Genomic DNA, 72,089 nt, shown 5'->3' with positions numbered 1-72,089 from the left:
TTATTTTAAAAAATGGTGAGATTAAAATTTCAAAACTGTAATCACTGCCAAGGCAGGGGGCACAGTTCCATCCCTGATTGGGGAACTGGTATGGGAGATAAGGAAGGGCCTGAGGTCTTGGTAAGGACACAGAAGAATCTGAGGTCTTACGCCTGGGCCTGGCAAAAACAAGTTTATTGAAGAAAGAACAGAAAGAGCACCTCAAGGGAGAAGTGGGCCAAGCCAAGAGAGGCACTGGAACTAGAATAATGAGGTAAAGGGTTTGCAAGACAGAGCTTTTACATATTCATCTAGGCAGATGTGGATTGACAGTTTTGATTAACAGTTGCTAGTTACATAACAACAGGCTCTATTGTGTATGCTTTTCCCATAATTCAATCTGTGATAATCAGATGTGTGTATGTATAGAATATTTGTGAACCCTTAATAGGCTCCTGGCTGCCTAAGATAACTTGAAGATCCAGCTATGCGTCAAGGTCACATGTGCTTAGTTGAAGAAGCCCCTGTGGTTAGTTTGTATCCACTATGTGCCTAGGGCTCATGCGCTGGAGTCGGAGACGTCTGTGGTTATTTTTTAGTGTATCTGTGAGCTCTCTTGGGCCACATTGGGGCGAGTCTGTGGTGAGATTTAGAGATCAGCTCGAATCTTTTTTGGCTAGGCCATCCCTCATTTCTCATGCCTAACTTCCTATTTAACAAAACTTAAGATCCCACATGCTCTGGGGTGCAGCCAAAAGATTAAAACAAAACAATTGGAGCTCTCTTCCAAGAAGTGTACTATATAATCAAATATGGCACAGTTTGATAATATCTAAATCTTATTAATTTAGTAAGCTTAGATATAAGGGAATTAGGGCAAATATCTTAGGAACAGTTTTCACTATGTTATTTCTGTCTCAACTTTACCTTATGGGAATTTAGTATAAAAGAAATGCATATATATATTTCATCTACTGGTTAATATCTAGTAATTGCTATGTCAAATAATTTGATTGAAATAGAAGATTGAGTGATTATATGAGAAATATGAGATAAAAAGGAAATTTCAAGCCAATAAGTACTTTTATAGACCTCAGAGTTGATATCCGTATAGACCTCAGAGTTGATCTCCTCCAGGCAATCTGGAACAGTGTTGCAAAACAATATCTTAATTCCCTGCCCAGGAATTGAACCTGGGCAACCTGATGAGAGCAAGAAATCCTAGAAACCAGACCAGCAAGGGCTAGAGGCTAAAAGCTATTTTTCCCTGGATCTTAACCCCCAGTGAAAAACTGCATTTTTTCATGGAGGCAAAAACTGCAAATGCAGGTACAAAGTGTATTATTGGAGGTACAGCACAAGTGGGAGAGCACACAGAGAAACAGTTTGTTTAGTTAAGACAGAAGCAAGGTAGAGGTACACACCTGGAGAGGAAGTGTGTGGGCATCCCCTCTAATCAGGTGGGGCATTAAATCAGTCAGTCAGTCAGTTAGTTCAGTCATCAATCTTGTCCAACTCTTTGTGATTCCATGAATTGCAGCACGCCAGGCCTCCTTGTTCATCACCAACTCCCGGAGGTTACCCAAAACCATGTCCATCGAGTTGGTGATGTCATCCACCATCTCATCCTCTATCGTCCCCTTCTCCTCCTGCCCCCAATCCTTTCCATAATTAGGACTTTTTCCAATGAGTCAACTCTTCGCATGAGGTGGCCAAATTATTGGAGTTTCAGCTTCAACATCAGTCCTTCCAAAGACACACAGGGCTGATCTCCTTTGGGATGGACTGGTTGGATCTCTTTGCAGTCCAAGAGACTCTCAAGAGTCTTCCCCAACACAACAGTTCAAAAGCATCAATTCTTCCGCTCTCAGCTTTCTTCACAGTCTAACTCTCACATCCGTACATGACTACTGGAAAAACCATAGCCTTGACTAGATGGACCTTTCTTGGCAAAGTAATGTCTCTGCTTTTTAATATGCTATCTAGGTTGGTCATAACTTTCCTTCCAAGGAGTAAGCGTCTTTTAATTTCATGGCTGCAATCACCATCTGCAGTGATTTTGGCCCCCCAAAAATAAAGCCTGACACTGTTTCCACTCTTTCCCCATCTATTTCCCATGTAGGGATGGGACTAGATGCCATGATCTTAGTTTTCTGAATGTTGAACTTTAAGCCAACTTATTCACTCTCCTCTTTCACTTTCATCAAGAGGCTCTTTAGTTCTTCTTCACTTTCTGCCATAAGGGTGGTGTCATCTGCATATCTGAGATTATTTATATTTCTCCCAGAAATCTTGATTCCAGCTTGTGCTTCATCCAGCCCAGCGTTTCTCATGATGTAATCTGCATATAAGTTAAACATGCAAGGTGACAATATGCAGCCTTGACGTACTCCTTTTCCTATTTGGAACCAGTCTGTTGTTTCGTGTCCAGTTTTAACTGTTGCTTCCTGACCTGCATACAGGTTTCTCAAGAGGCCAGTCAGGTGGTCTGGTATTCTCATCTCTTTCAGAATTTTCCACAGTTTATTGTGATCCCACAGTCAAAGGCTTTGGCATAGTCAATAAAGCAGAAGTAGATGTTTTTTTGGAACTCTGTTGCTTTTTCGATGATCCAGAGGATGTTGGCAATTTGATCTCTGGTTCCTCTGCCTTTTCTAAAACCAGCTTGAACATCTGGAAATTCACGGTTCACGTATTGTTGAAGCCTGGCTTGGAGAATTTTGAGCATTACTTTACTACAGTGTGAGATGAGTGCAATTGTGAACTAGTTTGAGCATTCTTTGTCATTGCCTTTCTTTGGGATTGGAATGAAAACTGACCTTTTCCAGTCCTGTGGCCACTGCTGAGTTTTCCAAATTTGCTGGCATATTGAGTGCAGCACTTCCACAGCATCATCTTTCAGGATTTGAAATAGCTCAACAGGAATTCCATCACCTCCACTAGCTTTGTTCGTAGTGATGCTTTCTAAAGCCCACTTGACTTCACATTCCAGGATGTCTGACACCAGGTGAGTGATCACATCATCATGATTATCTGGGTCATGAAGATCTTTTTTGTACAGTTCTTCTGTGTATTCTTGCCACCTCTTCTTAATATCTTCTGCTTCTGTTAGGTCCATACCATTTCTGTCCTTTATCGAGCCCATCTTTGCCTGAAATGTTCCCTTGGTATCTCTAATTTTCTTGAAGAGATCTAAAGTCTTTCCCATTCTATTGTTTTCCTCTACTTCTTTGCATTGATTGCTGAGGAAGGCTTTCTTATCTGTCCTTGCTATTCTTTGGAACTCTGCATTCAAATGGGAACATCTTTCCTTTTCTTATTTGCTTTTTGCTTCTCTTCTTTTCACCGCTATTTGTAAGGCCTCCTCGGATAGCCATTTTCCTTTTTTGCATTTCTTTTCCATGGGGATGTTCTTTATCCTTGTCTCCTGTATAATGTCATGAACCTCCGCCCATAGTTCAGCAGGCACTATGTCTTGCAGATCTAGTCCCTTAAATCTATTTCTCACTTCCACTGCATAATCATAAGGGATTTGGTTTAGGTCATACCTGAATGTTCTAGTGGTTCAATTTAAGTCTGAATTTGGCAATAAGGAGTTCATGATCTGAGCCACAGTCAGCTCCTGGTCTTGAGCTGACTTAAGTTAGAGGTGGTTAAGTCATTCATATAGATCACTTCTTCCAGGTCTTTGTCTTCCTTCAGGCCAGTTATTTGGTTTCTTTTTCCATGCCTGACCTACTCTAGGACCTTCCCTGGGTGCATACTCACCCCTCAGCCAAGATGGATCTTGAAGTGAAGGCTTCTGGGAGGAGCAAGGCTTATTATGGCCTGATTTTTGGCCCACAAGGAGCCTTTCTATGCATGTGTAATGCCTCTCTTGTCCCAAAAGAGGGAGGAATGGATATAATCCTTTACTCAAACAGGGTTTTTCCCCTCTTTTGCCTTCCCTGGTAGCTCACATGGTAAAAAATCTGCCTGCAATGCAGGAGACCCAGGTTTGATTCCCAGGTTTGGAAGATGCCCTAGAAAAGGAAAGTGGCAACCCCCTCCAGTATACTTGCCTGGAGAATCCCATGGACAGAGAAGCCTAGTCAGCTAAAGTCCATAGGGTCGCAAAAACTCAGACAAAAGGAATTTAGCATGCACACATGTTTCTGCCGTGACTATTACCTTGGCTATTGCCTTGACTATTACCTTAAAATGTTTACAAGAGACAGACACTGGCTATTTACTCTGATTCTGTTGTTACTTTCATTTCAGAGGGCAAACAGGAGGCTGATTATATATGCCTTAACTGGAGCCCACCTACATCTTGTCTCAGAAATACTACGTTGTAAGTATCCAGCCCGAAGTCTACTTCTTTGTACCCGATGAAACGCAAACAGGAGGCCAGTTGTAAATATCTAACCTGTAGTCCATCTATCTCCTGCCTCAGAATTGTAACTATTATTTATCTTAATGTGATCAACAAATTCCCTGAATATGTAATACAATTAACTGTAACAATCGTGTACTAGATCTTCCAACAAATAACTCTCTGAGTTTGGGAAAGGTAGTTTGACTACATGAAGCTATTTGAGTAAGTGTAGAAAATTATGAAGCTAGAAATTTACAATGAGAAATCAAAGTGCCAATTTTAAGGGTATACAAAGTAGGTACAAACACGAAACACCTTCTTTTTATAATTACTCTATTTTTATTATTACTTATGGGTTTCTATAACCTACATAAGTTAATTTTAAGATGGATACTTCAGTTGAGAGTAAAAAGATACAATCACTTTTGCAAAATAATTTGGCAGTTTCTGAAAAGTTAAACATATGCCTACTCTAAAATCTAGTCATTCCATTTATTAAAAAGGAATATATGATTATACAGAAACTTTTATAGAAGTATTTATATCAAATTATTTACCCCAAATTGGGAACATCCACTGACAAATGAATGAAGAAACAAATTTTATATACTCATACAATGAAATACTGAATGCATGCTTGCTAAGTTGCTTCAATTGTGTCTGACTCTTTGCAACCCCATGGACTATAATCTGCCAGGCTCCCCTGTCCATGGGATTCTCCAGTTAAGAGGACTGGAGTGGGTTACCATGCCCTCCTCCAGGGGATCTTCCTGACCCAGGGATCTAATCCATGTCTCTTATGTCTCCTGCATTGGCAAGTAGGTTCTTTACCACTAGCACCACCTGGGAAGCCCAAAATGGAATACTACTCAGAAAAAAAAGAAGAAAACTATTGATACACACAACAAAATGGATAAATCTCAGAATAATTATGCTGCATGAAAAAGCCAGATCAAAAAGATAATATACTGTATTAATCTATTCTTTTTTTTTAAAGTGAGTTTGGCTTTTTTTATTCCCACATATAAGTGAGACCACACAGTGTTTGTCTTTCTCTGTGTGTGTGTATTCTCAATCGTATTCTACTCTTTGCAGCCCAATGGACTCTACCAAGCTCCTCTGTCCATGGGATTTTTCAGGCAAGAATACTAGAGTGGGTTGCCATTTCTTCCTCCAGAGGATCTTCCTGACCCAGGGATCTAACCCACATCTCCTGTATCTCTTGCATTGGCAGGCAGATTCTTTACCACAGAGTCAACTGGGAAGCCCCTGTCTTTCTCTATCTAATTTATTTCACTTAGCATAATCCCATCAAGGTCCATTCATGTTGTTGCAAATGACAGGATTTCCTTCTTTCTCATGGCTGAATAATACTGCATATATATATATGTATATACATATATATATATATGTATATATACCCATTAAAAAATCATAAGAAACTCATACAGCTTAAAAGCAAAAACACAAACAATCCAATTAAAACAGACAAAGGTCTTGAATAGATATTTTAGCAGAGAAGACATACAAATGGTCAACAGATACATTGAAGAGTGTTCAATATCACTAATTATCAGGGAAATGCAAATCAAAAACAATTGCACACCTATTAGAATGGTTATTATCAAAAAGGCAAGAGGTAACAGTGTTGGTGAGGATATAGAGAAAAGGGAGTGTACTGTTGGTGGAAAATGTAAATTGGTAAAATCACTATGGAAGACAGGAGAGAAGTTCTTCAAAAAAATAAAAATATATAGAAGTACCATAAGATAGAGCAATCTCACTTTTGTATATGTATCCAAAGGAAATGAAATCACTAGCTTGAAGAGATATCTACATTCCCATGTTCACTGCAGCATTATTCATAATAGTTAAAATGTGGAAATAACCTAAGTGGCCACTGAGAGATGAAGGATATATTAATCTATTTCTATAAAATTCTAGATGACAATGGAATCAAATTTATAGTGACATAAAGAAGATCAGTGATTGTTTGCTTAGGTTAAAGGAACTGCATTAAGGGCAGGAGGCTTTACAAAGTGGCACTAGGATACTTTTGGTCATGATTGTGGTGACATGATGGTTCTATAAACACACACACATTAAAACATATTCAATTGTATGCTTTAAACATAATAAATTTATTGTATTTCAATTAAACTTCAATAAGGCTATTTAAAGAGTTACCCATAAAGTAATGGGAATGTTTAGAGAACAGTGAACAGAATTATAATACATGTAACATATATCTTTAGGTTCATATGGAGTTTTGGAGGAGACATTTGCATCAAACATTTGAAAATGCTTTTTGTTGCTATTTTTTATCCATCACTTGAAGAAATATTAAGCTCATATTGTTGCTTTCTTCTTAATTAGATTTTGGTGCTTGTGAAGCTAGTAGAGTTCTATGTATTAAGAACTGGAATGACTGCCAAGGAGGACAAGATACCCCAAAGTAATCTAAATACAGTAATGATAAACAAAGGATAGCTTCCTTAAATATTTTAATAGTCTATTTTCATACTTTTTTATCAACCTGTGTAAGAAAAACATCTGTAAAAAACTGTAAGAACCAAAAATGACTAATAGATTTAATTATAACTCAAGGAGCCATAAGAACTGCTTTAAAGGGGGCAGATATAACAACAAAGTGGCAATTAGCATAAGCTTACTATGCTATTTCTAGGATTACTCTTACAAAAGAATTCCATTTGGTGAACTATATCTAAGTTCCTTTGAGCATATATCTAGAATACAAAGCAAACGATTCAAATAACTATAAAAATTTTACATAAATGTTTATATTAGAATAGATCTAGATTTACAGAAAAGATGCAGAGATAAAGTTCCCATCTACCCCACATGTAGTTTTCCTTATTACTAATATTTTACATTCATTTGCTGCATATGCACCAACTAATAAATCAAAATTGATATTATTATTAACCAAAGTACATATTTTGTTTTCTTTTTAGTTTTTACCAAATGTACTTTTTTTTGTCTCAAGATCTCAGCTAGTATTTCACATTTTATTTCATCATCATACCTCCTCAGCCTCCTCTAGATTATGCCAGTTTCTCAGATATTTGTTTTTGATAACCTAGAAAGTTTTGAGAACTACTGATCAGGTATGTTGCAAAATGTCGCTTAATACTTAACTGTCTGAAGCTGCTGTTATGATTCGACAGTGGTTATTTTGAGAAGACTAGAGGTAACTTGTCATTCTCATCACATCATATGGATGGTACATACTCTGAACACATAGAATTCAACTCACTTCCAAATCAGTAAACACTTGGGTTTTTTTTTACGTGTAATAGTTATTCACTCTCTGTCTACAGAAGGTAGAGGCAGGGTGGATAAATATTTTTCAAGAGAAGTAGCACAGCTTTATTTGAAAACTGTCATAAAACTATTTGATTTACCTCTATAACACTTAGCAAGCATAAATTATTTTCATTGTTATTGTTTCATGATTCCCTCATTTAGTTTTTATTTTATTTTTATGTTCTATAAAGATCTCTAGGACAATGCTTAAAAATGCAACATCACAGTGTGTGGCAGAAATATTGGTCTCCAATAAAGTCTCAGTCTCAAGACTCAGAAACACCAACAGAAGCATCTTGTCAGAGGTTGGTTATTTCATTGTGTTGAGACTGGTATATCAGCACTGTATTATTATCCAGGCTTCATTGAATCTTTGGTATAACATTTAACAATGTTAAATACAGTTTTGGAAAAAAATTGCCTGGAGTTAAGTGCATTGTAAGTTAAAGGATGAGTTTCTCAGGTGGTGCTAGTGGTAAAGAAACCACCTGCTAATGCACAAGATGTAAGAGACATGGTTTCAGTTCCTGGGTGGAGAAGATATACTGGAGGAGGGCATGGCAATACACTCCAATCTTCTTGCCTGGAGAACCCATGGACAGAGAAACCTGACAGGCTATGATCCACAGGATCATATCACAAAGAGTTAGACATGGCTAAAGCAACTTAGCATGCAAGCTAAAGAATAACACTAAGAAAAATAAAATTAGCTGCCTAGGGGACTTATCTTTTAAAAATTATATTTGTTCTTTGAATTCTTTGAGACTTTTAAGAGTGGGGAATCTTAAAAATTGGCTTTAGTCTACATTTCCATGACGACTACTTACCTGCTTAATTGATCTACATCTCATTGAGAATTCATAAACTTTTAAGATATCTGTGTTTGTGTCTGTTCAAGCCTTCTCCTCATTTGCTGTGTTTCTGTTTATCATTCAGCCTATGTAATATTATTTAAGTCATACCCAATTCCATCTAGATATAATTTTTGATAAAACTTAATATAATAAGAAATTAGCCACAATTTTATTTCTTTGGATCTTACTATTGATTTGCATTTCTATATACTAACAGTGAAAGATAAAAAGAGAAACTAGGGAAACAATCCCATTTCCAATTGCATCAAAAAGAATAAAATGCCTAGGTGTAAATCTGCCTAAGTATGCAAAAGTCCTGTACTCTGCAAGCTATAAGATGCTGATGAAAGAAATCGGAGTTAATACAGATAGAAAGATGTACCATGTTCAAAGATAACACAGATAGAAAGATAAATCATGTTTTTGATTTTTACAATCTATATTGTAAAAGTGACTATAATATCCAAGGTAATCTACAGATTCAATGGAATCCCTATCAAATTACTAATGGCATTTTTCATAGAACTATAACAAAAAATTAAAATTTGTATGGAAATACATAAGACTAGAGATAGTCAAAGCAATCTTGACAAAGTAAAGTGAAACTGGCGGAATCATACTCCCTGACTTCAGACTATACTACAAAGCTACAGTCATCAAATCGGTATGGTAATGGCACAAAAACAGACCTATAGATCAATGGAACAGGAGAGAAAGCTCAGAAGTAAACCCACACACTTGTGGTCACTTAATGCATGACAAAGGAGCCAAGAATATACAATGGAGAAAAGACAGTCTCTTCAATAAGTGTTCCTGGAAAAACTGGACAATTACATGTAGAAAATGGAAATTAAAATATTCTCTAATACCATACATTCAACTCAAATAAACTCAAAATAGATTAAAGACCTAAATGTAAGACTGTTTGCTATAAAATTCCTAAAAGAAAACATAGACAGAAGACACTCTGATATAAATTGCAGCAGTATCTTTTTAAATCTGACTCCTAAAGTAATGGAAATAAAAAGAAAAATAAACAAACGAGACCTAATTAAATTTAAAGGGTTTTGTATAACAAAGGAAACCATAAATAAAGCAAATAAGAATTTAGAGATATGTACTTTCAGTTCAGTTCAGTTGCTCTATCGTGTCTGATTCATTGCGACCCCATGGACTGCAGCCTGCCAGGCCTCACTGTTCATCACTAACTCCTAGAGTCTACCCAAACTCATGTCCATTGAGTCAATGATGCCATCCAACCATCTCATTCTCTCTTGTCCCCTTCTCCTCCCACCTTCAATCTTTCCCAGCATCAGGGTCTTTTCAAATGAGTCAGCTCTTCACATCAGGTGGCCAAAGTACTGGAGTTTAGAACATCATAAAAAAACTTTTATTTTCAACATAATTTCTTTCACCTTTGGACCTATAAAGGGATTTGATCTTTTCAGTTTTAATTTTCCCCTGGAAATTTTATAAAGAATTAGATTTTGGTTATCTTCATATCATTGGCACTTTATTATTGGAATTTTTATGTTGCCTTTTAGTCTCATTCTAGAACTTTTGATGAACTCAACTACACAGTTAGATTGGGTATGATTTGGGAAAAAATTGAATGTGAATAATATCTCATACTTACATTATAAGGTGTTTAAAGTTTACTGAATTATTTTTTAGAATGACTTCTTAGCTACTGAATGCAAAAATTATACTGCTCATGCCTATTATGACATCTAAAGAAAGGTTCATTGTTATTAGGAGCTGACTTTAGGAAAACTGGCAAAGACTTCCTTAAGAAACTGCTGAACTCCTTTACAAAGAGAAAGAGCTAGACCCCAGTTAAAAGTTAAGAGAAACTTGAAATTACAAAATATTAAATAGAACCTTAAATTTCTATTTATTTACTTATTTTTTTAATGTCAAGAGTGGTCCATTTGAGTAGCAATCATCTCTCCACCAATGAACTTTAAGGAACGAGGAATATCTCATCTTATGGGTAAGTTTGAAAGAGAAACAGCAAGCAAACATGGCTGAACCACTCCCTATTCCTTCTTCTCTTTTGGTATATGATGTCTGTAGAGAGCATATATTGTTGCTAATTCACTAGTTTAACTTTTACAGTCTAGTCAATCTCCTATCCCCCTTGGTTATATATAACTTTGCCTTTAGCACAGTAATTATTGTTACTCACTTTTGAGAATAGTTTTCTTTTTTTTTTTCCTGTTTTATTTATTTATTTTTACTTTACAATATTGTATTGGTTTTGCCATACATTGACATGAATCCACCATGGGTGTACATGTGTTCCCCATCCTGAACCCCCCTCCCAGCTCCCTCCCTATCCCATCCCTCTGAGTCATCCCAGTGCACCAGCCCCGAGCACCCTGTATCATGCTTTGAACCTGTACTGGTGATTCGTTTCACATATGATATTTTACTTGTTTCAATGCTATTCTCCCATATCACCCCACCCTCGCCCTCTCCCACAGAGTCCAAAAGACTGTTCTATACATCTGTGTCTCTTTTGCTGTTTCGCATACAGGGTTATCATTACCATCTTTTTAAATTCCATATATACGCATTAGCCAGGACATGGAAGCAACCTAGATGTCCATCAGCAGACAAATGGATAAGAAAGCTGTGGTATATATACACAACAGAATATTACTCAGCCATTAAAAAGAATACATTTGAATCAGTTCTAATGAGGTGGATGAAACTGGAGTCTATTATACAGAGTGAAGTAAGCCAGAGAGAATAGTTTTCCTAAGTCATTTGGCCAAAGCTAAATCATGAGCATCTCTATGGCTTTATCATTAACAAAGGTGATATCTTGGTCACCTTCTGCCACTCTCCTTTGTCAACCTATTAGTTACCAACCCAGTCAAGGAACACAGTTGTCAATTACTGACACCCTGTAATACTTTGAATGGTATAGTATGTTGTAATTGTTCTCTGATAATTTAAATTTTGTTCACTCTTATAGTACCATTTTCCAATGAGTCTTTGTTGTTTCTTTCTGAAGAAGGGTTCTATTTGAGGGTTGCATGAAGAAAATGAGTGGAAGACATAAACAGACATTTCTCCAAAGAAGACATACAGATGTCCAACAAGCACATGAAAAAATGCTCAAAATTTCTAATTATTAGAGAAATGAAAATCAAAACTACAATGAGGTCTCACTTCATACCCATCAGAATGGCCATCATCAAAAAATCTATAAACAATAAGTGCTGGAGAGGATGTGGAGAAAAGGCAACCCTCTTGCACTGTTTTGGGGAATGTAAATTGGTACAGTCACTGTAGAGAACAGTATGGAGAATCCTTAATAAACTAGGAATAAAACTGCTATATGACCCAGCAATCCCACTCCTGGACATACACCCTGAAAAATCCATAATTCAAAAACACACATGTACCCCAGTTTTCTTGCAGCACTATTTATAATATCTGGGACATGAAAGCAACCTATATGTCCACTGACAGAAGAATGGATAAAGAAGTCATGGTACTTATATACAATGGAATATTACTCAGCCATTAAAAGCAATGAAACTGAGTCAGTTCTAGTGAGGTGAATGAACTTAGAGTCTGTCATAGAAAGTGAAGTAAGTCAGAAAGAGAAAAATAAGTATCATATATTAAGGTATATATACAGAATCTAGAGAAATGGTACAATGTACCTATTTGCAAAGCAGAAATGCAGATGCAGACATAGAGAATGGACTTATGGATGTAGCATGGGAAGGAAAAGATGGGACAAACTGACAGAGTACCATTGACATATTAATATATATGCTACCATAGCTAGTGGGCAGCTGCTGTATAACACAGGGAGATGAGCCCAGTGCTCTGTGGTGATGTGTAGGGATGAGATGGGGGTGAACTGCAGACTAAGCCGTTGCAATCTTTCCCCTTGATTCTGTATTCCAGCCATAGCAGCATTCTTTCAATGTTCTTAATGTTTCCTGTACAGTTCTTTCCAGAGAATTACTGTAACTGTGTATCATTCTTTCCCCAGAATACTCTAATAGTTCCTCCCTCCTCCACATACTCTTCTCCAATATTACCTACTTATAATACTAGATTTACATGTGTGTGTGTGAAGCATTGCTGCTTTTGTTTGTTGTTTTTCTGGTACATTTGATTAAAGTCTGCCTTCCCCAAGCAACTGTAAGCTCCATGAGACCAAGGCCCAAGTTAGGAAGTTAGATTTTCTCATTGTTTTATTGCCAGTACCTAGCAGAATACCTAATGCTCTGAACTACTGAATCTTGAATAAGTGAATAAATTGCCTCATCTATTTTATATTCTTTATTACTCTAAGGGGTAATTTCCTATGTATGTGCTTGCATACACAGAGGGTTTTGATGATTCAGACAACCTGTATGTACTTAAAAAATTAATGAGGGAATAAAATAGACACCAGATGTTTCTTCCATTTGGCAACTGTCTGGACTCTGAAAAAGTCTTTTAATAAGGGTCTTTATGTTTCCTTACTCTATAGTTTTACTCTCAACTTTTCTTCAAAAAATGTTCCATAAATATCATGATGAATCTAAAGATATCTAGCCTCAAAGGGAAGAAAACAATCTTAAATCAGATTAAAAGTTAATGAAATATTTTATGACTGCATTTTACCACAGCATTTGCAAGTTGTATCTGAGCATCCTAATAATTTAAAAATCACTCTCCTCATCTCAATCAGTGAAGAGCTATGAAAAAGTTCTCATTTTATGATCCAGAAAGTCTCATCCAAAAGAAAAGAAATTAGGTTATAAAATGAAGGTACTGTATAACTTGCCTAATGGCCTGTAATCTGCAGAAAGTACAGCTGTGGTGGGCTGTTTAACAGGTGCTATGATTATGGAGCATAACAAACATGTTAGGCTTTGTAATGTATTTAATACCTTATAAACCACTGTGCTAATTTGTACAGGGCCAATGGATTAGTCAAATGACACTCTTGTAAAAGGTCTGTGATTATGTTGGGCAAATTTGATTGAAAGTCTAATCTCAGGAACCAATTCTGCTTTAAAATGGAGAATACAGCATTTAATACTCCAGCACTGAGTTCTAACAATGTTTTATCCATGTATAACACTGTATTTTGGAATAAGGACTATCACTCTCATAGTTTTCTGGAAGTCTCCACCAACAGACCTGTGACTGTGACAGAAACTGTGACTTGAACATTCCAGTAGTTCTACCATAATAGCCCATGTGCTTTTTGAATATGGGCATAAATCCCTGCCCTAAAACTATCAGAGCAAATAATTTGGGATTTTTCCTATTAAGCAATCACACAGGTTACTTAAGCAACTTTGAGTAAAGTTACAGAATTTTACACATAGCTTTGAAGCCAATTACTTAATAACTGAAGGAAGTTTTCCTGAAATGATTGACTCGGTGCCAGAATATGTAGACTAGGGGTAGGGATTTGAGGAGGAAAAAAAGAAAGAAACATAACTAACAAAGCCAAGATACACTGTGGCAAATTTGCTAAACTTCAAGAATAAAGAATGTATACAAGGGTTATTTAGGGAAAATAAGAAAAATAGTAACTCACCTGGAACAGGTAGTGATACTGCAGGCATCCAAAGGGCAATGTTATGGGAAGTATCAGCTTGAAAAGTCTGCAGTTCAGAAGATAAGACCTGTCAGCAAGAACAAATTGAAGAATCATTTACAGATATATTTTGAGCCATTTGAATAGGTAAACTAAATTAAAAATATGCCCAGCAAGAAGTGAAAAAAGGCCCCAGATCAACTACCAAAGAGCAATTACACATAAACATAGAAGAGGCAGCAGGAGGGTGAAAAAAGGAGATGATAGTTCCATACAACAAAAACAAAAATTGTGGTGTATGGAAACCAATGGAGTAAGTGTTTTAAGAAATGGAAATAGAGTTTTAATAGTCTGTTAAAAAAATAACTTGCCCATTGTACATGAGCATACTGGCTGAGTTGTAATGGTAGAAGCATAATTGAAATGGGTTAAATTATAAATTGAGGCTTACATCTCTAGCAACATGTAAGCCAAATAGACTGAAAAATCAATTGCATTTGCTACTTGTCACCTAAAATTCTTTATTCTATTAAATCAATGGACTTCCCTGGTAGCTCTTATGGTAAAGAATCTGCCTGCAGTGTGGGAGACCCAGGTTCAATCTCTAGATCAGGAAGATCCCCTGGAGAAGAGAATGGCTACCCAATCCAGTATTCTTGCCTGGTGAATTCCACGGACAGAGGGGCTTTGGCAGGCTACAGTCCATGGGGTCACAAAGGGTGGGACACGACTGAGTAACTAACATTTTATTAAATCTAACATCAATTAAATCCATTGCTGAACTTTTAAGAATGTAAGGGGAAAGATTATGAGAAAAGGTATTAAAAGAAAACCTAAATTAACTTGGTAAAATAGTACTCACTCTCAAATTTTATCTCATTAAAGCACCTAGCGTGATGGTCTCAGGATGGAACTTAAAAAGTTGGAGAAACAACTACAGGGCAAAATTAAAGAAAGGAAATTAAAGAAATGATAAAGACAAGCATAAAAATTCGAAACTGAAACACAAAATAAAGGTATTGTAAAAAAATCAACAATGATAACCCTCTATTAAGATTGATGAAGGAAAAGTATAAAGAGGTGTGAGAATGCAAAATATTAAAAACTGGTGATGATTATAGAAGACTGTACACATGTACATCACCAGATGGTCTGCACCGTAATCAGACTGATTATATTCTTTGCAGTAAAGATGGAGAAGCACTATACAGTCAGCAAAAACAAGACCGGGAGCTGACTGTGGCTCGGATCATGAACTCCTTATTGCCAAATTCAGACTTAAATTGAAGAAAGTAGGGAAAACCACTAGACCATTCAGGTATGACCTAAATCAAATCCCTTATGATTATACAGTGGAAATGAGAAATAGATTTAAGGGACTAGATCTGATAGACAGAGTGCCTGATGAACTATGGACGGAGGTTCGTGACATTGTACAGGAGACAGGGATCAAGACCATACTCATGGAAATGAAATGCAAAAAAGGAAAATGGCTGTCTGAGGAGGCCTTACAAATAGCAGTGAAAAGAAGAGAAGTGAAAAGCAAAGGAGAAAAGGAAAGATATTCCCATTTGAATGCAGAGTTCCAAGGAATAGTAAGGAGAGATAAGAAAGCCTTCCTCAGTGATCAATGCAAAGAAATGGAGGAAAACAACAGAATGGGAAAGGCTAGAGATCTCTTCAAGAAAATGAGAGATGCCAAGGGAACATTTCATGCAAAGATGGGCTCAATAAAGGACAGAAATGGTATGGACCTAACAGAAGCAGAAGATATAAGGAAGAGATGGCAAGAATACACAGAAGAACTGTACAAAAAAGATCTGCACGACCCAGATAATCACAATGATGTGATAACTTACCGAGAGCCAGACATCCTGGAATGTGAAGTCAAGTGGGCCTTAGAAAGCACCACTACGTAAAAAGCTAGTGGAGGTGATGGAATTCCTGTTGAGCTATTTCAAATCCTGAAAGATGATGCTGTGGAAGTGCTGCACTCAATATGCCAGCAAATTTGGAAAACTCAGCAGTGGCCCCAGGACTGGAAAAGGTCAGTTTTCATTCCAATCCAAAAGAAAGGCAATGCCAAAGAATGCTCAAACTAGTTCACAATTGCACTCATCTCACAAGGTAGTAATGTTCAAAATTCTCCAAACCAGGCTTCAACAATACATGAAATGTGAACTTCCAGATGTTCAAGTTGGTTTTAGAAAAAGCAGGAACTGGAGGTCAAATTGCTAACACCTACTGGATCATCGAAAAAGCAAGAGAGTTCCAGAAAAACATCTATTTCTGCTTTATTGACTATGCCAAAGACTTTGACTGTGTGAATCACAATAAACTGTGGAAAATTCTGAAAGAGATGGGCATAGCAGACCACCTGACCTGCCTCTTAAGAAACTTGTATGCAAGTCAGGAGGCCACAGTTAGAACTGGACATGGAACAACAGACTGATTCCAAATAAGAAAAGGAGTATGTTCAAGGCTGTATATTGTCACCCTGCTTATTTAACTTATATGGAGAGTACATCATAAGAAACGCTGGACTGGAAGAAGCACAAGCTGGATTCAAGATTGTCCATGGAAATATCAATAACCTCAAATATGGAGATGACACCACCCTTATGGCAGAAAGTGAAGAAGAACTAAAAAGCCTCTGGATGAAAGTGAAACAGGAGAGTGAAAAAGTTGGCTTAAAGTTTAACTTTCAGAAAACTAAGATCATGGCATCTGGTCCCATCACTTCATGGGAAATCGATGGGGAAACAGTGGAAACAGTGTCAGACTTTATTTTTTTGAGCTCCAATATCACTGCAGATGGTGACTTCAGCCATGAAATTAAAAGATTCCTTGGAAGAAAAGTTACGACCAACCTAGAGAGCATATTAAAAGCAGAGACATTACTTTGCCAACAAAGGTCCGTCTAGTCAAAGCTATGGTTTTTCCAGTAGTCATGTATGGATGTGAGAGTTGGACTTTGAAGAAAGCTGAGCAGCGCAGAATTGATATTTTTGAACTGTGGTGTTGGAGAAGACTCTTGAGAGTCCCTTGGACTGCAAGGAGATCCAACCAGTCCATCCTAAAGGAGATCAGTCTTGGGTGTACATTGGAAGGACTGATGTTGAAGCTGAAACTCCAATACTTTGGCCACCTCATGCGTAGAATTGACTCATTGGAAAAGACCCTGATGATGGTAAGGATTGGGGGTGGGAGGAGAAGGGGACAACAGAGGATGAGATGGTTGGATGGCATCACCAACTCGATGGACATGAGTTTGGGTAAACTCCGGGAGTTGGTAATGGACAGGGAGGCCAGGCGTGCTCCGATTTGTGGGGTCGCACATGACTGTGTGACTGAACTGAACTTATAGATATATAAAAGGGCTTCCCTGGTGGCTTAATAGTAAAGAATTCACCTGCCAATGCAACAGACATGGATTCAGGAATGGTGGTGGGAAAATCCCCTAGAGAAGGAATTGGCAACCCACTCGAGCATTCTTGCTTGGGAAATCCAATGGACAGAGGAGCTACAGTCCATGAGGTCACAAAAGAGTTGGACACAACTTAGTGACTAAACAAGAACAAAAAACACATATATAAAACTTACTTCTAATAAAAGAAATACAGCAATAAAATAGAAAACTTGAATAGTTTTAGAGACAAATACTGCTTATCAAGCTGTTCTGAAAAGAAATAGAATAAATGATTAGAACTACAATAACAAGTAAAAATTTGCAAAAGTAGAAAATAATACACACACACAAGCTTCTTTAGTTTTAGTGGTCAGTTCTTCTCAATAATTCAGAACAGCTAGAAACAAATTAAAAAATGGGAAGGAAAAAGGCAATGGTTTTGAAGCATTGGATAGCAGCCCTCAGTCCCACTCAACTCTTTTTTTTTCTTCACTGCAACCTCCTTACCAATCCCTAAACCACAGAACTATGAAAAGGAATCTACAATCTTTTCAGGGGACAATCTGGATACTGCTAAGATATAAAGAATCAGGGAATTACACTAATATTGTTGTCACCATGATGATCATTATCTTCATAACTCTGTAGGTAGCCTACTGCATTTACCATAAGTAAGATAAAAATGAATAGAAAGGCAACTAGGAATACATTTTACACAATAACAAAAGTAACAAGGAAATACAGCATGTTAAAAAGAGATGAAGAAATCAGTCTAGAAAGTAAAGCACAATACAAAGAAGGAAATTCTGCATGAAAGCACTGTGTTTTACAGGAAATATAACAACATGTATCCTTAAACACATAAAAACCTAAGTCGGAAGACTCTTCTTCACTACATGTGGATTTCCTAGGTGGCTCAGTGGTGAAGTATCCATCTGCCAATGCAGCAGACATGGGTTAAATCCCTGGGTTTTGGAGATCCTAAGGAGAGGGAAATGGCAACTCATTCAAGTATTCCTGCTGGGAAACCTATGGACAGAGAAGCCTGGCGGGCTACCGTCCATGGGGTCGCAAAGAGTCAGACCAACTGAGCTACTGAGCATGTATGCTACACTAAATATATTCAATTTAATGTATGTCAACTCACAAAAATGTGTGAAGTGAAAATTATACACATTTCACATAAGTAAGGTCTGAAATTTCAGTAAATTTGAACCATGTGCTGAGAAATACTGAAGTGTAACTTTTCATATTACATCTGTTAAACAAGTACTCACATCCAGGCCACCTTAATGTCTTCACTAATTCAGATTTGTTAAATAAATTATTGTTTATCCATATGGTGGCCTAGTGTATTTACCAAAAGATTGGTTTCAAAGAATATATTATAATGATTTGAAAGTTTCAAGCTAAAAAAGAAAGTGAGCGCATGCTAAGACGCTTCAGTCATGTCTGAGTATTGTGGCCCTATGGACTGTAGCCCACCAGGCTCCTCTGTCCATAGGATTCTCCAGGCAAGAATACTGGAGTGAGTTATCATGCCCTCCCTATCCCCCCCAAAAGAGTAACATATGTAAAACATATGAAAATATTGTTATAAAAGAATATATATAATACAAACTTCACATGCACATATAATGTATATATATGGTTTTATATTATATATGCATTTAATAATTAATTTAAGGAAATAAAGTAACACAATATATAAAATATTTATTATGGAATATCTGCCTATATACTTTCTTATATTTCCCAGATTCCACTTATGCAACTTTTATAACTAAGAAAAACACATACTACAAATTTTAACAAGGTGGAGAAAGTAAAAGCACAACTTTAATATTTCCTTCTCCACTTTTTTCCAACCAATATCTGAGCCTGAGCAATGTTTCCCATAGGAGTAAGTCTTAAGTTACATTATTAAAGCCCTTTAGGATTTTCATCATGAAAATTAAAAAAAAAAGGTCATTTGAATTTTTTTAGTCTCTTCAGCCGATTGTAGCAAAACACGGACTGGGAGTCTTAAACAACAGACTTTCCTCATACTTCTGGAGATTGGGAAGTCCAATATCAAAGTGGTGAAATACTCCATTTTTGGTGAGAGCTCTCTTTCTGGCTAGCAGATGGCCACCTTCTCACTGTATCCTCACTGGCAGAGAGAATTCTGGTCTCTTCTTCTTTCAGTAACAATGCTAATTCCATTGTAGGGGCCTTTCCTTCAAGCCCTCATCTAAATTTAATTACTTCCTAGTGGTCCCACAACTAAATAAAATCACATTAAATACTATATCTACAACATATGATTTTTGGGGAAATACATTCTGTATTTTACTGAGGTGCTTATGTATTTTTAGCAAATTGAAAACTTGGCATTTTATTAGCTGGAAATTGAAATTGACTGGGAATTAAAAGCTTGGCATGCATTAGCTGACAGTTTATTTTAGAAGTAAAAAGTAGGTGGCACGTTCAGTTTACGATCAAAGAGTTAGAGTCACATTTGGCAAATTAGTGAAATAAATACCTGGTGATTCACTAACAAATAATCAGGAGCCAACAGAGGAGGTGTTATCAATTGCAGTAGAGACACTGAGAGAAGCGCAATTTAGACATCAATGGCAATAGCTAATTTAATGGGAAACAGAGAATGGTTAAATGGATCTGGTAATGTTTTATCATATTAATCATATTTTATGAAATGTTGAGTGCTGTCTAAGTGCTTTCATGGGCTCCATTTCATCACACAGGTGCTTCTTGTACAACATGACATGATGCTAGTGGAGTTATGATTATTGTAAAAGATTCAAATATTAGAATTTAGTGAGAGCACATGAATTCTCTCCTTATGACACATATTGGGTCTTCTTTAGCTAAACGTACAGTTTTCTTTTTCTGTTATATAGATCAAAATAGGAGTAAAAGGTCTAATCAGCATTTTGGGTTGCTAAAACATATAATTTCAATTAATCCCTGTAAAAACATCCCTGCTGCTCACACCATTTTTAAGGCCTATCCTGTCTTTAAAGACAACTATTCTTTGTAGTTGACACATTGTTACCTGGCCTTGGCAGGGCTCCCCTTCATATTATTTATGCTATATGCATATATATCTTGCTAATTTACTCTATATAAAACGAAGGAATTTCTGGCACCTCAACTATTTAAATAGACATCACTGAATCCAGGTTATAAGGCCACTAATCAAAAGCAAACTACAGTTGCAGCCATTTACAGTTGTTTGGGTTAATGTATTGACCGAAATAAATTTATATTCAGTTCACCTATATAAATATGTTTAGGCAATATAAAAATATCATCCCTTATGTGTCTGATGTAATAAGTATATATGTTCATACACATTCTTAAATTATTACTTTCATAAATATTTGAACACTTTTATAGTATAATCTATTGCATAAGTGACAAACCTAGACAGTGTATTAAAAAGCAGAGACGTTACTTAGCCTACAAAGGTCCGTATAGTAAAAGCTATGGTTTTTTCCAGTAGTCATGTATGGATGTGAGAGCTGGACAAAAAAAAAAGGCTGAGCACTTAAGAGTTGATGCTTTGAAACTGTGGTGTTGGGAAAGACTCTTGAGAGTCACTTGGACTGCAAGGAGATCCAACCAGTCTATCCTAAAGGAAATCAGTCCTGAATATTCATTGGAAGGACTGATGCTGAAGCTGAAACACCAATACTTTGGCCACCTAATGCGAAGAACTGACTCCTTGGAAAAGACCCTGATGCTGGGAAAGATTGAAGGCAGGAGGAGGGGATGACAGAGGATGAAATGGTTGGATAGCATCACTGACTCAGTGGACATAAGTTTGAGCAAACTATGGGTGTTGAAGAAGGACAGGGAAGCCTGGCATAATGCAGTCCATGGGGTCGCAAGGATTCGGACGAGGCTGAGAGACTGAACAGTAACAATTGTATAATCTTTTTCTTCTAGAATTTTAAAAACAATATTTATCTTCTAGATTTTTTTGAGGCATTAACATACAGCACTCTATGAGTTTAAGATGTATATCATAATGATTTGACTTACATACGTCATCAAATTATTATCACAATAAGTTTAGTGGATATCATCATCTCATATGGATACAATACTGAAGAAATAGAGAAAAACATTTTCCTTATGATGAGAATTCTTAGGATTTACTCTCTTAATCATTTGCATATATAACATACAGCAGTGTTATTATAATTATGTTGTGCATTACATCCATACTACTTATTCATCTTATTGTATAATATTTATCTTTCAAGTTTCTGACATGCTAAAGAATATAGGAATATGGGAATAGATCTTGGAGCCTAAGAGTGAAAGGGAAAAGTTATCAGAAGAAAATACGTTACATGGAAGCATTTCAGGTGCAGTTTTATAAAGGTAAAGACAGTCTCAGTATTTCAAGAGGTGGAAATATTTACTGCCTTTACTGGCATGAAGTTTCAGTGAGATTTTTAGTACCTGGAGTTACCCCAATTCTCCCAAGTTTCCCACATTTTAAAACCTAAGTTTTATCTTTGCTTGGCAAGAATGGGAATTTTAAACCTAAATTTTTACTAATTTCATATATGCAACTATAAGATATAAGGTACATTTAAAGGAGTCATAAAAGCTTCTTGATCCTCTGACAAAGATTTGAACTTATGAATTAAAATCTTTAGACTCTCATTTCACTATCTGTCCCAGTAAGAAGGAATCAACCACTCCATAGCATTGAATATTTTATGGTATCTAAACTATCCTATGATAGTATCTACTTTCTCTTTAAAAGACTTGCCTTCTCTCCACCCATCTTTCCAGGTGACTTCAAACACAATTTTAACAATGGATTTTGACACAATGTTTTCTCTTCTAATCCTAATCAGAACTTCACTGCCTCTAAACCCATTCAAGTTATAAAACCACCAATTCCTCATCACATTTCCTGTGAACTCTGTCTTAATTGCTGCCTAAACTCTTAGCTGCAGAGAAAAATTGGTTCTTGCTAGTTTAAGATAGGTGTTTATTTAAGATGTAGACTAGAGAACAAGGCTTAGATTATAGGCAGCAAGAAAGAGCCAGAAGAAACAGTAATAGCATTGTTGTAACTCCTGCACTACAGCTCCAGACAGCAGTTGCCTGTGATAATGAACACCCATTCCAGAATACCCATCATACCTCTTTCAGAAGATGAAGAACCAAAACACACAAACTCTTTTCTGTTTACAGGTCTCAAGTGAGTGCATCTTTGGCTGCAAAGAATATAATCAATCTGATTTCTGTATAGACCATCTGATGATGTCCATGTGTAGAGTCAAAGATGGAGAAGCTCTATACAGTCAGCAAAAAAGCAAGGCCAGCTGACTGTGGCTCAGATCATGAAATCCTTACTGCCAAATTCAGACTTAAATTGAAGAAAGTTGGGAAAACCACTAGACTGTTCATGTATGACCTATTTCATATCTCATTCAATTATACAATGGAAGTGACAAATAGATTCAAGGAATTAGATCTGATAGAGTGTCTGAAGAACTATGGATGGAGGTTTGTGACCTTGTACATGAGGAAAGGTACAAGACCAGCCCCAAGAAAAAGAAATGCAAAAAGGCAACATGGTTGTCTGAGGAGGCCTTACAAATAGTTGTGAAAGAAGAGAAGTGAAAGGCAAAACAGAAAATAAAAGATATACCCATTTGAATTCAGAGTTCCAAAGAATAGCAAGGAGAGATAAGAAAGTCTTCCTCGGTGATCAAAGTAAAGAAATAGAGGAAAATGACATAATGGAAAAGACTAGAGATCTTTTTGAGAAAATTAGAGATACCAAGGGAATAGTTCATGCAAAGATGGGCACAATAGGGGAGAAAAATGGTATGGACCTAACAGAAGCAGAATATCATGAAGAGGTGGAAAGAATACACAGAAGAACTACACACACACAAAAAATCTTCATGACCCAGATAATAATGATGGTAGGATCACTCACCTAAAGCCAGACACCCTCGAATGCGAAGACAAGTAGGCCTTAGGAAGCATCACTACAAAGAAAGCTAGTGGAGGTGATGGCATTCCAGTTGAGCTATTTCAAATCCTAAAAGATGATGCTGTGAAAGTGCTGCAATCACTATGCCACCAAATTTGGAAAATGAAACGTGGCCACAGGACTGGAAAAGGTCAATTTTCATTCCAATCGAAAAGAAAGGCAATGCCAAAAAATGCTCAAACTACCACACAATTGCACTCATCTCACACACCAGCAAAGTAATGCTCAAAATTGTCCAAGCCAGGCTTCAACTGTACGTGAACCATGAAGTTCCAGATGTTCAAGCTGAATTTAGAAAAATGCAGAGGAACCAGAGATCAAATTGCCAACATCCCATGGATCATCAAAAAGCAAGAGAGTTCCAGAAGAAAACCCATCTACTTCTGTTTTACTGATGATGCAAAAGCCTTTGACTATGTGGATCACAACAAACTGTGGAAAATTCTGAAAGAGATGGGAATACCAGACCACCTGACCTGCCTCTTGAGAAAGTTGTATGCAGGTGAGGAAGCCACAGTTAGAACTGGACATGGAACAACAGACTGGTTCCAAATTGGGAAAGGAGTATGTCAATTTGTATATTGTCACCCTGCTTATTTAACTTCTATGCAGAGTACATCATGAGAAACCCTGGGCTGGCTAAAGCACAAGCTGGAATCAAGATTGCTGGGAGAAATATCAATAACCTCAGATATGCAGATGACACCACCCTTATGGAAGAAAGCAAAGAAGAACTAAAAAGCCTCTTTATGAAAGTGAAAGAGGAGAGTAAAAAAGTTGGCTTAAAGCTCAACATTCAGAAAACTAAGATCATGGCATCTGGTCCCATCACTTCATGGCAAATAGATGGGGAAACAGTGGAAACAGTGTCAGACTTTATTTTCTTGGGTTTCAAAATTACTGCAGATGGAGACTGCAGCCATGAAATTAAAAGACTCTTGCTTCTTGAAAGAAAAGATATGACCAACCTAGACAGCATGTTAAAAAGCAGAGATATTACTTTGCCAAAAAATGTCCGTCTAGCCATAGTTATGTTTTTCCCAGTAGTCATGTATGGATGTGAGAGTTGGACTATAAAGAAAACTGAGCATGGAAGAATTCATGCTTTTGAAGTGTGGTGTTGGAGGACTCTTGAGAGTCCCTTGGACTGCAAGGAGATCCAACCAGTCCATCCTAAAAGAGATCCATCCTGGGTGTTCATTGGAAGGACTGATGTGGAAGCTGTAACTCCAATACTTTGGCCACCTGATGGGAAGAACTTACTCTTTAGAAAGACCCTGATGCTGGGAAAGATTGAAGACAGGAGGAGAAGGCGATGACAGAAGATGAGATGGTTGGATGGCATCACTGACTCAATGGACATGAGTTTGGGTAAACTCCGGGAATTGGTGATGGACAGGGAAGTCTGGTGTTCTGCAGTCCATGTGGTCGCAAAGAGTCGGACCTGACTGAGCATCTGTACTGAACTGTGAGTACATCTACTTGCAGAGCCTTAGCTTCAAAGAAATTTGGGAAAATCACTTTGCTTGTTTTTTTCTAACTTTCTAGCCTCTAGAATACATGAAATTAAGGTTGAAGTAGAATAGCATGAAGACTGAGAGAATTTAAACAAATATTAAATATGACCAGTTTTCTCACTTTAAATATGGCTATGAATTATAAGCCTTCCTGTGAGACTTGAATGCAAATAATCTGTATTTGAAAAAAAAAATATGAGGAAGAATATGATTAATGACTTAACATTTCAGTTTACCAGATAATGCACTTTTCCCTTAGTTTGCTTCAAGATAGTATTTGGTATTCATTTTATGATACAGTTGGAACTAAATTATACCAAACACAAAAGTTTACAAATTTAAAATAGTATGAAATATGTATGATCAATTGCAGCCCAAGAAAACTTTTGAAAACATAAACTAATTCTGAATTGAATGATGTGTTTCACATGCAATTAACTATACAGTGCATTTTATTTCAAAATAAATTCTTAACATAGTTCTCTGTGCCCTGAAATAGGGAAAAAGACTTCCATTCACTCAGTTGCCAGTATAAAAGACTTGATAATGACATATTAAAATTATATATATTGTTTAGGACAATTGTTTCCTGGCAAACAATTAATTATGAGCTGATTAAAGAAAGTGCTATAAATGATTTAAAAATTTTGTCTGCATTATCTGTGGTACTGTGATACTTCTCTTATAATCCTTTCTGTATTATACTAGGACATCAAGTGGGATTGCTCCTGACAATTTTGAATGTTCCAGAAAACAGGACCTTGAGGTTATGACCCCAGTGTTTGGGTATTTCCAGACCACTTGAGAAAGGATGAGCAAAAAGGCATTCGAATATTAGTTTTGTAATCTTTAGGCACTCATCTTAGAGTGTATAAACGTGGAAAAGCTAAAGAGGCAAATAGGCGGAGAAATTCTTTGGAGGGAATTGTTAGTATAGTGTGTGGCCCCTTTGATAGCAACTGTTGTACAGAATGATGCTTCCACATCATTTTCAGCCCAATACAAAGAGTTTCAGGAGACCGTTCAGAGAGTTCCATCTATTTCTCTTAACATCTTAGGATTAGAAGAATGCAATGGCTGATCCTTAGGCCTAAAAAAGCCTGAAGGCCCAAGAAGATGCTGGATGACCATCCAATTAACTGCGATGGCTGTGTAAGAGACAGTCTTTAACTGGACAGAAGATACCAGGGCATATTCCACTTAGAAATAGGCAACAAAGGGAACTGTCCTGGAACTGTCTTAAAGAGATTTTTCCAAGAGAGTCAACTGGTGAAACTGCACAAGAGAACATCTGCATGAGATCTATTATCATAAATCAGATATTGAGAACAGAATGATAGCAGTGAGGGAGAAGAAGAAACATATTAAGGAATCTATAGAGCAGCGATCTATAGGGATAGTCTCTGAAAAGTCCACAAATCCAACCCAAAGGAAATTTAGCTGAAAATATCTCTTTTGGCTATAAGAAAACAACACATGTTCATGCCACTGTCAAATAAATAAAACTTTTCCTAAGTCATTTTTTATCTCATTTCCTCCTTATTCCAACCCTGGAGAAATCAGAAAATGAGGCTGAAATACTAGGAGTGAGGCTGGATGTAGAAGAAAAGCAACACTGATGATCAGAATAAAAGTGATTACACTTTTTCTTCCTATTTTAGGTATTTTTGTAAGAAGCAGGCTAAGCTGGGAGAGAAGAGATGTTTTAATTTTAATAAAGCTCAAACATGTGACTACACACTAGGCTCATCATATAAGTCTCCACAGCTATCCATTTGATTATAGACTGAAGGTTTGTGTCCCTGCACGTTTCGTATGTTGAAATCCTAACCCCTAGTTTGACTGTATTTGGAGATGGAACCTCTAAAGAAGTAATTAATGCTACATGAAGTTATTAGGGTGGGCCCCTGACCCAATGGGATTATTGTTCTTATAAGAACAGACATCAGAGTGCTCACTTACTCTCTCTCTTCCTTCACACACTCAAAGAGGTCATATGAGTACACAGTGAAGATGCACATTTGCAACCCAAGAGGAGAGCCCTGTTAAAGAAATACATATATATATATATTCATGACACTTGTTCAAAATGGCCAGGCAGACTTTGTTCAAGGAGACACTGATGCAATAGATGTAAGGACTGCTGCAATGGAAGTTTGAAGGCAACTCCAAAGACAGCATAGACAAAGTGGTGGGGTTCAGAGATGAAACACCAGGAATACTAAGAGAAACACCAGGAATAAGAGAGATTTTGGCTACACTGTGTTATCAGTATTCTTACTGAAGGCAGGCCAGGGTGATCAGACCTCTCCTGGGTTATAATCAAGGATAAGGAACCCAACTAGACATTGAGAGTGATCAGATATTGAGGGTAGAAGTGGGCATCTGGTTAAACTGACAGTAGGATTCTTGCTAAAATTGAATGCAGAAATAAATGTGGAAGTCCAAAGATCTGGCCTAGTTGAAAGAGTTCAGAGGAATCTCTGAGTGGTGTTTGGTCAATAAAAGAATCTTGGTCAGGTCTCACCAGACACAAACCCACCTGGCAATATTGAACTTACAGTCTCCAGAACTGTGAGAAAATAAATTTCTGTCTTTTAAGCCACTCAGTCTGTGCTATTTTGTTATGGGAGCCTAGAGGAGTAGCACATGTCTGCTGCTGCTGCTGCTGCTGCTGCTAAGTCGCCTCAGTCGTGTCCGACTCTGTGCGACCCCATAGACAGCAGCCCACCAGGTTCCCCCATCCCTGGGATTCTCCAGGCAAGAACACTGGAGTGGGTTGCCATTTCCTTCTCCAATGCATGAAAGTGGAAAGTGAAAGTGAAATCGCTCAGTCATGTCCGACTTGTAGCGACCCCATGGACTGTAGCCCACCAGGCTCCTCAGTCCATGGGATTCTCCAGACAAGAGTACTGGAGTGGGGTGCCATTGCCTTCTCTGAGCACATGTCTATTGACCCTTTTTTGTTAGATTTTCCAAACACTTTAATGTTCACATTTTAACTCATTAACATTATGTCTGTTTTTGCTCATTTACCAAGACATTTACTCCATGTGTATAAGATTCATATTGAGTAAAAATTTCCAAAAGATGATCAGTTCAGTTCAGAGATCACTGTACATAGTAAGATCAAAGCAAATTATCAAATGTAAAACAAACTTCTGCTCTTACAGAACCAATCATGGAGAAACAGTTCTCTAATTCAAAGGAACTGAAAGTGAATATTATATGATTAAGTTCTGGTCATACATTCTGCTAATCTCAGAGATAGTGCTTGCTCTAAGATTCAGCCTGACTTTTTGAATTTCCCTGGAATTCAACAATCCAAGAATATTTATTATGATTGCATCCCTATATACTCTATCTACCCAGTGACATACAGAGAACAAGACCATGGATCGGTATTAAGTCACTGCAGGGGATGGATGAAAAAAAAAATAATGGTTGGTTCCATTCATTTGTATTACTGCTTTATACCTCTAAAGGTAAAAGCCTGGGTTAAGGTAATGATCAGTGCTTAATTTGATTGACCTGCATGAATGACTTGAGGGAAAAGAAAATAGAAATTATTTCCTTCTCACACAGGGACAGTTAGCATTGACTTAATCTTGTTACCATTCTCTCACTGCACCTGTGCAAAGAGGCTGTGTAGAAACTTAATAGATTCTTGCTCTGAATAAATGAAACAGACCACAGAGATCTGAGTAAGCAATAGGGGGCCAATATTTATATGTAAGAATAAATACATGACCTGGAGTGAAAGCAAAGAGCAAATAAAGAATATTGAATAGATTCAGGTGTGTTGGGGTGTTTTCTTTAGGAATACTTTATTGTCCCTCTCTGTCTTGAAAGTTATGTCACCTAAATCAAAAACCCACCTATAGTCAGACAATTCAGAGCCATCTAGTACACCACCTTGGCTAATAAGCAGTAGTCTTTCAGCTCCATATATTCAAAGCTCCAAGCATTATAAAGCTGGGGCTAGGCTTCTGCAAACCACCAATAGGGAGAAACAGAGAGCCAGCGAGGGCAGAAGGAAGGAGTAAGACGTGCCACTCCTAATTGCATATTATCCCTCCCAGTGTTGCCCCTTCAGCTGGCCAGACACAGTTATTTACAGTCTTTAACTTCTTTTGGCATTCTGAGAAGCAGCCTGAAGGCAAAATCCTCAGAGATTTTAGCAGAGATATAGAAGACTCAGCTCCTTGGATCTTATCACAAGTCCTCTTCCCTTTGTTCCTATTGTTCAGGGTTGGACAAACTTTTTATTAAAAGCCAAGATAGTAAATATTTTGAGTTTTGAAGGCTAAGAGTTAACATTAATGAATGTGTAGGTACTTACAGATATATTTAAAATATATAAAAAAAATTCTTGGTCTGCCTTAACAATTAGGTAGAGCACTGGATTTAGCCTAGAACCGTAGTTGCTGATGCCTGTCCTAGTTCTAGGGATTTAGTTGCTTTCTACACTATTTATATGCTGTCACGGTTTTTTTCTTTTCCTTTCTTTCACTTTTCTTTCTAAATTTTCTCATGCCTACCAAGTTTATTTATTGGGCTCCAAAATCACTGTGGACATTGACTGCAGCCATGAAATTAAAAGATGCTTGCTCCTTGGAAGAAAAGGAATGACAAACCTAGACAGCATATTAAAATGCAGAGATATTATTGTTGACAAAGGTCCCTATAATCAAAGCTATGGTTTTTTCAGTACTCATGTATGGATGTGAGAGCTGGACAATAAAAAAGGCTGAACACTGAAGAACTGATGCTTTCCAACTGTGGTGCAGAGATGTGGTGCTGGAAAGGAGAGTCCCTTGGACAGCAATAAGATCAAACCAGTCAATACTAAAGGAAATCAACCCTGAATATTCATTGGAAGGACTGATGCTGAAGCTGAAACTCTAGTCCTTTTGGCCACCTGATGTGAAGAGCTGACTCATTAGAAAAGACCTTGATGTTAGGAAAGATTGAAGGAAGGAGGAGAAGGGGATGGCACAGAATGAGATGGTTGTACAGACTCAATGGACATGAGTTTGAGCAAACTCCAGGAGATGGTGAAGGACAGGGAAGACTGGTGTGCTGCAGTTCATGGAGTGGTAAAGAGTCAGAAACCACAGAGTGACTGAACAACAACAACCAAGTCAATTCTTTACATATTATCTTTGTTAAAATACCTTGTATATATATGTTTTCCTGACCAGACTTTGTAATATGATATTGATAAATATGCCTTTTACTTTATCACTGAACTGCTCAAAGATAACCAGGACCCTAAGGGAAGGAAGGCAAAAGAGTGAGGAAATACAAAGTCCCAGGGTTACAAAAAAAGTAAATAGAAAAATCAATTATTTTGATTTTAAAGAATGGAAATATTAGGCTTCCCTGGTGACTCAGATGGTAAAGAATCTGCCTGCAAGGTGGGAGCCCTGGGTTCAATTCCTGGGTCTGGAAGATCCCCTGGAGAAGGGAATGACAAACCACTCTAGTGCCTGGGAAATCTCATGGACACAGGAGCCTGGCAGACTGTAGTCTATGGGTTTACAAAGAGTTGGACTCATTTGAGCGACTAACACTTTTTGATTTTAATGAATGGAAATATTACATAGTACTTAATAAAGAGAAATTTGTCTTATCCTTTTCCTATGGGGAAAAAGTAGAAAGTTCATAAATCATTAAAGTGGACAGAGAGAAAGATATTTTCTTTCTATTCACCATTTTCTGTGTGCTGAGAAAGGAAGGGGCCTGAGTTGAGATTTTGATGCTTGGATCATAGATTATTGAAAACAATCTTCTGAGAGAAAATTAGAAAGTAAAAAAGTTTTAATAAATGAAAGGGGCATTGTAAAATTTTGAAACTGGGATAGCAGAAAGTTAGAAATAATTTTCATTTCAAATTAAAAATTAGCAAATATACGTATAATTTGCTTGTTTTAAAATAATTAAATTTTTGAGTCTAAAGTTTTGTAAATATAACTGTTTTAACTTACACATATTCCATTTGCAGAAATATAAAAATTCATAACTTTAAATATATTTTTGAATTTGAGTAGTACAATTACATTATCTATAAATTTCTTTTAAAATGTGGCACTAGCATATTTTCAACATCTTTTGTCAAAGTAGTAATAAAGTTTAAATAATTGGGGTATAAATCTGCATTATAGAGTTCAAGTAAAGAACAAAAGAAAAAATGTCCTCAAGATTGGTTTCATAAAGCTAAGCTTTTTTTTTTCCAGCTTATGAATCAAATGAAGTGACAGTGAAGTATTGATGTAACATTCTACCTAATACAATGGAACTGTCATTACTTCCATTTAATTACAATAGCTGATCATGTAAAGAAGATAAATATCCACTATCTTTCAACCTCTTTGGACAGTCATGGGCACAGTGAAAAGAAAGCTTTTCTGAGATGATCCATCGAGTTGGCAGTTCTTTTATCTGCAGATAATGCTTCTGAGCACCATAGAGAGAGTTTCCTGGACACAATACACATTCTTTCTCTTGCCCCGGGGAAAATGTCATCTAATTTGCTTCAGACATTTCAAAGTACAATTAGACTCAATGATGTGAAGACATCTATGACTTTACTCTATAATAAAGTAAAATAGATATGTCATACTAACAAGTGTCAATCCAAATTGGAGTCACCAGATTGCAAACAAGTGTATTATGTTCTTGATAAGGCTGAATAGAAGAGAGCATATTCTTTACCTGTATGCTTCTTTAAAAGTCATTATAGCATATTGACTTATCACTTAGCCACCTCAATATATAAAAAAAAAAGCAGTAATAATGTGTGCTAGTTTGCTAGGTCTGCTGTTACAAAGTTTCACAAACTAAGTGGCTTAAACAACTGCAATTTGTTGTCTCTGAATTCTGGAGGCTCAAAGTCCAAACTCAACCTGTGGGAAGATTTGGCTCCTTCTGAGTTCTGTGAGAGAAAGATCTGTTGTAGGTCTTTTTTTTTTTTTTTTTTTTTTTTGTAGACAGCATTCTCCCTGTATAAATGGCTGTATCCAAATTTCCCCTTTTATAAAGACAGATGGGGGGGTGGGGCCTATGGTGGTAGGTGTGGTTTAATTGCTAAGTTGTGTCTGACTCTTGCAACCCCATGGATTGTAGCCCATCAGACTCCACTGTCCATGGGATTCCCCAGGCACGAGTACTGGAGTGGGTTGCCATTTCCTTCTCCAGGAGATCTTCCTGAGCCAAAGACCGAACCCAGGTCTCCTGCATTGCAGACAGATTCTTTACCATCTAAGCTACGAGAGAAGCCCCATAAGTATTCCAGTATGACCTCACCTTAACTAATTACATCAGCATCAACATTATTTCCAAATAAGCTCACATTCTGAGTAGTGAAAGTTAAGATCTCAACATATAATTTTTTTGGTGGAGCAAAGGGGATCAATTCAACCCATAGCATACTATCTGGCACAGAATCTGAAATATCATGAATCATACATAAGATAGACAATCATTAACTAGATCACCCACTACCAGTAATAAATGCAGATTTCCTGTACTTATAATTTCCTGTAACTTATAATTCTTCACATTTCCCCTATGATGGTTGTAATGTTCTTAATAATATTATAGTTGATGAAACAGAGGTGGAAGAGAGAGAGTGAAAACAAGGGTCAATAGTGAATGAGAAAATAAAATGATAACCCTACACAAAAATTTGGTATAATGCACCATTAGCAAGCACACTTTGCTAAATTCTCTCTACCTGAAGGTACATAAAAAATGTTTTATGGTAGCATTAATAAGGTCACATTATTTTTTGTGTCCTGAGAGATGCCACTTTGCCAACGATCATCAACATACTAAACTCAATTTAATAAAGGCTGACTAAATGAAAGGCATATTTTCAATTATTTTGCAAATGACCTTAGAGATTATAAACAGATGCACTAAAGGAGAAAGTCAAAGATAACCTTTCAAAAATAGATTTTCTTAGCTGAACCACTATTTTAAAAACCTCTAGCTACTTAGTGTTTCATAATGAGAAAAATTATGGACCCAAGATACCTTTCTCTTTAACAAATCAATAATGTTTTAAAAAATCAACACCCATGACTTATGGAGGTGACAGATTCAATACAAGTCAGTGCCTTAAAAACCACATTAAGTATTTGTATTTTACAATTGCATATAAATCGTAGTGATTTGGCAGTGTATTCTTATTAAGAGTTCATTTCTGAAAATTGTATGCTGCCATCTTTTCTGCTTCTACAGCCCTCAAGGGAAAACTCTTTGTGTTTCCTGGAAGAGATCATATGTATATAAATTACGTTTTAAAAAATAGATCATTTAGAGAGTGCACCTTAGATACTTATGTTACATTATGTTACATACTCCAACTGCAAAGTTATAATTTTGTATAAATATAAAATTAATGCTGATTTAGTGCATAAAATTAATACTTATTCTTAGTGTTCCTAAAGATTAGGGGAAAAAAAACTTGCAGAATGAATCTCTTAGGGAAAAAAGGAATTTGCGTGCAGATTATGGGTCTTTAAAATCAGTACATTTTAATCATTCCTTCTAGCTATAGGTCCATGAACATAATAAATGTTATCATCACTTTTAAGGATAGAATAGAAAACGTATCCTTTAAAAAAGCTTATTGCAGGGAAATGAAAATTTAGAAGTTATAGACATTAAATAAAGAATTTTGCAAATATCATCAGTACTTTAATGATATATATTTACAAATACTTTGTTAACATTGCATCAGTTCAGATCAGTTGCTCAGTTGTGTCCAACTCTTTGTGACCCCATGGATTGCAGCACGCCAGGCCTCCCTGTCCATCACCAACTCCCGGAGTTTACCCAAGCTCATGTCCATCGAGTAGGTGATTCCATCCAACCATCTCATCCTCTGTCATCTCCTTCTCCTCCTGCCTTCAATCTTTCCCAGTATCAGGGTCTTTTCCAATGAGTCAGTTCTTTGCATCAGGTGTCCAAAGTATTGGAATTTCAGCTTCAGTATCAGTCCCCCCAACATTTCATAACTCACTATGATTCCAACAAAAGGTATTATTCTTCCTGGAAGCATTGAAAGTGAAAGTGAATTGCTACCCCATGGACTGTTGTCCATCAGGCTCCTCTGTCCATGGGATTCCCCAGGCAAGAATACTCCCTGGAGTGGGTTGTCATCTCATCCTCCAGGGGATCTCCCCAACCCAGGTATCAAATCTGGGTATCCTGCTTTCCAGGCAGATTCTTAACTGCTAAGCCACCCAAAGCATCACAACGTTGCTGTTCAGTTGCTAAGTCATGTCCAAGTCTTTGTGACCCTGAGGACTATACTATACTAGGCTCCTCTGTCTTCCACCATCTTCCACTGTCTTCTAGAGTTTGCTCAAATCTATGTCCATTGAGTCATTGATGCTATCTAACCATCTCATCCTCTGCTGCTCCCTTCTCCTGTTGCTTTCAGTCTTCACCAGTATCAGGGTCTTTTCCAATGAGTCGGCTCTTCACGTCAGGTGGCCAAAGGATTGGAACTTCAGCATCAGTCCTTCCAATGAATATTCAGGACTGAATTCCTTTAGGATTGACTGGTTTGATGTCTTTGCAGTCCAAGGGACTCTCAAGAGTCTTCTCCAGCACCACAGTTTGAAAGTGTCAATTCCTCAGCACTCAGCTTTCCTTATGGACCAAAACTCACATTCATACATGACTACTGGAAAAACCAGAGCTTTGAGTACACGTACCTCTGTCGGCAAAGTAATGTCTCTACTTTTAAATATGCTGTCTATGTTGGTCATAGCTTTTCTTCCAAGGAGCAAGTGTCTTTTAATTTCATGCCTGCAGTCACCACCTGCAGTGACTTTGGAGCCCAAGAAAATAGTCTGTCACTGTTTCCACTGTTTGCCCATCTATATCCCATGAAGTGATGGGACGGGATACCATGATCTTTGTTTTTGGAATGTTGAGTTTTAAGCCAGCTTTTCCACTCTCCTCTTTCACATTCATCAAGAGGCTCTTTAGTTCCTCTTCACTTTCTGCCATAAGGGTGCTGTTATCTGCATATCTGAGGTTATTGATATTTCTCTCTGCAATCTTGATTTCAGCTTGTGCTTCATCCAGCCTGGCATTTCACATTATGTACCCTGCATATAAGTTAAATAAGCAGGTTGACAGTATACAGCCTTGGCGTACTCCTTGCCCAATTTGGAACCAGTCTGTTGTTCCATGTCCAGTGCTAACTGTTGCTTCTTGACCTGCATACAGATTTCTCAAGAGGCAGGTAAAGCTGTCTGGTATTCCCAATTCTTGAAGAATTTTTCACAGTTTTTTGTGATCCACACAGTTAAAGGATTTGGTATAGTCAATAAAGCAGAAGTAGATGTTTTTCTGGAACTCTCTTGCTTTTTTGATGATCCATTGGATGTTGGCTATCTGATCTCTGGTTCCTCTGCCTTTTCCAAATCCAGCTTGAACATCTGGAAGTTCATGATTCATGTACTGTTGAAGCCTGGCTTGGGGAATTTTGAGCACTACTTTGCTAGCATGTGAGATGAATGCAATTGTGTGTTAGTTTGAATATCTTTGGCACTGCCTTTCTTTGGGATTAGATGAAAACTGACATTTTCCAGTCCTGGGACCACTGCTGAGTTTTCCAATTTTGCTGACATATTGAGCACAGCACTTTCACAGCATCATCCATTAGAATTTGAAATACCTCAGCTGGAATTCCATCACTTTCACTAACTTTGTTCTTAGTGATGCTTCCTAAGGCTCAATTGACTTTGCACTCCAGGATGTTTGGCTCTAGTTGAGTGATCACACCATCATGTGTGATCATTTTATATAACGTGTTATAATGTAGCCTGGACTTTCCAGGTGGTGCTAGTGGTAAAGTCCCTGCTTGCCACTGCAAGTTAAACATGAGACATGGGTTTGATCCCTGGGTCGGGAAGATCCCCTCAATTAGGGCATGGGAACCCACTCCAGTATTCTTGCTTGGAGAATCCCATGGACAGCAGAACCTGGTGGGCTGCAGTCCATAGAATCGCACAGTCAGACAGAACTGAAGCTACTTAGCAGGCACACGCAGATAATGTAGCATGAAGAACATAGCATTCTCTATGGAACATCCTTTTGTAAATTTCGATCTGAATCTGTTCCAAGCCTTTATAACTGATTTTCAATTTATGGAAAATATTAGAATGTGAAAAAAGAAATTAGTTTACATCATGAGACAACAATAGACAAATTCATATTGTGGCATACTCTATTTTACTACAACTAACCCTCTCCTTTCAAAATGCCAAGATCACTAGAAAAAGAAAAAAGTGTGAGAGATATAGTGGTTGTGAATGCAAAACCCTCTCCCCTTGCCTTTACTGCTTTCTTATGTTTCAGAGTGATTGGCATGTGTGAGCACCTAATAGATTCCCGAGAATTTTTCTTACCACCATGACATACATTGCTGCCTTTGATATGAATAAAGCAACAGATGGCCAAAAGGCACATGAAAATATTCTCAATGTTGCTAATTATTAGAGAAATGCAAATCAAAACTACAATGAGGTATCACCTCACACCAGTCAGAATGGCAATCAAAAAGTCTACAAATAATAAACACTGAGGAGAGTATAAAGAAAATAAGAATACTTCTACACTATTAGTAGAAATGTAAATTGGTGTTGATAGTAAGATTTGGGTAAGAGGGAAAGGACTGTTTGCAGTCACACTTCACCTCTATTATTTTGACCAAAGAATTTTAATCCCAAGCGACAAAACACAGCACAAATAAATCACAAAAAACACTTATTTTAGGCAGCCTGGACTTTAGGGAGCTAGAAGACTTCTAGCTAGAAGACTTGTGAAGTCACCTTCACAAGTATCTTTAATACATTTTGTTGCATATATTCATGAGGAATGTTAACATATATCAGGGCCAATTTCCTGATATAAATGCTTCAAAAAGTTAAGAAGCATTATCAGTTTTTAAAGTCTCCACAGGAAGGAAACTTAGAAAGCAAATAATACATCATATTCCTTTAGGTCTTGAATTCAAAATCCAAGCTCTCTCTCTGTACAGAATGAGAATAGTTGGGCTTCAGAGATAGAAGTGCCTTCTTATCTTCACTGGACAGAAGTTCTTAACATAATACATCCCTGCTTACAAATACAATGTAGCAACTCAACATGCTACATGACTATGATTTATCTCATTTTAGTCAAGTATAATGCTACAAATTTATGTGTTGGGAAGGCAAATAATTACACAGGTAACATTTTTTTTCGCATAAGTTAGTTTTCTAATTACCTTACTTCCCTTAAATGAAATTACATTCTACAGTGTTCTTTTCAAGGAATCTGGATAAGACATAATCATTCAAGTTTATTTCACAGAGCACCCAAGCAGCACTTCAATTTGAAAATAATTATACTGTTATGAAAGTGAACATGTTACAAGTTCTTCACAGAAAAACTTGTTAGAATGGAAAAAAAAAAAATTGAATTAAACTTTTGTCCTCTAAAAGACATGCTGTGCTGTTCTTAGTCACCCAGTCATGACCGACTCTTTGCAACCCTATGGACTATAGCCTGCCAGGCTCTTCTGTACATAGAATTCTCAAGGCAAGAATACTGGAGTGGGTTGCCATCCCTCCTCCAAGGAATCTTCCCAACCGAAGGATAGAGCCCAGGTCTCCTGCATAATGTAATGTAATGTAATTACAAATTCTTTACCATCTGAGCCACTGGGGAAGCCCCTAAAAGACTTATCAAGGTGTATTGCCTACAATAATGTTTGTATGTATTAACAAATACCTAAATCTATAGCTAGATGGATTTTGCTTGCAAATTAAACAAAAATGTCCTCAGATATTTTTAGGAAAATGCTTTTGCAACATTCTTTATTTCACTGCTTTGCTGTATGTTAAGCATTACTTATTTTAATCATAAATATCTAAAATAGTGTTTTAACTATAATATTCTCAGAAAACTTCCTGACCTCTCTGATATAGTATCATGTGTTTCTGTATATTTATTACACCAGAAAATTTACATCATTTTTATAATTGTTTGATTTTATAATTGTTTAGTTGTTTGATTTTATAATTGTTTGATTAATGTCACTGTGCCATCCCATCTTATAAACTCTATAAGTTAGGGACTACATTTTATGACTATTTTATCTTTACTACCTTACACTGTGCCTAGTATATGAGAGGTGTTCAAAAATTTCTTGGTAAATAAATGAATGTATGACTTTACTCTTGAAATGTGTTCTTTAAGTGTGCTTTACCAGTTTAATAAAATACTAAAACATTAAATATTATGCTTAGTACAGGAAAGTTTTGATCCAAGTAAGCATTTAGTTTATCATGGTATGCTTGCTAGATTTGGCCATAGTAAACAAAACAAAATAAAAGTCTCTAATAATGGCAATAAACATTTATGCAGTACTTAGTATTTATTAGGAGCTTTGAGCTTTTGTGTGCATTGACAAAGTATATTGTCTGTTCCTCACAGTAACTTTATGATATTGGAATTCTGATAGTCATTTAATTGATGAATATATTGAAACATTAATTTTCCTATTGTTATAAAGCATATGGAGATTGAATTCAAACTCAGAAAGGTTTTGCTACAAAACTAAACTCTCTTTAATTCACTGTGATTTATTGGCACTTGAAACTAAACTGAAACAGCATGTTTTAATGGTTTTCACTTAGAATTTGTTAGGTCTCATTCAATTCAAATATTTCGTATTGAGATTCAATTTGGTATTCAATATTTCTTTTTTTTTTACTTTTCTGTTTGGAACTTAGAAAAATAAAAATAGCATTTATATATATTTAATGTTGAAGTTTTATTATGCCTAGGTAAAAATTTATATATATGTAATGTTTAATTTATTATATAGAGATCAAAATTTTATTATATATACTTAACGCACGTTTTGCTATATGTAGATAAAACTTGGCTTATTTTCGTGAACATATAAGCTAAAAAATATTTCTAAAAGAAGTTAACTCCTCCATACTAATGATAATTTGATTGGAGTAGTACATCAATGGTCAAATAACTGCATGCCAGCATTTTCTCAAATGACATATTTCAGTTAAATATTTGCATTGGCCTTCTTGTATGCAACTGATGGGAACTTTTCTTTTTTTCTGTATGAATCATCTTTTTGGCACAGTGAGCAAAAGCTAATTGGCTCCTAACTCCTTCATACCTGTCAGTTTTCCCACTTGTTGGGTTCTGCTTAAAATTTCTTCCCACATAATCAAAATTAAACAAAGCGAATGAATTGTGAATCATTCTAGAATTGTGTATTGTTTATATCCATAATTATAGGCATTGTAATAATTGTACTTTCTCTAATAACCTCTTTTTCTTGGAGGAAAAACAAAACAATGACTTTCACTTTGCACAGCCACAGATTAGAGACCAAAAATAACCTTTCACAATATTCCGGGCACTGTCTTCTAATTTGTAAATGGGGGTCATGAATCATCTAATCAGACAGGCTTCATTTGAAATGACACAGACTACACAGCATTCACAATGCAGATCCTGGGTGTACAGGTTCACAGGCCAATTGATTTTTCTCTTTGCTATTGTTCGTGTCAGTGAGTGGATTTTCAGATTTAAAAAAGAAAATAGGGATTACTTTAGCTTTATAATGTTGCTAGTCACATGTATTTATTGATAAATATCAAATTAAAACCTAAGAAAAAAACTGCTACTTTTATGGAAGTTGAAGGGCAAAGAGAGGGAAGGGCATAGTAAAGAGACTGAATGCCTATAATGAATGTCAATACCATTAAATATTCCTGGAGCTTTACCACCCTGCTTGTTTGCTTTTTTTAATTAAGCATTTTTTATTGATTGAAGTGTCATTCTTTCCTCTCCGGTACCTTTACTTTATTAATGGGTAGTTACCCAGCTGGTTTCAACATCATATTAGTACAACCATTGTTGAGTCCTCATGTGGTCTTTGCCTCATGATATAGTCAACACCATCCTAAATAAATCAGTATCGATTTTACATTTGTGTTTTGGATTTGTTTTTTTCAGAATCTTAGGCCATTTTTAAAACCGTGGTGATTATGCTGATGGATGTCTACCCTGTCATGGTGAATTATAGTAAGAGTTGTAAATGCATTTAGAGGAATGTGTGTGTTTCTCTCTCTTTTGTTGTAGAAAATATTTATTCAGGATGTTAAATTTGGACTCTTTGCAGTCTCCACAATGGAAAAATAAATATAATAAAGATAAAATAATAAAGCTATATTAAAAAATACTATGCAAAAAATCCTGAAGAAATTTGAAAGATGGTAACGATAACCCTATATGCGAGACAGAATAAGAGACACAGATGCATAGAACAGTCTTATGGACTCTGACGGAGAAGGTGAGGGTGGGACGTTCTGAGAGAATAGCACTGAAACATGTATATTATCATATGTGAAACAGAACACCATTCCAGGTTCGATGCATGAGACAAATGCTCAGGGCTGGGGCAATGGGATGACCCAGAGGGATGGGATGGGGAGGGAGGTGGGAGAGGGGTTCAGGATGGGGAACACATGTAAACCCATGGCTGATTCGTGTCAATGTATGGCAAAAACCACTACAATATTGTAAAGTAATTAGCCCCCAACTAAAATAAATAAATTTATTAAAAAAAAAAGAAGAAATCCTGAAAATTAAAGAGAGAGGAAGAATGAATAGAAGAAAGAGTAGTTTATTTTTTTTAATTATCTCCTTGTCTAAAGGGTTCAGGACTGAGAAGATGTTGAAAGGGCAAGTAAAATGTAAAGCAAATGAAAATGTCATATCATTCTGCATTGTTGTAGCTCTCCTACCTTTTTCATTCATCCTGCAGAATCCTAGTTTGGCATCAATCAAGCAGATAGATTAAGGATACACATAGTAGACCACAGTCATTTCCTCCCACCCCACTATCCCATATTTTGTAAACTTTTAAGCCTAAGAGGGAAATAAGCTCTAATATATTGTTGGTATGTTATAATAACTAGAATATCTGCAATGTATTCAAATATGAAAGGGACTTTAAAAGTTACATAGTACATATGAAATTTCATGGGGGAAGAAAGTAGGATCCTGGGAAAGATCAAGTCAAAAGGGATTCAAAAGGAAAAATTGTAGAAAGAAATAAACCTGCTTTCTTCTATTGCCTACTGTACATAGCTTGTTCAAAAGTTTGTGTGTGTGTATGTGTGTGTGAGGAATGATTTTCTGTTGTTTCTATATTGTTTAACATATGTTTAATTCAGGATTAACCTTGACAGAAGATGGCAAGTATTCCATGTATGGATACCCAACATTTTTGTTTATTCATTTATGAATTAATATATGCATTTATCAGCTGTTTCCACTTTTTGGCTACTATGAGTAATGTTATCAGGAATATTTCTGTACAAGTTTACCTTGAGTGCATACCTGCAAGTGGGATTGTTGGGTCATAAGGTAACTCTTAGGCTTAACATTTTGAGGACTTCCTAGTTTTTCAAAGAGGCTGCACTGTTACATATTACTGGCAATGGGTAAAGATTTCCATACTGCTATACCCTGGAATTCACCTGTTACTGTATTTTAAAAATTTAATCATACTAGTGGTAGCAAAGCAATATTACACTATGGTGTTGATTTATCATTCCCTAATATCTAATGGTGTTGAACATACATGTGATTACTGGCCACTTGTAAATGTTCTTCAGTGAAATGTCTATTAAACTGTTTGCTCTTTTTTAAATTGGGTTTTTGTCTTATTTTATTACTGCTATGTGTTTTTTAGTATATTGTAAATACAAGTCCCTTAACAGATAAATGACTTGTAAATATTTTTTCCCATACTGTGAGTTGTCTTTTATCTTTCTTGATATCATTTGTAGCAAAATCTCTAATCTAATACAGTTTTTATCTGTTGTTTCCTTTGTTGTAGGCTTTTAATATCATATCTAATACATTATTACTTACTTCAAAGTCACTAAGATTTATGTCTAAGTGTTCTCTAAGAGTTTTATGTATTATCTCTTAATTTAGTTCTACAATTACTTTATACTTTGTTTTTGTGTATATGGTGAGATAGAGGCCCTTATTCTTTTTTTTTTGCTTGTGAATAATGCAGTTGTGCTCATCTCCTTTCTGGAGAAGACTACTAAATCACCCATTTTTCACAGTTTTACTGAGACATAACTCACATGTATCACCATATAAGTTTAAGAGATACAGCATATGGTTTGATTTACATATATTGTGATATGATTACCACACTATGCTTAGTTAATATCCTTATAGATACTATAAAAGAAAGTTAAAAATCTTCTTGTGATGAAAATTCTTAAGATCTATTTTCATAAAAACTTTCCTATATATCATATAGCAATGTTAACTATAGTCACCATCTTATATATTATATTCTTAGTACTTATTTTATAACTGGAGTTTTATACCTTTTGACCACTTCCTCCAGTTTTCCCTACTCCACACTCCAAAACCACCTCCAGTAACCACAGATTTGATCTTTTCTTTTCTGTGAGTTTGGTATTGTATCAGTGAGATCATATAGTTTTTGTACTTCTCTGTTTCACTTATTCCACTTAGCATAATGCCTTCATTCATGTCGTCACAAATGGGAGGATTTTTTGACTAAATAATATTCTGTTGTATACACATAATCAATTTCTTTATCCATTCATGCATCTGTGGACACTTAGGTCTTGGCTATTGTAATAACCAAGTTGCTATAAAACTGAGGCTGTGGAAATGTTTTCAAGTTAGAGTTTTCATTTTCTTTGACAATATTTTCAGGAGTTTTCACTCATGTAATTACCTTGGCACCCAAGTAAACATCAACTCACCCTAAACTTAATGTTTTATTTCAAGACTCTCAATTCCATTCTTTTAATCTATATGTGTATCTTTATATCAGTATCTTACTGTCATGATTATTAAAGATTTCTAAAACTCTGTTTTAAAGTTTCAAGATTGTTTTAGGTCCCTTGATTTCAATATGAATGATAGGATCTGCTTATCAATTTCTGCAAAGAAACCAGGTAGAATTTTGTTTGTGTTGAATCTGTAGATCTATTGAGTGAGTGTTGCCATCTAAACAATAGTAAGTCTTCCAATCCATGAAAACAAGATATCTTTCCATTTATTTGGGTCTTCTTTAATTTATTCAATATTTTTTGAGATTTCAGGTGTAGAATTCTTGAACTCCTTTTGTTAAATTATACATATTCTACTCTTTTTGATGAGTGAAAAAGTTGGCTTAAAGCTCAACATTCAGAAAACTAAGATCATGGCATCTGGTCCCATCACTTCATGGGAAATAGATGGGGAAACAGTGGAAACAGTGGCTGACTTTATTTTGTGGGGCCCCAAAATCACTGTAGATGGTGATTGCAGTCTTGAAATTAAAAGACCCTTACTCCTTGGAAGGAAAGTTATGACTGACCTAGACAGAATGTTAAAAAGCAGAGACATTACTTTGTCAATGATGGTCCGTCTAATCAAGGCTATGGTTTTTCCAGTAGTTATGTATGGATGCGAGAGTTGGACTATAAAGAAAGCTGAGCCCGAAGAATTGATGCTTTTGAAGTGTGGTGCTGGAGAAGACTCTTGAGAGTCCCTTGGACTGCAAGGAGATCCAACCAGTCCATCCTAAAGGAAATCAGTCTTGGGTGTTCATTGGAAGGACTGATGTTAAAGCTGAAACTCCAATACTTTGGCCACCTGATGCAAAGAGCTGAATCGTTAGAAAAGAGCCTGATGTTGGGAAAGATTGAGGGCAGGAGGAGAAGGGGACGACAGAGGATGAGATGGTTGGATGGCATCACTGACTCAATGGACATGACTTTGGGTAAACTCCAGGAGTTGGTGATGGACAGGGAGGCCTGGCCTGCTGCGGTTCATGGGGTCACAAAGAGTCGGACACCACTAAGTGACTGAACTGACTAACTGACTGACTCTTTTTGGTGCTATTATAAATGAAATTATTTTCTAACTTCATTTTCCAATTGTTCACCGCTAGTGTACTTGAGTACAACTAATTTTTGTATGCCAATCATGTACCCTGCCAAACTCCTGAACTTATTTGATTTATAGTATTCTTCATATATTCTATATTTTTGGTTATTTTTTACATACTAGTCTATTTGATATTGAAAGTGGGGCATTTAATTCACTTACATTTAATAAAATTACTAATTTGGTAGAATTTTATATCTGCTCTGTTACTGGTTTTCATTATATCTTATATCTCTGTTTCTATATTTCTTCATCACTGCTTCATTTATTTAAACATTTTTTCTAACATACCTTTCTCATTCTCTTGTTCTTCTAGTTATTTTCTTAGTTGTTGTCCTGGGGATTACAACCAGCATATTCATTAAAACAATCTAGTTAATATTAATATTAACCTAATTTTAATAATGTACAGAAATTGTATTCTACTATGGATTTGTTGCTCCAACATTCTTTTGTACTGTCATTTTCATACAAATTATATTTTTGAATTATAAGCGTATCAACACAGTTTTATAGTCACTTACCTCTTTATGCAATTATTCTTTAAAATAGATTGGAATAAATGAGTTACTTACAACTATAAAATATTCAGTTTTTATATATTATTAGTATCTATGTACTTATTTTATCAATCTTTTAATTTCTTTATACAGATTCGAGTTGCCACTAGGAATCTTTTCATTTCAGCCTTAATAATTCCTATGGTATTTCCCGTAAACTAAGTTACTAAATTGGCTAGAGACAAATTTTCTTTCCTTTATTTTTTTCATTTAAAAAAAATTAATCTGGGAATGTCTTAAGTCTCCACTTTGAAGGACATTTTTTATGGATATAGAATTTTTAGTTGATATTCGATTTCTTTAAATTCTTTGCATATGTCATCCTGTTGCCTTACGTCTTCTATGATCTCTGCTTCAAGTTCAGCTGATGATCTTACTGAAAAAAATTTTTACATTATGACTAAACTTTTTCTGGCCACTTTGAAATTTCACTCTTTGCAAATGGCTGAGGTGAATGAGCTCAGAGTGAGGTCAAATAATAACAGTCTGCACATGAAGCTTTTCAAGGAAGCTACAACACATGCCAAAGAGTACGAATGCTCTGCGGATGGGAGACTTTGAGGTACTCTCAATTCTATCTGCTCTTTTGAGAAGTTGGAAAGCTAGATGTTACATCCACCATGGTTGTAAATCTACTGGTTTTATGAGTATCATGGAATCGAGGAGAGAGGAATGGGAGTACTGTATATCAAGCTACAGTGTGACAAATTCTATTTTTTTGGAGGTTCAACAGTCTTTTATTGAACAAAAACTGTCCCAACTGTTGCAAGTCAGGTTAATTTACAGAGATCTACAAAAGCTGACTTTGAAAAAAATTTCTCAGTGTTTGCTTCTATGGAACAGCAAATTTATAGATCTCTTCACTCTACCATTCCTGAAGTCCTAACTCATGAAGTATTTTTTAAATAGTCTTATATTTTCTTTCAAATATACCTTTTCTTTTTCTTTAGGGTAGATGGTGACATTCTTAAGTAAGATGGAATACAGTTTATATAGAATCAATGTAGAACATCAACATTCCAGAACACTTATTTTAGATTTTTCGGTTTCCCTCCTTAAAATAAGAAGCTGAGATAAAACTCAACATTATCTTCCTTGCTTGTAAATATGCACAGCTATGTACTGTAGTTATGGATTTCTCATTTATGATTATTTTCTTAGTTTTATCTATCCAAGGCTGGCGAAACTATAATTGCATTCTTTGTCTCATAGTTTTCTTTCCTTTCTTGGTAAACACATCACCTAAAATGTTAGCGAATCTGGAACTCGCTAGTTACAAATTAAGCCTCCATTATTGAAAAAAGAATTTATAAAATTACAACATGAAAAAGAAAAGTATTAAAGTCTTCTGATGGAGGGAAGACTAACTACCATAAAAACAAGAGCTTCTTGAATTTTAAAGAATGAGAAAGTTTCAGAGAGGAGGAAGTGGAGGTGAAAATATATAATTAAGGTAGGAAGTGAAGATCAGGTGACAGCTGTTAAATATTCTATAGGCCAGGTACTTGTAGCTTAATTTTTAAAGTATGATTTAGAGCAAACTAAAAACTAGATGAATTAAACTAACTCAAATTTTGCTCAATATTCAATGTACTAAAACTGTTAACAGGCCAAATTGGTGTCAAGGAACAGTCTTACATTTACAAACTATCAGTAACTGAGTGCGTACAAGATCAGTCATGTCCGACTCTTTGCGACCCCATGGACTGTAGAATTCCAGGCTCCTCTGTGAGGTTTTCCAGTCAAGAATACTGGAGTGGGTTACAATTCCATTCTCCAGGGGATCTTCACAACCCAGATATCAAACTTGCGTCTCCTGCATTGGCAAGTGTCTTCTTTACCACTTGAGTCACCTGGGAAGCCCATCAATAACTGAGAGTCACCTGTAAAAGAGGATAAATGCCACCTCTTTTACCTTTAATATTCTAACAGACAATATAATAAAAAATTAATTTCTCATTTAAAAATAAGGGCATAAAACTTTACACCAATCATGGAAGATGTGCATTTTACATGATTTTGAGGCAGAACAGACCAAGGTAATGACTGGAAAATATTTTGTAATGCCTTGTTAGATTAGCAGTTTCTGAAAGTATTCGGAAATAAACGTTCAGTTCAGTCACTCAGTCGTGTCCGACTCTTTGAGACCCCATGAATCGCAGCACGCCAGGCCTCCCTGTCAATCACCAGCTCCCGGATTCTAACCAAATGTCCATCAAGTCAGTGATGCCATCCAGCCATCTCATCCTGGTCATCCCCTTCTCCTCCTGCCCCCAATCCTTCCCGGCATTAGGGTCTTTTCCAATGAGTCAACTCTTCGCATGAGGTGGCCAAAGTATTGGCGTTTCAGCTTCAACATCAGTCCTTCCAAAGAACACCCAGGACTGACCTCCTTTAGTATGGACTGGTTGCATCTTCTTGCAGTGCAAGAGACTCTCAAGAATCTTCTCCAACACCACAGTTCAAAAGCATCAATTCTTCGGCGCTCAGCTTTCTTCACCATCCAACTCTCGCATCCATACATGACTACTGGAAAAACCATATCCTTGACTAGACGGACCGTTGTTGGCAAAGTAATGTCTCTGCTTTTAAATATGCTATCTAGGTTGGTCATAACTTTCCTTCCAAGAAGTAAGCGTCTTTTAATTTCATCGCTGCAGTCACCATCTGCAGTGATTTTGGAGCCCCCCAAAATAAAGTCTGACACTGTTTCCACTGTTTCTCCATCTCTTTGCCATGAAGTGATGGGACCAGATGCCATGATCTTAGTTTTCTGAATGTTGAAATTTAAGCCAACTTTTTCACTCTCCTCTTTCACTTTCATCAAGAGGCTCTTTAATTCTTCTTCATTTTCTGCCATAAGGGTGGTGTCACCCGCATATCTGAGGTTATTGATATTTCTCCCGGCAATCTTGATTCCAGCTTGTGGTTCTTCCAGCCCAGCATTTCTCATGATGTACTCTGCATATAAGTTAAATAAGCAGGGTGACAGTATACAGCCTTGACGTACTCCTTTTCCTATTTGGAACCAGTCTGTTGTTCCGTGTCCAGTTCTAACTGTTGCTTCCTGACCTGCATACAGGTTTCTCAAGAGGCAGGTCAGATGGTCTGGTATGCTCATCTCTTTCAGAATTTTCCACAGTTTATTGTGATCCACATAGTCAAAGGCTTTGGCATAGTCAATAAAGCAGAAATAGATGTTTTTATGGAACTCTCTTGCTTTTTCGATGATCCAGCAGATGTTGGAAATTTGATCTCTGGTTCCTCTGCCTTTTCTAAAACCAACTTGAACATCTGGAAGTTCATGGTTCACGTGTTGCTGAAGCCTTGCTTGGAGAATTTTGAGCATTACTTTACTAGCGTGTGAGATGAGTGCAATTGTGCGGTAGTTTGAGCATTCTTTGGTATTGTCTTTCTTTGGGATTGGAATGAAAACTGACCTTTTCCAGTCCTGTGGCCACTGCTGAGTTTTCCAGATTTGCTGACATATTGAGTGCAACACTTTCATAGCATCATCTTTCAGCATTTAAAATAGTTCAACTGGAATTCCATCACCTCCATTTGCTTTGTTTGTAGTGATGCTTTCTAAGGCCCACTTGACTTCACATTCCAGGATGTCTGTCTCTAGGTGAGTCATCACACCTTCATGATTATCTGGATTGTGAAGATCTTTTTTGTACAGTTCTTCTGTGTATTCTTGCCACCTCTTCTCAATATCTTCTGCTTCTGTTTGGTCCATACCATTTCTGTCCTTATCAAGTCCATCTTTGCATGAAATAAAAAATGCAGCACAATTTCTGAAGTCCCTTTGATTATAATTCATATTTTGAACCATTTGACTATATTTTATATTTTACTTTAGTAAGAAAAATTCCTAAGGAAAAGATAGTAATTGCAGTTAATATTTTTGCTCATTTTTTACCATGCTAAATATTCTTGAGAGAGAGGGCAGAAATTAGCAGAAAAATTAAAATGTTCATTTTGGTCATATGGGTTTCAAACAGCATTTGCATATTTTACACATAATCTCTGCCACACATTGACTTAGAAAAATAGTTTGCCATTTAAGTTCTATTGAAATTTTGACAGATAATTCCATTCTACTTTAATATGTAGGATTTTTTTTCATTTTTTCATACTGAACATATATTTTTAAACTTAGATATCCCTTATGCATTTCAATGTATTATGTAAAACACATTCTAATAAATGCTATAGACACATCATTGCTTATTAAATTATTTTCTCTTAGGATAATTTAGTAATAATATATCATTTAACACATGAAAAAAATTAAAGTTTAATCTAAACTTTTTCAAGTAGTTAATAGAAAATGAATTAAATGTATAAAGCATGGTAGGCTGATCCTTCTCACAATGCTGAAGTATAGATTTCTTCATTAGAAAAGTGGACTTGAAATAGATGAACAATCATATAGTACATTTTTACTTTATTGTCCAGTCAGTCATGTCTGACTCTTTGTGACCCCATGTACTGTAGCACACCAGGCTTCCCTGTCTTTCAGTGCTCCCAGAGCTTGCTCCAATTCATGTCCATTGAGTCAGTGATGCCATCCAATCATCTCGTCCTCTGCCATCCCCTTCTCTTCCTGCCTTCGATATTTCACAGCATCAGGGTCTTTTCCAGTGACTCGGCTCTTCACATCAAGTGGCCAAAGTATTGGAGCTTCAGCTTCAGTATCAGTCCTTCCAATGAACATCTAGCACTAATTTCCTTTAGGATTGACTGGTTTGATCTCCTTGCAGTCCAAGGGACTCTCAAGAGTCTTCTCCAGCACCACAGTTTGAAAGCATCAATTCTTCAGCGCTCTATTGTATATATATTGTGTATATTCTTCAGCATCAATTCTTTATGGTCCACTACTCACATCCATACATAACTACTGGAGAAACCATATCTTTGACTACACAGACCTTTGTCAGCAATGTCTATGCTTTTTAATATACTGCCTATGTTTGTCATAGCTTTTCTTCCAAGGAGCAAGTGTTCTTTAATTTCTTACTTAACATTTTTACTTAGCAAATAGTATTTAGCTCATTATATAAGATTTTATTATTTATTGTCTATCTTTTTATGTTGGGTAGTACATTTTTGGTGTTTTCAGAATATCATTTGATGTGATTGACTTTTGATGCCTACCAATAATAAATGTGAATTCATATGATCTTAAAGATGACAAATTATTATCCCACTTCTGACACCATAAATAAATAAATAAATAAATAAAGATGTCAAATTATTAAGAACAGAAACTAGAAAATAATATTACTCTAATAGGAAACTCATTTATCTTAGCAACTTTATATATAGAAACTTGATGAACTCAGCTAATGTTTATATTTGCTTAACATATGTTATGCATAACTATATAAAATGTATAGACTATAGAAAGAGAGAGAGATAGAATGAGAGCATTCTATAGTCTTTCCTATGTAGCTAATCAAATTAATTTAACAGTATTATTAAGCAGTAAATATGAATAGATGGTAAAAAACTGGTTTATTCTGAAAGTGGTATTATATTAATTGAATGATAGCTGAGGGAAAACTGTGAATTATTTACATTAATAGCCTACAAAGTATTTGCTATATTCTCTTATATCATCAATCCTTTAAAATTTATTTCATTTTCCTTTTTAGTTCTTGTAAATTGAAATAGAAAATTTAATATTTGCCTTTTCTTTGAATGAGATATATTCTTAGCATATTTTATTGGCACTGAAGTTTATATCTGAAGTGTAATCTGATATATTGAGGTTTTAAATGAATAATGCTGGCAATGAAGATGTGCTTGATGATTCTATCTAAAAGGAAATTGAGGAAGATGACATTGTCAATCATTTATTGAAAGTGAGAGGTATTGGAATTTCAGTTTAGAAAGTGAGAACATCAGAGTGTGTTATTTTTCCTGTTAGTGTTTATAGTTGCTATGAATAATATATAATGTAACTGAAAATAACTAAATTATATAATATTATAAAAATATTATAGTTCTCAAAATATTTATCTGAAGTAAAGAATATAACAGAATTTTCAAACAATAATTATTTGTATTCACTCTTTTTGTTCTACATCAGAGCAAAGTAAGCAAATACTTACCCCTCCCAAAGTTGAACATAATAAAAATATAAAAGTTTGTTTTTAAAATCAAGCCATAATGGATTAAAAGAGAAAAATATATTATGATGTAGAGTAGCTATCAAGTCAGTCAGATATCTTTGTAACCTGACTGAGTATTCAAATATATTAAGGGGAAGGACCTATCACTCATAAGAGATCTTCACCAGTCACTGATGTCCTTGTCCAAAAACATAAAAATTTAGGCATTAGAGGCAGTTTTATCTCTAGTGTGAAATAGGTTCATCAGTATTTACCAGACTAAAATAACATGGTCCCTTTATCTATTCAAATTGTGAGTTTGGGGATACTTTATCTGGTACCTGTGGCAATATGTTTTCCGTGCCAACTAATTAGCATCCTACTTTATGTTTCTCAGTTTGGATGTCATGAGTCATACCTTGAGAATTAGACTTTATAATAGAGATTATACTCTTCACAAATATTCTTCAATTCTCACAAAACATGCTACATATCTCAGTCCTTTGGTTAGCATTAGGGAGGCCATAAGATTGATGTTTTCCAATTAAATGTAAATGGTAATGAAAGGTGGTGTTCTTAGCCCAAGGCACCAAAAAGCAAGTGTGCCATTTTTATACTCTGTTTCTCTAGGAAGGCATGCACACAACACAAATAATACAAATATTGAACACTCCTTTCTTAATTTATAACTTCTATAGATATACGTGGTGAATTCCCTAAGTATTTTTAACCTGGTGGAAATCCAAGAGTGGTCTATCATGTTTCATTATTTTTTCTTCATTACTGACTAAAAAAATTGGTATATTTCCTCTATCCCTCATATATTTTTAATGATGATTTCTGCAATCCTTTTATGGATGTTTCTATCCATATAAAATATACTTTAAATTACATAATAGTACAAATACAATTACAACAGTAATTACAATTTAACAGTTAGTTAAAATTAAATTTGTATTGTTTATTTAAAATAATGCTTACAGGTTTATAAATATCACTGTCCCTTTTAAGCTTATTCTAATTTTGTTGTTTCATCTGCAGCTATATATGCCTCCTGTAAGGATAATGACATCATATTTTTTAAACTTTGTTTTCTTTTAACCATATATCTGGGATTCAATTCTGTGAATTCAAATGTACTTTTTATCTTTATTCTCATACTCACAGCATATATTCACTTGTTCCAGAAATATAGTCCCTAAATCGAAGTTTATTTGTTGATCTTGTTTTTACTTTCAAATTTTCACTGAGATAGAAGAAATTTTTATATTTTTTATTAAAAAAATTATATTTTTCAGGCACTATTACATGATGTAAATTATATAATATATTTTGAATGATCTACAAGCACTAAATTCTTACCACAATTGTGCACTGGGATCTTCTCACTTAGATATTCTTTAATAATGTCTAAATGAAAAAATTACATATTTTTTGAATATGCCACCCAAATGAATAGATAATTAGAAAATTAATTTTATATGCTGAATTAAATATGTATGAATGATTTAATATTCATATAATTGTATACATGCACTCATGCATAAGCATAGATATGTATACTTATGTAAATATCAGTATTTGTTTACCTATGGAGAGACAGAAGATGTTAAAATAGAAACATAACTTCAAGTTCTTCCTTAAGATAACTTTTAATCTCTCTTTCATTAAAAAAAAAAAATACTAGCTCTTTCTGATCCCACCTAGAGTCTCTTCCTTTTCTGTTTGTTACTTATGATCATCTTTTTTATCCCAGTGTCTGTCACATCAATTAATCTTCAGGGAATACTCTCTCATAATGGAGCTGAAAAATGGCAACAGATGATTATTACTATGCATCTTAAATTCTCTCCATATTCAAATTAAAAACTGGTTTCTTCATTGTATTTTGTAAAATAACAAACAGCATTAATCAGTTCAGTTCAGTTCAGTCACTCAGTCATATCCGACTTTTTGTGACCCCATGAATTGCAGCACGCCAGCCCTCCCTGTCCATCACCAACTCCCGGAGTTTACCCAAACTCATGTCCATCGAGTCAGTGATGCCATCCGGCCGTCTCATCCTCTGTCGTCCCCTTCTCCTCTTGCCCCTAATCCTTCCCAGAATCAGAGTCTTTTCCAATGAGTCAACTCTTTGCATGAGGTGAACAAAGCATTGGAGTTTGAGCTTCAACATCAGTCCTTCCAATGAACACCCAGGACTGATCTCCTTTAGGATGGACTGATTGGATCTCCTTGCAGTCCAAGGGACTCTCAAGAGTCTTCTCCAACACCACAGTCCAAAAGCATCAATTCTTCAGCGCTCAGCTTTCTTCACAGTCCAACTCTTGCATACATACATGACTACTGGAAAAACTATAGCCTTCACTAGATGCACCTTTGTTGGCAAAGTAATGTCTCTTCTTTTAAATATGCTATCTAGGTTGGTCATAACCTCCTTCCAAGGAGTAAGCGTCTTTTAATTTCATGGCTGCAGTCACCATCTGCACTGATTTTGGAGACCAAAAAAATAAAGTGTGACACTGTTTCCACTGGTTCCCCATCTATTTCCCATGAAGTGATGGGACCAGATGCCATGATCTTAGTTTTCCGAATATTGAGCTTTAAGCCAACTTTTTCACTCTCCTCTTTCACTTTCACTAAGAGGCTCTTTAGTTCTTCTTCACTTTTGGCCATAAGGGTGGTGTCATCTGCATATCTGAGATTATTGATATTTCTCCCGGCATTCTTGATCCCAGCTTGTGCTTCCTCCAGCCCAGCGTTTCTCATGATGTACTCTGCATAGAGGTTAAATAAGCAGGATGACAATATACAGACTTGACGTACTCCTTTTCCTATTTGGAATCAGTCTGTTGTTCCATGTCCAGTTCTAACTGTTGCTTCCTGACCTGCATACAGGTTTCTCAAGAGACAGGTCAGGTGGTCTGCTATTCCCATCCTTTCAGAATTTTCCACAGTTTATTGTGATCCACACAGTCAAAGGCTTTGGCATAGCATTAATAAATACTTCTAAATATCTTTGTTCATATTTTCTGATATAAATAATGGTAATAATAACACTTGTCCTCCAGAAGTGAAAATACATCATTGGAAGCAATTTAAATCCAAATAATAACTTCTGTATTTAAGGAAGGAGCTTTCCAGGTGACTCAGTGGTAAAGAATCAGCCTGCCAACACAGGAGACTCAGGAGTTGTGGGTTTGATCCCTGGGTAGGGAACAACCCCTGGAGAAGGAAATGGCAACCCATTCCAGTACTCTTGACTGGAAAATCCCATGGACAGTGGCGCTTGATGGGCTACAGTCCATGGGGTTGCAAAGCTTTGGAAAGGACTGAGCATGCATGCACACCTCACCAATGAAGGAAGAGACCTTCAGAATTTCACTCCTCTGTTGAAGCAGGTAAAGGAATGTCAGGAAGGTAATTTGAATGTCTATCTATTCTACTATTGTGAAAAATAAATAATAATAATGACATTTTGTATATTTCAGCCCCACTGGCAATTCTAATATCTCTTTCAATCAGGAACAGTGTCTCAAGGTATTTTAAAGAAGAAATAATTTTAAAGTATTCAACTAATGCTTATTCAGTTTTCACAGGAAATTTAATTTTGATTTGGGTTATCTTTTAGATGTACCAGAAAAGAATTTATCAGTTATGAAAACAGAAGAGCTTAGTCTCTGTGACCATCATAGCTTGCCTGGGAAAAACTCAATTGAATCCAAGTTATGCAACAATTTGGTCACTCTGATTCTCATCCTCAAGAATTTAATCCTTGATAATGAGTGAGTTTTGAACAGCATGAGTTGAGTTGTCATACTCTTATGTTCAAAGAGCTATAATCAAGATGACATGATGGGGTCTTTCAGGTAGTATATGCTTCAGCATATCTGTAAATATTTATTTATACTTCATTTACAACTTACAAAGTGAAGATTGTACTAATTATTAGGAAATCATTTGTGCTGCTTTTGATTTGGCATTTAAATGCCAATCTTGGTTTGTGATAAGACTGGTAAAAATGATCAATAATCTCTAAGTGATATTTCAAGCATTTCCCAGTTGCAATAACTTGGGACAAACTAGAAATGACCAAGATATGCTTTCAATTGTTTGTATTTTCCACACCTAGGTAAATTGAATCTCTTCTCATATCAGAAGAAATGCCATTAGTAAGTGTGAGCCAAGGGAAATCAAATTCAGGGGCCAACTGATATTTCTGAAGGCTTTGGTTTTTGGAAAATGTTTTGTTAGCAAAATTGTAAACCATGTCACCATTTGAAGAAACCTTTCCCCAGACTATCTGTGCTTAAAGTATCACTTGGCCTTTCTTTGACTTATTTTAGGCTCAGAACTATGGTAATTTCTACTCAAATGCTAAAATCACCACATTATCTACCTTGCAATTTCTGTCATGTGATACTGATCTGAGAAAAGCAAAACTCATGAAGTTTCAATTTAATGACATTTACCATGGAATCATTTTATTACAGAAAGACCTTTACAGACCAACACAGACAGAAATCTTGTTACAAGCTATAAGAAGAGCATTTCTGGAGAATGATTCTGATAGGTTTGACTTGAATTATGAATAAGATCATCCTTAAACCTATCACTGTCACTAGGAACACTCCATACTGTGATTGTCCAACTTTAGTCATAGTCTTACTCAGTGTGGGGGACTATTTCATTGTCAAAATCTATTAAAATCACATGGTCATAACAATATAGAAAAAATTGCCCATAATACTTCTACAGTGATGCAGGGTAGTTCCCCAAATACATACCTCTTCATGTTCATGCCCTCATACACTATGCTCGTCTTAAGTACAAACATGACCCATGACTTGCTTCCAAAGAATAGACTATGGCAAAGATGACAGGATGTACATGGTTTTACACATAAAACTGTAGTACCTAGACTTTTGGAGTTGCTCTTTTGATTTTACTAGCTTTGAGGAATAAAATAGCCTTGATGGAAAAGCCCACTGCTCACGGAACTATGGGCAGCAACTAGATGTTGAGAAGAACAAACTAAAGTTTAGTTCAAGGAACTATATCCTGTGAGCAACCTGAGTGAGCTCAGAAGCAGACCCTTCCTCAGTAGGGATTTAGAGGAGACTATAGCCCTGGTTGACAGCCCGGATGTGAATTTGTGAGTCCCTAAGCAGAACAGCTTCCATGCTGGGATCTTGAACAATAGAAACAACAAATGATAATAAGTGTGTGTTGCTTTAATGTGTTACTTGTGGCAATATTTTTATGCAAGGGGTAGCTAAAACAAATACTATAATTTCATAAAAAATGATTAACAATACATATCATGACAGCGATTGACTAGTTGTCATTAAAATTTTCCAGTCTCAAATCCTAACTCTGGGTTTATGTTCATGAACCTGATCTTCTCTTTACCAATTTGATATATATTTAAATTTTATGTGTAGGAGAGAGCCTCTGTATTTGAACTGCAATGCTTAAAAGATTAAGCTCCTGTAAAACAGTCTTAGGAAATATACCCTTTTCCTCCTTGATGAAGTATTTATTTTCTAGATACTATTTCATCACATGAAACTGTCCAGTTGTGAAAATATTAATGACTCTAACTGCTGTGTTTCAATTACTTAATTTTTACCAGTTTTCCACTATCAGTGTAAGAGGGAATAAAGGGAACTGTGATCAGGGCAATCACTGTTTCATTATGAAATTTTAGGAGTTGTTAATAATGACTTTCAGCATATTCTGTAGTATTTTCTTGCCTTTAAAATTTTTCTTTTCAATAGATCTAGAGAAGAAAATTCTTTCCAGCAGTTCTAAAAATACAAAACCAAGTGTTACATTGATTAAGTTAAATGTCTTTTGATAAGTGAATGTTCACTCACATAGAAATTATAAATGTAAGTTAATTACTTAAAATAGAAATAAAAATTCCTCTCTGGTATTTGATATTTTATTTTAGGCTAACACTTAATCTTTTTTTTTTTTTTTTTTTTTAATTTTTTTTTAATAAATTTATTTATTTTAGTTGGGGGCTAATTACTTTACAATATTGTAATAGTTTTTGCCATACATTGACATGAATCAGCCATGGGTTTACATGTGTTCCCCTTCCCGGACCCCCCACCCACCTCCCTCCCCATCCCATCCTTCTGGATCATCCCATTGCCCCGGCCCTGAGCCCTTGTCACATGCATCGAACATGGAGTGGTGCTCTGTTTCACATATGACAATACACATGTCTCAATGCCATTCTCCCAGAACGTCCCACCCTCACCTTCTCCCTCAGAGTCCATAAAATTGTTCCATGCATCTGTGTCTCTTATTCTGTCTCGCATATAGGGTTATCGTTACCATCTTTCAAATTCCATATATATGCATTAGTATACTGTATTGTTGTTTTTCTTTCTGGCTTACTTCACTCTGTATAATGGGCTCCAGTTTCATCCATCTCAGTAGAACCGATTCAAATGTATTTTTTTTAATGGCTGAGTAATATTCCATTGTGTATATGTACCACAGCTTCCTTATCCATTCGTCTGCTGATGGACATCTAGGTTGCTTCCATGTCCTGGCTATTGTAAACAGTGCTGCGATGAACATTGGGGTACACGCGTCTTTTTCAATTCTGGTTTCCTCGGTGTATATGCCCAGCAGTGGGATTGCTTGGTCATATGGCAGTTCTATTCCCAGTTTTTTAAGGAATCTCCACACTGTTCTCCAGAGTGGCTGTACTAGTTTGCATTCCCACCAACAGTGTAAGAGGGTTCCCTTTTCTCCACACCCTCTCCAGCATTTATTGCTTGTAGACTTTTGGATAGCAGCCATTCTGACTGGTGTGAAATGATACCTCATTGAGGTTTTGATTTGCATTTCTCTAATAATGAGTGATGTTGAGCATCTTTTCATGTGTTTGTTAGCCATCTGTATGTCTTCTTTGGAGAAATGTCTGTTTAGTTCTTTGGCCCATTTTTTGATCGGGTCGTTTATTTTTCGGGAATACAGCTGCAGAAGTTGCTTGTATATTTTTGAGATTAATTGTTTGTCTGTTGCTTCATTTGCTATTATTTTCTCCCATTCTGAAGGCTGTCTTTTCACCTTGTTTATAGTTTCCTTTGTTGTGCAAAAGCTTTTAATTTTAATTAGGTCCCATTTGTTTATTTTTGCTTTTATTTCCAATATTCTGGGAGGTGGGTCATGGAGGATCCTGCTGTGATTTATGTCGGAGAGTGTTTTGCCTATGTTTTCCTCTAGGAGTTTTATTGTTTCTGGTCTTATGTTTAGATCTTTAATCCATTTTGAGTTTATTTTTGTGTACGGTGTTAGGAAGTGTTCTAGTTTCATTCTTTTACAAGTGGTTGACCAGTTTTCCCAGCACCACTTGTTAAAGAGGTTGTCTTTTCTCCATTGTATATTCTTGCCTCCTTTGTCGAAGATAAGGTGTCCATATGTGCGTGGGTTTATCTCTGGGCTTTCTATTTTGTTCCATTGATCTATATTTCTATCTTTGTGCCAATACCATACTGTCTTGATGACTGTGGCTTTGTAGTAGAGCCTGAAGTCAGGCAGGTTGATTCCTCCAGTTCCATTCTTCTTCCTCAAGATTGCTTTGGCTATTCGAGGTTTCTTATATTTCCATACAAATTGTGAGATGATTTGTTCTAGTTCTGTGAAAAATACCATTGGTAGCTTGATAGGGATTGCATTGAATCTGTAGATTGCTTTGGGTAGAATACTCATTTTCACTATATTAATTCTTCCAATCCATGAACACGGTATATTTCTCCATCTGTTTGTGTCCTCTTTGATTTCTTTCATCAGTGTTTTATAGTTTTCTATATATAAGTCTTTTGTTTCTTTAGGTAGATATATTCCTAAGTATTTTATTCTTTTTGATGCAATGGTGAATGGTATTGTTTCCTTAATTTCTCTTTCTGTTTTCTCAATATTGGAGTATAGGAATGCAAGGGATTTCTGTGTGTTAATTTTATATCCTGCAACTTTACTATATTCATTGATCAACTCTAGTAATTTTCTAGTAGAGTCTTTAGGGTTTTCTATGTAGAGGATCATGTCATCTGCAAACAGTGAGAGTTTTACTTCTTCTTTTCCTATCTGTATTCCTTTTATTTCTTTTTCAGCTCTGATTGCTGTGGCCAAAACTTCCAAAACTATGTTGAATAGTAGTGGTGAAAGTGGGCATCCTTGCCTTGTTCCTGACTTTAGGGGAAATGCTTTCAATTTTTCACCATTGAGGATAATGTTTGCTGTGGGTTTGTCATATATAGCTTTTATTATGTTGAGATATGTTCCTTCTATTCCTGCTTTCTGAAGGGTTTTAATCATAAATGGATGCTGAATTTTGTCAAAGGCTTTTTCTGCATCTATTGAGATAACCATATGGTTTTTTTCTTTCAATTTGTTAATGTGGTGTATTACATTGATTGATTTGCGGATGTTAAAAAAACCTTGCATTCCTGGGATAAAGCCCACTTGGTCATGATGTATGATCTTTTTAATATGATGTTGGATTCTGTTTGCTAGAATTTTATTAAGGATTTTTGCATCTATGTTCATCAGTGATATTGGCCTGTAGTTTTCCTTTTTTGTGACATCTTTGTCTGGTTTTGGAATTAGGGTGATGGTGGCCTCATAGAATGAGTTTGGAAGTTTACCATCTTCTGCAATTTTCTGGAAGAGTTTGAGTAGGATAGGTGTTAGCTCTTCTCTAAATTTTTGGTAGAATTCCGCTGTGAAGCCGTCTGGTCCTGGGCTTTTGTTTGCTGGAAGATTTCTGATTACAGTTTCGATTTCCGTGCTTGTGATGGGTCTGTTAAGATCTTCTATTTCTTCCTGGTTCAGTTTTGGAAAGTTATACTTTTCTAAGAATTTGTCCATTTCTTCCAAGTTGTCCATTTTATTGGCATATAGCTGTTGGTAGTAGTCTCTTATGATCCTTTGTATTTCTGTGGAGTCTGTTGTGATCTCTCCATTTTCATTTCTAATTTTGTTGATCTGATTCTTCTCCCTTTGTTTCTTGATGAGTCTGGCTAATGGCTTATCAATTTTGTTTATCTTCTCGAAAAACCAGCTTTTAGTTTTGTTGATTTTTGCTATGGTCTCTTTTGTTTCTTTTGCATTTATTTCTGCCCTAATTTTTAAGATTTCTTTCCTTCTACTGACCCTGGGGTTTTTCATTTCTTCCTTCTCTAGTTGCTTTAGGTGTAGAGTTAGTTGATTTATTTGATTTTTTTCTTGTTTCTTGAGGTACGCCTGTATTGCTATGAACCTTCCCCTTAGTATTGCTTTTACAGTGTCCCATAGGTTTTGGGTTGTTGTGCTTTCATTTTCATTCGTTTCTATGCATAATTTTATTTCTTTTTTGATTTCTTCTGTGATTTGTTGGTTATTCAGAAGCGTGTTGTTTAGCCTCCATATGTTGGAACTTTTAATAGTTTTTTTCCTGTAATTGAGGTCTAATCTTACTGCATTGTGGTCAGAGAAGATGGCTGGGATGATTTCAATTTTTTTGAATTTACCAAGGCTAGATTTATGGCCCAGGATGTGATCTATCCTGGAGAAAGTTCCATGTGCACTTGAGAAAAAGGTAAAATTGATTGTTTTGGGGTGGAAACTCCTGTAAATATCAATTAAATCTAATTTGTCTATTGTATCATTTAAAGTTTGTGTTTCCTTGTTAATTTTCTGTTTAGTTGATCTATCCATATGCGTGAGTGGAGTATTAAAGTCTCCCACTATTATTGTGTTATTGTTAATTTCCCCTTTCATACTTGTTAGTATTTGCCTTATATATTGTGGTGCTCCTATGTTGGGTGCATATATATTTATGATTGTTACGTCTTCTTCTTGAATTGATCCTTTGATCTTTATGTAGTGTCCTTCTTTGTCCCTTTTCACATCCTTTATTTTAAAGTCTATTTTATCTGAAATGAGTATTGCGACTCCTGCTTTCTTTTGGTCTCCGTTTGCATGGAATATGTTTTTCCATCCTTTCACTATCAGCCTGTGTGTGTCCCTAGTTTTGAGGTGGGTCTCTTGTAGACAGCATATATAGGGGTCTTGTTTTTGTATCCATTCAGCAACCCTTTGTCTTTTGGTTGGGGCATTCAACCCATTTACATTTAAGGTAATTATTGATAAGTATGATCCCGTTGCCATTTACTTTGTTGTTTTGAGTTCGTGTTGAAACATCCTTTCTGTGTTTCCTGTTTAGAAAAGATCCTTTAGCATTTGCTGGAGAGCTGGTTTGGTGGTGCTGAATTCCCTCAGCTCTTGCTTGTCTGTAAAGCTTTTGAATTCTCCTTCATATCTGAATAAGATCCTTGCTGGGTACAGTAATCTGGGTTGTAGATTATTCTCTTTCATTACTTTAAGTATGTCCTGCCATTCCCTTCTAGCCTGAAGGGTTTCTATTGAAAGATCAGCTGTTATCCTTATGGGGATCCCCTTGTGTGTTATTTGTTGTTTTTCCCTTGCTGCTTTTAATATTTGTTCTTTGTGTTTGATCTTTGTTAATTTGATTAATATAACACTTAATCTTGACTATAGTTCAAATTTAGGATTGAGGCTCTGTTTGACACCTAAGTTATACAAAATAGAAAGGACTCTCCATCGGTATCCTTAATCAGGTCTTCTTAGAACTAAATAAATAGAGAAAGAGAGAGAGGTATGTGTGTGTGAGTGTGTTTGTGCGTGTGTTGTCATCGTCTAATGAAGATAGTATATAATGGATGCCTGAAAACAACAAATAATTGTTCCTTGTGATCTCAGTTTTCTAAGACAGGATTGGTGTATCCTTTTTGTAAAGAGCAAGACAGAAAATATTTTCATCCTTGTGATCCATAAGATCTCTACTGCAACTATTGAACTCTGTCATTGCAACATGAAAATAGCCATAAACAAGATTTAAATGAATGACTATGACTGCATGCCAATAAAACTTCACTTACAAACACAGGAGGAGAATCAGATTTGGCCCTCAGGGCAATAGTTTACTGACCCTTGTTTGAAGGGAATTCAATAGTATGGGTTTTAATAACCAAGAGAGCTGCTGTTCATCTGACTATCCTGATTAGCCGAAACAGGATAATGAAAGTTGGAGATGCAGAAGAGTCAAAAATTAGACTATATATTAACATTGTGAGTATTTTTTCTTTTCTTTTTTTTTTTGCTCCAGATTTATGGGGAAGAATCTAGGAGGACTGAAAAAAGGAGTGGCCTGTGAGCTCTGTGAACAAATGTCAGAAAGAAAACCCATCAGTATGGTGTAGACTAGGGCTTACCTGATAGCTCAATTGGTAAAGAATCTGCCTGCAATGCAGGAGACCCTGGTTCAATTCCTGGCATAGGGAAATCCCCTGGTGAAGGGATAGGCTACCCACTCCAGTATTCTGGCCTAGAGAAATGCATGGACTGTATAGTTCATGGGGGTCACAAAGAGTCGGACACGACTGAGTGACTTTCACTTTTATGGTGTGGACTAAAAAGTAAATTTAGAGGCCAAAATATCTATGGTGCGTTTTTAAAGTCACATGCTGTAATAGGCTTGATATACATTTTCCCGTCTTACTCCCAGAACAATCTATGGTAAAGTCTGCATTGTTCACTGAAGTTGTTCTGTTAATAGATTCATTTTGATGACTCTAAAGCTGCTGAATTCTAGATATACAGGGAGATGATGTTGTCGTTCAGTCTCTCAGTGGTGTCTGACTCTCTGTGACCCCATGGACTGCAGCATGCCAGGCTTTCCTGTTCTTTACCATCTTCCAGAGCTTGCTCAAACTCATGTCCATTCAGTGCATGATGCCATCCAACCATCTCGTCCTCTGTCATCCCCTTCTCCTCCTGCCTTCAATCTTTCCCAGCATCAGGGTCTTTTCCAACTGAGTTGGTTCTTCACATCAAGTGGCCAAAGTATTGGAGCTTCAGCTTCAGTATCAGTCCTTCCAATGAATATCCAGGACTGATGCCCCTAGAATCTAAGCATAGACAAAAAGAAATATGTGAATTGTATTGTAAATGGTTTCAAGGTAGACTGCAAAAGACTTATTCCTGCCAGAAATAGTCTTGCAGTATGTGGGTAGATGGTAAACAAACCACCACTGACAATGGCTACCCTATGAGAAACTCTTGACCTTAGATGCCACTATACGGCTTATTTGCTGAAGCAAGACGCTGTATTCGCTGAAGTAGCAGACTGTACGGAATAAGTAGATGGAACAATATGATTTACAACATCATAGACCATGTTTTAGTAGAATAAAAATAGGTTTCGGGATAAATATGTAACCAAAATATGACAAAAGACCAGGAAAAAACCTTCAACACATTTTAGAATCAGGGGATATTGATCTGAATGGAAAAATATTGCAAGAGTCATTATGAAGTAAAACATGTGCTATATAAGTAGAAACTAAAAGCAATAAAGAGAGATTGTCTTTGGACCTTCAAGAGTCTCCGTGTGATTCTTTCCTCTTGCTGACGCCGTTCATCCCTTGGGTACTCCTGGACCTGCTAGAGCAGGACTCCAGCACTTTACAGCTCACTGCTGTCTAAGAGTTCTAATCAAACCAGGTCCCAATCAAACAATGGCCCTTTGGTTTGTGTGTATATGTCAAGATAAACAGGGTGAGTATTTATAGTACTACATGCTCTAATATGTACTAAACATCCTAAAAAAATCTTAGTTTCACTGTGCTCCCCTGATAAACATATTTTACTCCTGGAGAAACATAATCAAATCACCCCTCCAATTCTTGATTCCCCATATCTGTCTACAGGAATATCTTATAGATACCATTCATATTACTCTAGTAAGTTGAAACAAGACAAAATGAAAACTGCTTTAAAAAGTGCATGTATAAAAAATAAATAAATAAATAAATTTATAAAAAAAAAAAGAATTGTAACAATGATAAAAAGTGCATGTAAAATCTAAACAGCTATACAGATGTTGAAACAACCAAAATAACAGCAACAAAATCTACTTAAAAATCTGTTTTACCATAAATTGTAAGTTAATTAATGATTGCGATTTTAATAGTTTGAAATAGATTAGGCCATAAAGCTAGAGAAGTTTTACTGATACTGTGGATAAACATATGAAAATAAGTAATTTGAAATTCAGTCTGGCAAATTCAATTAATCAGACTTAATTTGAATTTTAATTTCCTTACTTATCTCTGTAAGATCAGAAAGTTAATGAAAAGAATAGGAAAATACTAAAAGACTAGAAAGTATTGACAAATGTGAAGCAAATACATAGAAAATAATAGGAATGCAGTCTAACATAGAACCAGGAGTCAGAGTTTTAAGAATTTATATTGTGTTCTGTCCCTGGGTTACCTTGCAATGTAATGAAAAAAAATATTTTTCATTCTCTTCATGCTTCATTGTATCCTTTTGTGAAGTGAATGCATCACCCACCATACGGAAACCTTAATGTCACTGAAATTCCTTAAATGAATGACAGTGTGTAGCACAGTATAATAGTATAGCCTAAAATAATATCATTTAAAAACTTTAGTTAAAAAAAAAAAGGAGGCAAAGTAAATCAAAACTTTTAGATTGTTGGCAAGTTCTAAAATATATTTCCAAAATGGACAGGGATACATTTAATGAATGGGGTTTACTCCTGTCCTTACTTCGTATTTATTGATTACCCATACTGTACAAAGAAATGTACATGAGATACTTGCTATGTAAAATAAGTTTTCATTACTATATTCAGTAATGGTCATGGGAGGGAGAATTGTGGAAAGGTGGTCAAAGTTTACATACTTCCAGTTATTAGATAAAGAGGTACTAAGAATGTAATATGCACCATGATGACTATAGTTAACCCTACTGCATGAGATACATATATATATATTTATATTTGTTCTTAAAAGAGTAGATCCTAAGAATTATTTTACAAGGAGAAATCTTTTTTCTTTTTATTGTATCTAATGAGATGATGGATGCTAATTAAACCTATTGTCATAATCACTTCATAGTATATGTAGATCAAATTGTCATGCTCTATTTCTGAAACTTATACAGTGATATATGTCAGTAATTCCTCAATAATACTGGGAAAGGGTTTTTCAGTGAAATATTTACATATATGTGAACACGGAAACTTGTTTATTGTTCTTAAATAAGTAAAAAGAAATCAAGTGATCTTTCTCTTTCTCAATAATTCAAGAATATATCTAAAACAAATGCAGATTAAAAGAAAAAAAAAAAACAAATTGCAAGGTCTAAGACAAAGGAATCATTTGAGGTAGGCCAATGATGGGTTTCCCTGGTGGCTCAGATGGTAAAGAATGTGCCTACAGGGAACTGGGTTCTATCTCTGGGTCAGAAAGATCCCCTGGAGAAGGGATTGGCTACCCACCCCAGTATTCTTGTCTGGAGAATTCCATGGAGGGAGGAACCTGGCAGGCCACATTCCATGGAGTCGCAAACATAACTGAGCAACTAATACGTTCACTTTTCAATGATGGGAAAACTCATTTGTTTTTTTCCAATGCTTTTTACGTTTCTTTTTTTTTTTTAATTTCTAGGCTTTATACATAGCTCAAAAATTCTTTTAAGCTTTTCAAATATCATGAAAAAGTATAATTAGCTGAACGAAATAGTGACAAAGTACCTGTTCTAATTGAGCCTATGTTATTCTTTTTCTTTTCCATGCTCTTCAATATTGAATCTTAAGTACTCATATTTTAATTCTGTAAGTCAGGTTTTTAATGTTGTTGGAGTACTAATTAGCCTCTAAGATATTAAAGAGTGTGGTGTATTTTCCAGTTTATTCTTTTACATTTTTCAGTTTCAAATGAAAATGTGACATGCCTAACATTGGTGTCAATTAACTCTTGCAAGTAGTTTGACATGAGCATTCAGTAAGTCTGACTTTAAAAAGAAACACAAAAAAATGATCAACTGGCATATTTTAATTCTATTACTTTTTCTTATTAATTCAGTTTAAATAGCTTCCTTAGACTGTCATATTTTATTTCTAGTCACTACCAGCTGCAAAAATACTTGCTTCTTATGATAATCATAAAATGAATGGCTATAGAAATGTGAAATGATATTGTTTCCTTCTCATTCTGATCTTCCATCAACAATTTACAATTTTGAAGCAGCATTAGCACAGTATAGTATGAAACAGCTGCTTAATTTACCTTAATTGTTAGGCAATATCTCATTTTGTCTAGATAGCAATTTCAGCAGATTCTTGAAAGCATATGTTCATTGTGTTCCTAGTGCTCATAGAACACCATGTTCTATGTTTTACTCTCACACAACAAAGTTTCCAGAGAAACATGCTTTGCAAGTAAAAACTACAACCACAAAGTTTTTCCAAATAGGCTTAAATAGGCCAAATCCTTCGATCACACAGTGACAGCTGCCTCAAATACAAGCAACTGGAAACAAGAAACAGTTCAGTTGACCCTGCAACATTCCTGCTTCCAATGTATGACAAATACTTAAACAGCAATAGAGAAAGCTAACTGATCACATTTGTTTCTGTGAATGTGTGTCTCTGGTTATGAGACTCTGTCCTTAGTGAAACAGTGAATTTATTCAGCTTTAATATCCTCTGAATTGATAAGCAGACACTGTGTTGAAAAATATAACAACAATAACAATAAATTACATTTCAAAATCATCTTTTGTTCCTCCTGCCAGGTAATATTATTTTGTGTTGTGTGAGATAGAGAAGCCTGTTATGGTGGGGAGGAAAGGTTATGATGCATAGGTATTTTACTGTTACTATTTAGTGGTAAATGATCTGCCTGCCAGTGCAGGAGCCCCAGAGACAAGAGTTTCATCCCTGAATCAGGAAGATCTCCTGAAAGAGGAAATGGCAACCCAGTCCAGTATTCTTGCCTAGAGAATCCCATGGACAGAGGAGCCTGGCAGGGTACAGTCCATGGAATTGCAAAGAGTTGGGCACAACTGAAGCAACTGAGCATGTATTTGATTTACTAATGCTTTATTTTTGACATTATTACCTGTGTTCATAAGCAACATTGTTATACAATTTTCTTTTTTCTTCTTGTCCTTGTCAGGACAGCATTACAAACTGAGTTACATAATAATGATCCTTCTTTTCTAGGGAAGAATTGTAGAGTTTGGAATTGTCTGTTCCAGGAATTATCTGTCCTCTGAATTACTATTAAAACAACTGGGATTTTTTTTTTTTGGTGTGCAAGATTTTAAATATATTTAAAACTAGTTTTATGGATTCAGAACTGATAATTTTAAATCTGAGTTTCAGTCAGATATGATGACTATTTTTATAAAAATTGATTAATGCTTTAACATTTATGGCCTAAATTTGTTCATATCAATGACAGCTTTTATAATTGTAGCATCTTTGCCCTTGCACTATTAATTTGTGCCCACTTGTCTTTTTAACTTGACAAACATGCTGTGTTTGTATTATGTTAATCTTTTCAATTAGCCAGTTGATATTGTTGACCTTTCCTAGTATGTATAATACATATACATTATGATTTCATTAATGTACATTTCAATTTTACAATTTCATTTCCTTTAATATTATTGTTTTTATTCTGCTGTTTATTTTCAAGATTATAAAATTCTATATTACTTCATTCATTTTATTTATTTATATTTTATTTTCAGTTTTTGCCCTTTGGCAATATGTGCATTCAAGACTATACATTTCCTTATAAATATTATTTTACTTTCATTAAACAAGTTTTGAACATGTGGTATTTTGATTGTCACTTAGTTCTAGGTTTTTTTTTTCATCTATAAGTCATTAAAAGTTTATTTTCCCAAAATATGGAGGTTTAAGTTATTTTTTTTTACTTATATCATAATTGGTCACATAGTTTGTATAATATGAATTATTTGATATTTGTTGTGAATATTTTACTATCCTATATATGAGAAGTTTTAAAATGTTTATATATGCTTAAAAGAATGTCTTGTAGAGTTGAAAGACTCATTGAAAGCAAGGTCAAAATAAGGTACTGATAGTTTATACTATCATGCTGCTGATGTATAGATCTGTTTTAGATATGAGAAAAAATATGAGTTTCTTATTGAACATTTTTTATTGTTGTCATCAGCAGGTGATTTCTCAAAGATTTTCTAGGTCTGAAACCTAAACTTTGGCAAAAATTGATTTCATTTTCCAAAATATTATAAACGAATATCTAGTGTTACTTGTTAATCTGTCACTACCAGTAGCTGGATTGATACCAGTTTTGTCAGAGTAGAGTTACCCTGTAATTATAAAAATCATAGTGAATGATTATTGGATTTAAATAATAAAAATGATAAAACTCATTGATAAGAACAGTACGATTCCTTTCAGAATAAAAGAACAAAATTGAAGTGAAACACAGACCCAAAGTAAACTGGTAGACATTAACATCAGTTTTTAAAAATATACTAAAATATCAATTGAAGTTGGACAGTTTTCCTAAGATATTACAAATAAGGTGATATTTCAACAAATTCAAGCACCCAAAGGGACACTTTGCCAAGTAAATGGATAACCTGTAAACTACTTGAACACGTTTTAAAACACTGATTACTTACTTTTAAAATAAATTGTCAAAGTATAAAAAGAAAAAAATACTTTTAGCTTTTAAAACTTTCTAAAGACACTGAATTTCAAAATAGATGACCAAATCCTAGCAACGTTTTTCATTACCTGCATTTTATATGCTGAAAATGTAATAGTGGAAGGCAATTTAGGAGATAATGATCATGAATTGGAAGGAATGAAAGAACCAAGAAAATGGACTTTAAAAATGTATGCATCAGCAAGCTCAGACAACTGGTTGGAAAAAACACATTGACAGAAAGTCTATAGCAAAATTGGAAGCTGGAAGTTTCTAAGATGCAACAATAAGTGCAAGGAAATAAACTATACCCATGAAAATAAAATATGAAAGAGTAAGTAGCCTGGTAGATGATTTGAGTAAGGTGTGAATTTTTTTCTAAGAGGATTAGACATGGGAAAATCACAAAGATAAGTATGTCGGTGTATGCAAGAATTTACGGACACTATTGGGAGAAGAAATATCAAAATGAATTGCTGCTAGCACAAGATCTTAAAAGTAAAAAGTAGAAAGAACAAGATGGTGGAGGAGTAGGTAGACATGGAGTACATCTCTCTCCACGGATACATCAGGTATACACCTTAAGACACAGAACTGTATGCAGAATACCAGCTGAGAGTGGACAGGAGTACCTGACCAGTGGAAAAGAATACATAGAACCACACAAAACTCAGTAGGAATGAAGGAACTAGGGGGGGAAACAGGAGTGTTAGTACGATTGGACCTGCCCTCAGTGGGTGGGGGAACTGAAGCAGGGGTCTGCTCCCCATATCAGGGCAATTGTCTGAGTCAGAGGAGAAACATTTAAGGTTGAGAGTGAAACAGCTGATCTGTGGCAGCCTAAATGGAATGAGAACCAGACAGTACTTTCCACAGCCATACATACCCCGGACAGGAGCACTGGTTCCCTAGAAGGTACAGTGGCTAGGAGCTGGAGTTTAGGGATTGTGGAGCAACCCCAGGGTGAGAGCTGCTCTTGAATGTGGAGAGATGGATTGAGGTGATGTGAGGAAGCAGATCGTGGAAAGCCAAGCAGCCATGGAAGCAAGGCACTACAGCTGAGTCACACGTAGAGGGTGGAGCCATCACAATAACCTCTCTTTCCCACATGTTGGCATTGGCAGCTGAACAATAGAGAGGCTGGCTCATCAAAATGCCTGACACACTGAACTACAGAGTAGGACCCTGCCCCTTTAAGTGCCTGATGTGTGGAACAACAGAGAAGGACCTCAGGCAAGGGATCCCTTTAAGTGCCTGAATGGGCTGAGCTATGGAGAAAGACTGGCCAAAGAGGCCTTCTGATCACCAGCTACAAGAGGCTCGAAAGAAGACTCTGATAGGGCCATAACTCCAGCAGCAGAGACAGTCCATGTCCCTGCAAACTTGGCACTGCCAGTGTCCCCTAAAGCCAAACAGCTGCACCACCTTCAAGCTCACCTCACTGGGACATAGCTGCCATGGGCAAAAAAAAAGTCTCATGTCTGTGCACACAGGGTCACTTCGGTCATGACCGACTCTTTGCAACCCTGTAGACTGTGGCCTGCCAGGCTTCTCTGTCAGAAAGGGGGTTCTCCAGGCAAGAATACTGGAGCATATTGGCCAATATTGGTTGCCATACCCTTCTAGAGCACTATATCTCCTGCTGCCATAGCCACCAACCTCCCTGAGTACTGGTGCTGCCAGAACCTCAGTGACCAAAGCAGCTGCACCATCTCCACACCTGAGCCTCACAGGGGCAAACCCAAGTCCTCCAAGGCAGCTCAGGAGCAAAACCCCAGTGGATGACCCACACATAGAGGTGGAAATAAAACCACAATTGAAACCCAGGGGCAGTGTGGCTAAGGAAGAAGACCCAAACGTTCCCACCAGCTGTACAAGTTTAAGATTAAATCCACATGATCAACTAGGCAGACTGTGTCTATGGAATATATAAAAGGCCGTCGAGAGCTCCCACAAAAGAAAACACACTAGTTCTGATAGCTGTGGACGTTGGAGGCAAGGACACACAGGCGTAGGACCAGATTAAAATCTGATCTGCCCCAACAGCAGGTCCAGAGATCAGCACAGTATTGCAGAACATCCTAGAGAGATAAGGTGGACTGTGACTCCCAGCGAGGAAAAGGACTCTGACAGCAGTGACTCAAGAAAAACTTTTATTATTCTTATTTTTTGGCTTGTTCTGTAGATTCTTTTGGATTTTTTTTTCTTCCTCCCCTGCTTTTTCCCTCTGTTGTAGTTGTCAGTTTTATTAGCATTAAGCAATCCAATTACGTTTTGGAGCTTTTTTATTTTTCTCAGTCACACTTTTTTAATTGTTGTCATAAACCTCTGCCTCTAAGGGTCTGTGGAGTTTTTTATTTATTTTTTTCTTTTCTCTTCTTTTAATTTTTAAAACCTATTATTGTATTTTCTACACTTATTCCTTTGTTTGCTTTTCACCTTGCAGTTAATCTTTAACATATATAAATCTTCTTTATCTACCTCCATTTAACTTTGCATATCTATTCTTTCTTTTCTTTCTCTCCTTTCCTCTCAATGTATTTGTTAGTTTCATTTTCATTGCTTTATTCCCCAACTGGTACCTTGCTTTAGTCTTGTCTTCTAGTTTATGCCTTAAATAGTTTTGTTGTGGTAGGTGTAATTTTTGGTTTCCTTTGTTTGCTAGGTCATTCTATTGTACTTTATTTTTGCTAGACTGTTTTGATTTTGCTTATCAGTGTATATGTGTATGTGTATATGCAGTCACACTTTCTATTGTTGTTATAAACCTCTGCCTCTCCATTGAGCTTTTGCAGTTCTGTAGAGTTTTCATTTTTTATTTCTTCTGTTTTTATTTTTTCTTTTCTTTTCTCTTTTTTATAATTTTAATTTTTTTAAACCTATTATATTTTTTACATTTATTCCTTTGTTTGCCTTTCCTACTGTTCTTTTCCCCTTGCAGTTAATCTTTAATGTATATAAATCTTCTTCATCTACCTCTATTAACTTTGCATATCTATTCTTTCTTTCTTTTCTTTCTCTCCTTTCCTCTCAACATATTTGTTAGTTTTGTTTTCATTGCTTTATTCCCCACTTGGCACCTTGCTTTAGTTTTGTTTTCTTTTGTGCTTTAGTTAGTTTTTTCTTAACTGGTAAATATTATTTATGATTTCCTTTGTTTCCCAGGAAAATCTACTGTACTTAATTTTTGTTGGACTGTTTTCACTTTGCTCATGGGTGTATATGTATATATTTCATTATTTTAATTATTATATGCCTGATTTTATAACTGTCATTTGTCTGGAATTCATCTTTGGTTTCTCGTTTTTGGATATTTGTTTTAATCTCACTCAATGCCAAAACAAACCATTTGTGGAATCTTCGTTCCTGACCAGAGATCAAGCCCTGAGCCTTTGGAGTGGGAGCACTGACTCCAAGACCCTAGACTGCCAGAGACCTAACCCTAGGGAGTATCAAATAGTGAGAACTCACACAAAGGAAACCACTTCAATGCAAGACCTGGCATCACCCAACCGCCAGTATCACCCTGTGAAGGAGGCCTTATCTAAACAACAAACAAAACAAAAACAAAACTACAAACCCAATCATAAGCAGACAGGATTACCACCTCATTCAGCCTTGTCCATCAGAGGAAAAACAAACAAACAAAAACTCAGCATAAATCTCACCTTATATGAAGCTCACACAACTCACTGGACCAACCTGAGGAGGGCAGAAAAC

The sequence above is a fragment of the Giraffa tippelskirchi genome, chromosome 3 (genome assembly GCF_054371585.1).
Source record: "Giraffa tippelskirchi isolate mGirTip1 chromosome 3, T2T-mGirTip1v1.2.pri, whole genome shotgun sequence".
NCBI classification, from domain to species: domain Eukaryota; kingdom Metazoa; phylum Chordata; class Mammalia; order Artiodactyla; family Giraffidae; genus Giraffa; species Giraffa tippelskirchi.
Note: the sequence above shows the minus strand (reverse complement) of the source record.